Genomic DNA, 72,089 nt, shown 5'->3' on the forward strand with positions numbered 1-72,089 from the left:
ATTTTTGGGAGGAGGAGGAATCCTTGGACATGAAGCTTTCTCTCCACAGGGAACTGACCGAGGCCTTCATCCCAGGCTGCACTCAATGTGGCTCATGTGAGTTTTGCCTGGGTCACTGTGGGATCGGTGGGAGCACTGTGGGATCACGGGTTCCTGTGGGATCACTGGGATCCTGCAGGTTCACTGGGGCACTGGCGGCCATTTTGTTTAAGATGGCTGCCTTACTGGCCGCCATTTTGTTTCAGCTTCATGGGGTGACAGGAGAAACAACTTTACCCATTCTATGTAATATAGAAATATTATACATATATCTACGTTATTTTATATACACATGAAAGTCTCTCAAACTTTTAAACCAATGAAGTTTGGATACTGGGACCTCTGGGTGCACTATGGAATCACTGAGTACACTGTGGGAACACTGGGTGCTCTGTGGGATCACTGGGATCTCTTTGGGAGCACTGTGGCATTATCACTGGGTGTGCAGTAGGATCACTGGGTCACTCTGCGATCACTATGGGATCACTGGGTTCTCTGCGGATTACTCGGACAATGAGGATCACTGGGACGCTGTGCAAGACTGGGGCAGTAACACTGGGTGTACTGTGGGGTCACTGGGTCACTCTGCGATCACTGTGCAATCACTGGGTGCACTGTAGATCACTGGGACACTGTGGATCAATGGGGCACTATCACTGGGTGCACAGTGGGATCAATAATCACTGTGGGGACTCTATGGGATATTTATTTACCCAGTTGGGCCGAATGACCTCTGTTTCTCTGCTGTACATTCGATGTAATTCTGTGTAGTATACAAATATATATAATGTTGTTATGATGTTGTGGGAAAACAGGGAATCCCGGAGAGACTTCCTTACACAGATGGGCCGAATGGCCTCTTTCTGTGCCGTGCTGTATTCAATGCTGTATATGTATGCATATATATATTTTATATACACAAGCAAATGTTGTAAAATACAAATAGAAGTCGGGCTGAATTGCCTCTGTACTATACTGTGTTGTACTGTACATTCAATTTAAAATATATGCAACTGTATAATTATATTATATACTATATCATACCATATATTCAAGAATTGTTGTTGTTGTCAAATAAGAAATTCAGGGGAACTTCTTTACCCAGAGGGGCTGAATGGCCTGTTTCTGTGCCGTGCTGTATTATATATAAAATATATATAAAGATCTGTACGGGGTTAAATTCGATAACCCCCGAATACGGGCGCAGGGGGCGATTAAACCCCACATGATTAACCTGCACCCGGTCATTGAGATGCAGACAGTCCGTGAGATTGGTGCTGCCTGGTGATTTACCTGATTCCTGCGAGCAGTCAGGCCTCGCTGCGCTGTTGAGCGGCTTCTCACCAGCAGGGGGGGCGATATTGCGTGAGTGGTTCGCACCTCTGAAAGGCAGCTTGCTCCTCTGAAAGTCAAACATTTGATTGAGATGCAAGCCTCCGGGGTCATCTCTTTTCGTACAGTTTTGATTGGCAGCTTCTAAACTCGATCCAAACTCGCCCAAGTGACTCTTAATTCTGTCCCGGATTATCGACTCTAAAAATTTCCCCAACCACTGAGGTGGAACTGACTGGTCTAGAGTTGTTGGGTTCGTCCTTACACCCTTTTTTGAACAAGGATGTAACATTTGCTATCTCCAGTCCTTTGGCACCACCCCCGTATCTATGGGTGTTGGAAGATTATGGCCAGTCCCTCTGCAATTTCCACCCTTACTTCCCTCAGCAACGTAGGATGCATCCCATCCGGACCGGGTGACTTATCTACTTTAAGTACAGCTGGCCTTTCAAGTATTTCTTCTTTATTAATTTTTAGCCCATCCAATATCTCAACTATATCTTCCTTTACTGAGGTTGTGGCAGCATCTTCTTCCTTGGTAAAGACAGCTTCAAAGTACTCCTTTAATACCTCGGCCATCCCCTCTGCCTCCATGAGTACATCTCCTTTATGGTCACTAATCGGTGCCAACCCTCCTCTTACTACCCGTTTACTCTTTAGATGCCTGTCGAAGACTTTTGGATTCCCTTTTATTTTGCCTGTCAGTCTATTCTCCTAATCTATCTTTGCCCCTCTTATTTTATTTTTCACTCCCCCTCTGAACTTTCGATATTCGGCCTGGTTCTCACTTTTGGTTATCAACCTGACATCTGCCATATACCCCTTTTTACCATTTCATCTTACTCTCTATCTCCTTTGTCATCCAGGGAGCTCTGGATTTAGTTGCCCTACTTTTTGGCATCGTGGGAATGTACCTAGACTATACCCGAACCAACTCCTCCATAAAGCCTGCCCACTGTTCAATCACAGTTTTGCCTGTCAAACTTTGATTCCAATTTACCTGGGCCAGATCTGTTCTCATCCCTTTGAAATTGGCCGTCCTTCAATTGATTACTTTTACTTTAGAATGGTCCATGACCTTTTCCATAGCAATTCTAAACCTTATGATACAATGATCGCTGTTCCCTAAATCCTCCCCCACTGCAACATGCTGCAGTTGGCCCGCCTCATTCCCAAGAACCAAGCCCAGCAATGCCTCCTTCTTCTTAGGGGCGGAACGGGGGGGGGGGGGTGCAGCTGAACGTACTAGTTACGAAAGTTATCCTGAACACATTACAAAAATTCGTCCCCCTCTGTGCCCCTTATATTGTTATCATTATCCTAGTCTACATTAGGATAGTTGAAGTCCCCAGTTATCACTACTCTATAGCTTTTGCACCTTTCTGTAATTTCCGTGCAAATTTGCTCCTTTTTATCCTTCCCACCAGTTGGTGGCCGATAGAATACAGCCAGTAATGTAATGGCACCTCTTTTATTTCTTAACTCTAACCAAATAGATTTGGTCCTTGACCCCTCCAGGAGATTCTCTCTCTCCAGCTCTGCAATATTCTACTTAATCAATACTGCTACTCCCCTCCTTCATTTCCCTCCCTATCTTTCCTGAACACCTTGCATCCTGGATCACTTGCTCCTCCTCTCCCCCTTGTTCCTGTATGCACCTCGAGTGGCTGATGCTCTTGTGGTGGACGATGGCAAACAGTTGACAATTGGGACATGTGAGGATTGCAGAGCAATGGTATTGGCTGGGAACTGCCTCAAACAAGGAAGCTGAATGGATTATTTATCACCATCCAGTAATATGAAGGTAAACAGTTTGTTTCTTTTCGATGTGATGACCCAGTAACTTGAATCTGATCACGTTCTGGATCACATTCTTCTCCTCTCCTCCTTCGACCTGGATGACGTTTTCCTCACTTAGATATTTAGAAAACCATAATATGATGAGGCAAAGTCAAAACCGTTTTATGAAAACGAAACCGTGTTTGACAAATCTACCAGAGATTTTTGAGGAAGTAACTAACAGGGTAGAATGAAGGGGATCCAGTGGATGTGGTATATTTTGATTTTCAATAGGCATTCGATAAGGTGCCACATTAATGGTTGTTACACAAGATAAGGGCTTATGTGGTAGAGCCTAATATATTAGCATGGATAGAGGATTTGTTAACAGACAGAAAGCGGAGAGGAGAGATAAACGGTCATTTTCAGGCAGGTTGTTACTAGTGCGGTGCCGCAAGGATCAGTTCTTGGGCTTCAGCTAATTACAATCTATATCAATGACTTAGATGAAGGGACCGAGTGTAATGTATCCGAGTTTGCTGATGATACAAAGTAGATGGGAAAATAAACTGTGAGGACGCAAAGAGTCTGCAAAGGGATATAGACAGGTTAAGTGAGTGGGCAAGAAGGTGTCAGATGGAGTATAATATGGTGAAATGTGAGGTTATTCACTTTGGTAGGATGAATAGAAAAACAGATTATTATTCAAATGGTTAGAAACTATTAAATGTTGGTGTTCAAAAGGATTTGGGTGTCCTTGTGCACGAAACACAGAAAGTTAACAAGCAGGTACAGCAAGCAATTAGGAAGGGAAATGGTATGTTGGCCTTTTTTGCAAGGCTGTTGGAGTTAAAGAGTAATAAACTCTTGCTGTAATTGTACAGATCTTTGTGAGACCGCATTTGGAGTAATGTGTGCAGTTTTGGTCTCCTTACTTAAGGAAGGGTATACTTGCCTTAGAGGCGGTGCCACGATGGTTCACTGGAGTAATTCCAATGAAGAAAGGGTTGTCCTGTGAGGAGAGATTGAGTAGAATGGGCCTATGCTCTCTGGACTTTTGAAAATGAAAGGTGTTCACATTGAAACATATAAGATTCTGAGAAGGCTTGAAAGAGTAGATGCTGAGATGTTTCGCATGGCTGGAGAGTCTAGAACTAGAGGGAAATAGTCTCAGGATAAGGGGTCGGCCATTTAAGACTGAGAGTAGGAGGAGTTTCTTCACGCAGAGGGTCGTGAATATTTGGAATTCTCTAACCCATAGGGCTGTGGATACTGAGTCATTGAATATATTCAAAACAGAGATTGGTAGATATTTGGACTCGAGGGGAATCAAGGGATGTGGGGTTCGAGCAGGAAAGTGGAGTTGAGATTGAAGATCAGCCATGATCTTATTCAATGGCGGAGCAGGCTCGAGGGACCGTATGGCCTACTCCTGCTCCTATTTCTTACGTTCGTTTGTTCTTTAGTTTGATGGGAGTGATTAGTGACAGGTTTGGGCACTTCCGGTTTTCGTTCAACGCGTGACGTCCCATGCGCCGGGCCATTCGATGACATCACTCTCAGCGCAAGTTAAAAAGCTACGGCTCCCTGAGCGACACCGCCTCCAATGACGTCACTCTCACGCGTTCTCGTTGAATGAAATGCGCTCTCACTAAACCAACCTTACATCTCAAATTATGTAAAATAGTCAATGCTGAAGATTTATCAAATTCAGCCTCAGAAAAATGGTTATAGCTCCCCGCATGATCTTGCAGAGCCCGTTCATGGGGCAACATATTTGAAGGAGCCCACAAGTCAATTGCCGGGTTGGCCTGGCTTGGAGAGTTTTCAGAAAAAAAGCGAGGTGGGAGGCTGCTCAATGTGGAGGCCTCACTCCCCCAGCAGACAGGAGTTTGGTGGGAGTTTTTACAGATCATGCTGATAACATTCGACAAGGTTCCACGTGAGGGAATGTTAAATGAGAGCACATGGAATGGGAGGCAACCTATTGGATTGAATGGGGAATTGATCAGTAGGTAGGGACAGAGAATAGGAATAATGGGCATGTACTCAAATTGGCAGGATGTGACTAGTGGTGCCCCCCACTAAGCTGTACTGCGACCACGGCTTTTCACGATATTTATAAATGACTTGGATGAAGGAATATCTGTATATCTAAGTTTGCTGATGAAACTAAGTTAGGTGGCACAGTAAATAGTGTAGATGGGAGCAGAAAGGTGCAAAGGGCCGTAGATAGATTCAGTGAGTGGGCAAAACTATGACAGATAGAGTTCAATGTGGGAAAGTGTGAGGTCATCCCCTTTAGACCTAAGAAAGAAAGATCAGAGAATGTTCTAAATGGCGAGAAGCTCGGAACTGTGGATGAGCAGGGAGATTTAGGCTCCATGTCCAGAAATCATTAAAGCGAGTGGACAGTTACAAAAAATAATTTAAAAGGCTAATGGAATGTCGGCCTTTATCTCCGTGGCTGGAATATAAAGAGATAGAAGTTATGTTACAGCTTCACAGAGCTCTGGTTAAACACCATCTGGAGTACTGCGTTCAGTTCTGGGCATCGCACCTCAGGAAGGATATATTGGTCTTGGAGGGGGTGCAGCACAGATTCACCAGAATTATACCTGGACTAAAAGGTGTAAATTGTAAGGACAGGTTGCATAGACCAGTCTTGTATTCGCGTGAGTGTAGGAGATTAAGGGGTGATCTAATTGAGGCGTTTAAGATGATTAAAGGATTTGATTGGGGGAGAGAGAGTGCCCAGAACAAGGGGCCATGACCTTAAAATTCGAGCTAAAGCGGTCAGGGATGATGTCAGGAAGCACTTCTTCACACAAACAGTAGAGGGAATCGAGGACTCTCTCACCCCTAAAAAGCTGTTGAACACTGAGACTGGTAGATTTTTGTTAGGCAAGGTTATTAAAGGGTCCGGAACCAAGGCAGGTAGATCGAGTTAAGATACAGATCAACCATGATCAACAACAACACCTTGCATTTATATCGCGCCTTTAACGTAGTAAAACGTCCCAAGGTGCTTCATAGGAGCGATTGTCAAACAATATTTGACATCAAGCCACATAAGGAGATATTAGGGCAGGTGACCAAAAGCTTGTTCAAAGAGGTAGATTCTAAGGAGCGTCTTAAAGGAGGAGAGAGAGGGAGAGAGGCGGAGAAGTTTAGGGAGGGAATTGCAGTTTAGGGCCGAGGCAGCTAAGGCACGGCCTCCAATGGTGGAGTGATTAAAACCAGGAATGCACAAGAGGCCAGAATTGGAGGAGCGCCGAGATCTCGGAGGGTTGCAGGGCTGGAGGAGGTTACAGAGATGGAGAGGGACGAGGGCATCGAGGGATTTGCAAACAAGGAGCCAATGTAAGTCAGTGAGCACAGGGGTGACGGGTGAACGGGACTTGGTGCGAGTTCGGATACGGGCAGCAGGGTTTTGGATGAGGTCAAGTATATTGAGGGTGGAAGCTCGGAGACCGGCCGGAGGGCATTCGAATAGTCAAATCTAGAGGTAACAAGGGCATGGATGAGGGTTTAAGGAGCTGGTGAGCTGAGGTAGGAGCGGAGACGGGCGATGTTACGGAGGTGGAAACAGGCCGTCTTGGTGATGGAGCAGAAATGTGGTCAGAAACTCATCTCAGGTCGCCGAGGTTGTGAGCAGTCTGGTTCATCCTCAGACAGTGGCCAGGTAGAGGGATGGAGTCGGTGGCTAGGGAATGGAGTTTGCAGCGGGGACCAAAGACAATGGCTTCGATCTTCGGAGGAAACTTTTGCTCATCCAGTACTGGATGTCAGACAAGCAATGTGACAAATGAGAGACAGTGGAGGGGACGAGGGAGGTGGGTGTGAGGTCGAGCTGGGTGTCGTCAGTGTACATGTGGAATCTGACATTGTGTTTTCGGATGATGTCGCCGAGGGGCAGCGTGTAGATGAGAAATAGGAGGGGGTCAAGCATAGATCCTTCGGGGACTCCAGAGGTAACGGTGCCGGAGTGGGAAGAGAAGCCATTGCAGGTGATAGTCTGGCTATAACTGGATAGATAAGAATGGGACCAGGAGAGAGCAGTCCCACCCAGCTGGACGATGGAGGAGAGGAGTTGGAGGAGGATGGTGTGGTCAACCGTGTCAAAGGCTGCAGACAAGTCGAGAAGGATGAGGAGGGATATTTCACCATCGTCACCGTCACATAGGATGTCATTTGTGACTTTGATAAGGGCCGTTTCAGTTCTGTGGCAGGGACGGAAACCTGATGGGAGGGATTCACACATGGAGTTGCAGGAAAGATGGGCACGGATTTGACAGGCTACAACACGTTCAAGGACTTTGGAGAGGAAAGGGAGGTTGGAGATGGGACGGTAATTTGCAAGGACAGAGGGTCAATGTTGGGTGTTTTGAGGAGGGTTTGATGACGGCGGATTTGAAGGGGAGGGGGACAGTACCTGAGGAGAGGGAACCATAAACAATATCAGCTAGCATGGGGCCCAGGAAGGGACGTTGGGTGGTGAGCAGTTTATTGGGAATAGAGTCGAGGGAGCAGGAGGTGGGTCTCATGCTCAAGACGAGCTTGGAAAGGCTGTGAGGGGAGACAGGAGAGAAACAAGAGTAAGATGTGAATTCAGGGCTAGGGCATGGGGGAGCCGTAAGGGAAGTTTGGCTTGATGGGCTAGAGGAAGGGAGGCAGCTGAACGTATGGTCTCAATCCTAGTGACAAAGAATTCCATGAGCTCCTCGCACTTTTCGTTGGAGGTGAGGGTGGAGGGTGGAGAGGAGAGGGGTTTATGAAGATGGTTTGTAGTGGTGAAGAGAAGCCGGGGATTATGTTTGCATTCCAGGAATAGGAATGGTGAGCAGTTTTGGCAGAGGAGAGCAGGACCCGATAGTGCCCGAAAGAAGGTCCAAAATGAGGAGATATTAGGAGGGATGACAAAAGCTTGGAGCAAGAATGAATTTCATGAGAGGTCTGAAAGAAGGAAGTAACTTGCCTTTATATAGCGTCTTTCAAGACCTCAGGACATGCCAAAACAGACAATGAAGAACATTGTGAAGTGTAGTCACTGTGGTAATGTAGGAAACGCGACAGCCAATTTGCACACAGCAAGATCCCACACACTTCACTGAGATAAATGACCAGAAAATCAATTTCAGTAATGTTGGTTGAGGGATAATTATTGGCCAGGACAACAGGGAGAACTCCCCTGCACTTTTTTGAATATTACTGGGGGATTTTTACATCTACCTGAGAGGGCAGATGGGCCCTCGGTTTAACATATCCTACAAAATTCAGCACGTCTGACTCTACTGTGCTTCCTCAGGATTGACCCTCCAACAGTACAGCGCTCCCTCATTGCTGCCAGTCTGACATTGCAACACGCCCTCATAATTGGCCCTCCGACAGCACTGCACTCTCATAAAACTGACCCTCCGACAATGCAGTACTCCCTCAGTACTGCCCCTCCGTCAGTACTGCACTACCTCAGTACTGCACTGCAGTGTCAGCCTGTATGATGTTTTCAAGTCTCTGGAGTAGGACTTGAAATCACAACCTTCATATTCTCAGAGGCGAGACTACTACCACTGAGCAACGGCTGACACTTGAAAGAGGGAGAAGGAGATGGGTGGGCTTAGGGAGGGCATTCAGGTGTGTGGATATGGCTGAAAGAACGACTGCCTAAATTTGGGCGAATGGACGACAGATGCACAAGCGACCAGAGGTGGAAGAGCAGAGTGTTTGGGAGCGTCTATGGGACTGGAGGGGGTTACAGAGATAGGGAGGGGTGAGGCCCTGATGGATTTAATTTTAAGGAAGAATAAAAATAAACTACACGAATATGAGACTGGAATCCAGAGCAGGTCAGCAGGGGCTTCAGCAATTGGTGAGTGACTCAGCAATCAAAAAGCCAGGGGTGGAGATGGAATCCGTTGCAAGGATGTGGAGATTGTGGGACCAAAGGTCATGAGTTCACAATTTTTAACTTGAGGAAATTGTGGCTCATCTCCAACAGAAAGTGGGTCTGACAACACAAAGGCATTGGAAGGGTCAAGAGAGGCGGTGGTTTTGTCAGCGTCCATCTGAAAGCTGGTCCATTTCAGTGGACTGTGTCACCAAAGGGCAGCATGTAGATGAGGAAGATGAGGGAGTCAAGGATTTAACCTTTAGAAACATCAGAGATAACGGTGAAAGGGTGGGAAGAGATGCTTTTCCTGGCTCTGAACAGATAGGTGTGTGGAACCAAGTGAGGGTTGTCCTTGAAAAAGAGGCCAGTATCTGACGAATGAGGCGGTGACTGGCGTGTTGTCTGCAGTTATGGAGATGGGGAGGGGTGGGTCATGGAGGGATGTAAACCCAAGGATGTGAATTTTAAATTTAAGTGATATGGAACTGGGAGCCAGTGAGGGTCAGTGAGGCCGAGCAGGACCTGGTGCTGGTTGGACACGGACTACACAGTTTTGGACGAGCTCACGTTTATGGAAGGTGGAGGTTGGGTGGCCGGTCAGGAGTGCATTGGAGGAATGGAGTCTGGAGGGGGCTGAGGCATTGATGAGGGTTTTAATGCAATGGGCTGAGGAAGGAATGGAGGCGGGTGAGGGAAACACGGGGCCTTTGTGATCGAGGTCAGGTCAGGTCATGAACTCAGCTCGGTTTGACACGGGACCAAATATACTGGAGCCGTTCACCAATGTAGAATAAACGGGTAAACATCTGCAGTAAAATAGCGGAGAGAGGAATGCCAATGGGACACGTTCAGTGTCCGTCCCCTAATATCACCCACAGTCATTTCTGGGCTGCAATCCTCAACCTGCCATTTAACTGTCATCGTGTCAGAGACTCGCAATTCATATTTTAACTGGGAAACTGCAGGAACAGAGTGAAACGGGTCTGCTTGTGTCACTGGGTTCAGTCTACACTGTGGGAGAATCGGTAACATTTATAAATGAATCATGGAGTGAACTTGTTCAATATAATTATATAAAAACTGTAAATGGAGCAGCTCATTATTATTGGATCAGTCCTGTATGAGAACAGATTTAAACTTTATTCCCGAGAGAGGTCTCATTAAGATAATAACCTGGACTTTGAGGTGTTTGTGTTATATCCAGCACATTATTTACATCAGAGTCAAAGCTGCTGATATAACGTGTTTGTTAAACTGACTGTTACTAACAGCAATGATCAGGAGTAAAACCGTGTCAGTGGAGACTTATCCCCTGTATAAATCAGGGCTTGTTGGAATGGATAAGCTCAGAGTGCCTGCTGGAGCTGTGGTTTCCAGGCCAACAGAAGCCACGACTTCTCACAGAAATGGGATATCCAGTAATCCATCGGATAGAAGACATCTATTATCCTGTTCTTGCAGCGATTGGAGTTCCAGGTAAGCCGTTATCTCAGCTGATAATGGTGTAAATCAGTGTTGAATCTGCTGCTGTACTTTGGATATGATTTTTTCTCCAACCATGTTTAACACAGTCACCTGTTCTGTTCTATCGGTTGAATGATGGAATATGTTAAGTCTCTGCTCTTTCGGTCTTGTAGGATCTGCACTATTTCCATAATTACCCTTTTATATCCAACCCTGGCATTGATACTGGTTTATTGTCTGCATTGAATCTATTGTTGAATAATGATATTACTTCAACTTCCAAACTTTCGATATTGTAGGAGCTGCATTATATCCATAATGACTCTTTCATATCCAACCCTGGCATTGATACTGGATTATTCTCTGTATTGAATCTATTGTTGAATAATGATATCACTTCAACTTCCAAACTTTCGATATTGTCGGAGTTACATTATATCTGTAATGACTTTGTATATACAAAGCTGGCACTGTGACTGGATTATTCTCTGTGTGGAATGTATTGGAATCAGGTGTCTGGGCTAAGAGCTGGGCTAGGAGCTGTTAACAGTTTCATTTTGTGGAACTAACCTGTCCTGGAATATGTTTTTATCAACATGTTTTCAGTGATTGATAATAAGACAGCTCACGGTCTCAGTGTTAATAGGAGGCAGTGCAGTGTTCTCCCTCCCCAATAACATGCTTCAGTTTAACTGGGATTTCAATGTATTTATTGGTTATCACTTTTGTGAAACATTATTTCATTATGTGTGTATCTGACGCCGCTTCAGATGGCTGGTTACTGAACTGAGTTTTCTGCTGACTCTTTCACATCTCCTTCTCTGCTTCACTGTGGATGAATTCACTGACTGTCACTGGACTTCACTGTAAAATGAAAAGTTTGGTTGTTATGTTATCTCAATTTGCACCGGATCTGTTGGAATCAGGAGCCCATCTGTGTATCTGTAGAATATAAGTGTGATTTTGGGGTTTTGTTAATTGAACAATCCCGCCATCTATCCCTTTACTTCATAATTATAGGAAAAGGAATCTCAATTATTGTGAGGTCTGCCTGGGAGAGGCATTTGATTCTGTTTATTCCATGATTTGTAGATGAAGTGAACAGTGCAGGTGAACAGGTGGAGAATCGGATGATCTGTAGACATATTAAACTATTCCACAGAGGCTTCACTATTTAACAAACTAACACTGAGAATAGGATCGGTGGAACACGGGGCTGGTGAACAGAATGGAGGCACAGGGTGATAGGATTTAATCGGCTATGAAAATGGACTTGAGATCGGGAGTAGAGTGAGTGATAGAGAGGGTGACTGACAGGGAAAGCGAGAGGCTGTGGTGTGAATAATTCATCAGAATGAACTGCTGAAACTTCCAGTACAATTAAACATAGAAAATGTGATTTGAAGGTGTTATTATGATGTGGTCAGATTGGGTGAGTTTTTATTGTGGGACTCGCTCCTCATGTTTATATCCCTGTCAGGTCCTCAGTCTGTTTTTGTGAATGTTCCTTGTTTTCCATCTTAGCACTAAATATAATTGAAATTTACTTCAAGAGTAGAATCAGCAATTTATTGATCGTGATGAATTATGAGGATGCTGTGTTTTCAAAGCTCGGCTGAATTCAATAAACAACAAGTTTGATATAATTAATACCCAACAAAGGTTGCCTGACACCAATAACCACAGAAATGAACAGCTGATTGTAATAGTTGGATTGTGTTAGTAGGACCTATAGATTAGATTTCCTCAAACAATCTGCTGCAGTCTCTCCCTGTGAATCCCAGCCTCTCTCACTGCATTGAATCCTCTGTCTCCTCATCCCTTACTTCAGTTCGTGCAAGTTCCCAAATTATCTGCTCCTGACTCCGCACCAGCTCCGACATGTCCTTTTCCTTGTCGACCTCCCACTCTGACTCACTGGGACGGTCCTCAGCCGCCTTTCCCGTTTAGTGCCAGCTCCTGTCAGCTCTCTTAAACCGGAGCAACAAACTAGATGTACCTCTATATGTCCCGTCACCTTCCTGACCCTTCCCTCTCTTTCCCGTCAGTCTGGAGCCCAAATCCGGCTTTAATCCACTGGATTTCCGGTGTGTAAAACCCCTTCTCCCTTCCCCACCGGCACTGCGCCCTCACTCAGCCCTTCCACTAGATCCGGTGCTCACTTTATTCACGTTCTGTATCCATCTCCCAATTCATTATTGATCATTGTGTTTAAAAACATCTTTCTGCCCGAAAGCGCTGCCCAGGTCAATCAATCACTTTCCACCCTTCGATGCAGCAACAAAGCTGGAAATTTCACCCCAGATCCTCTCAAACTGCTGCTTTGGCTCCAGGTCTGATCAGTAATTTCTCTGCTTCCTTTTCTCTCTCTTACAGTTAACTTGGTGGCGATTGTGATCCTGTCCCGAGGAAAGTGCGGTCTCTCCAAATGTATCAGTGTCTACCTGGTGGGAATGGCAGTGGGCGATCTCATGGTCGTTATCATTGGTGTGATATTGAATTGGATTGGTATGATTTATTTCACAGGTTCATTCCTGGACATTACTCCCGTGTGTAGTTTTCTTGCCTCCTTGGGAGGTGCAGCCACGAATGTTTCTGTCTGGTTCACAGTCACGTTCACCTTTGATCGATTTGTGGCCATTTGTTGTGAGAAGCTGAAAACTAAATATTGCACTGAGAAATCAGCGGCTGTGGTTCTGGGAACAGTGAGTGTGCTGGGCTGTTTGGTGAATATCCCCTGGTATTTTACATTTGAACCTTATCATATAATTGATAATGTTCCCTGGGGTTGTGAGGTTAAACCGAGCTTCCGTACTTCCCCCGCATGGTCCGCATTTGACATGTTTCACCTCATTTTAGCTCCTTGTGTCCCAGTCTGTCTGATTTTACTGCTCAATGTTCTGACGGTCAGGTGTATTTTAGTGTCCAGTCGAGTCCGCAGGGGACTCCGGGGCCGCAGCAATGGAGAGAATCAGAGTGATCCAGAGATGGAGAACCGAAAGAAATCCATCATTTTACTCTTCAGTATATCGGGCAGTTTTATACTGTTGTGGCTGACATGGGTTGTATTTTACATTTATGTGCGAATTGCAGACATTCGGTCTTATTACTCCTTCACTGACCCTGTTTATCTCACAGATCACAAAGCAAAGATGCTGCAGCTTCTCAGTTCCTGCACAAACACATGTATTTATGTCCTGACACAGACTAAATTCAGAGAGGAGCTGAGGAACGCGGTGAAATACCCATTCAATCTAATTGTTAAATTAATGAAATCATAGAAAGAGCTGAAGGGTTTCAAGCACTAGAACTAAATCCCATTTCATACTCCATCCCTACACTTCCCGGGGGATGGAAAGTACATTTTATATTAACAGCACAGAAATATGAAATGATCTTAAATCTGATTCTGAGATTATATTTTATTGATAATCTGACCTATTGAGGCAGCATTTGCTTTGCAGATGATACGTGAATTGTTGCTCAAAATGGCATCACTAAAGAGCTCAGCTTGTCTTTAATTAACTGACCACAAGGCAAAATGGGCAAAGCTGGAAACCAAATTCACTTCTGTGGACCTGATCAGGATGTGTGTACTTCACATAAATGGTGAGAGAGGCGGAGAGAGGAAGGGAGAGAGGGGAGACGGAGAGAGGGACAGAGAGAGAGAGAGGAGGGGGAGAACGGGAAACAGAGAGAGAGTGAGAAAGAGGGAGTGAGGGAGCGAGAAAGAGGGAGAGAAAGGGAGAGGCAATTAGAGAGAGACAGAGACAGAGAGGGCGAGACAGAGAGAATGAGAGAGGGAGAGGCAGAGACAGAGAGTTGGAGAGAGACAGAGAGAGAGACAGAGAAAGAGAGACAAGGGGGAAGAGAGAGGGAGAGGGCGAGAGAGGGAGAGAAAGTGGGAGAGAGAGAGGGAGAGAAAGAAGGAGAGGCAGAGATACAGAGAGGGAGATATAGAGAGAGGATAGCGAGGGAAAGAGAGAGACAGAGAGAGAGAGAGAGAGAGTGGCACAGAGAGAGGCCGAGAGAGAGACAGAGGGAGAGACCAGGAGAACGCAAAGAGAGAGGCAGGGAGAGAGGGACATAGAGAGAATGAGAGACGGAGAGGGCAGAGAAAGGGAGATAAACAGATAGATAGAGAGGCAGAGGGAGAGAGACGAGAGACAGAGAGAGGGACAGACAGAGAGAGAACACAAGGACAACATAAATGTGCCAATTCGAAAAGTGCAGAAATAAAGAGAGGCAGAGACAGAGTTATTCAGAGACGGAGAGAAATAAAGAGTAAGTTATTAAGACAAGAGAGAAAAATAAATACTTTCTTTCTCTATATATAATGAGAGAGAGAGACACTGACAAATAATTACAAAGGAGAGGAGAGGTTAATAGACAGAAGAAATCAATTCAAAATAACTAGAGACTGAGGGAGATTCAGAGCAGGAGAGTGTCAGACATAAAACGACAAAGAGAAAGAGGAAAAGAGGAACAGAACGCAGGGAGAAAATAGAAAACAGGAGAGAGGAGGAGAAATACAAATATTAAAACAGAGACTGAGAGAGATGGAATGAAATACAGAAACAGATGCAAAGAGTTCGAGAATTCAAATAGAAACAGAGAGAAAGAAGTAAACAGAAGCAGTGCTGGAGAGAGTGAGAAGCTAACAGAATGAAATAAAGACAGATGGAAAGGGATTGAGGAAGAGACAGATAGAGAGAAGGAAAAGGGAAAAGGAGATCCACAGAGAGAAACAAAGAGAGAGGTGATGCCAGGAGGCTGCACAATAAAGTCACTCAGTCTTGTGTACCTGACCCTGACCATTACTTACTGCAGGAGTTTCCCAGCTGCTCTGTGTCGTAAACATTCATCTGATAAACGAAAGCCTGAGGCTAAATCGGCTTCAGCATGTCTGAAGGAAAGGGACGATTAAAAGGAGGAAGGGCTGTTAGAAGGATTGTTAATGACACGTTGTGAAAGACCACACAGCAGAGGATAGATCACCATAGCAATAATAACGATTCCAGGAGGGCTGGAGATGGTTTGAACTCCTGCCGGCTTGTCTTGGATACGTTGTGGACACTGAGAGAAAACAAGTGAAGTGTCAATCAATCGTGGGTTGTATTTGTAGGAACCTATTTTTGATAAGGTACTGTCCCCAGAGGTGTGGTTCTCTGTTACAAAGAAGCTGGGCAGAAGTTGAGTGGGGAGAGACGCAGATCCACCACTGCTGCTCCAAACTCACCTTTCGCTTCCTGGCAGCACCACCTCACCTGGAATCTTCATGACTGCTCGCAACCTCCCAGCTTGATGCCTCGATGCTGGTTTACAGATTGCCTGTGAAGCAGATGACCTGGATACAAGAGTAAGACAGGCTACACTACAACGGTATCCATCAAAACGCCTGGAATCTTCCAGGCAAGTTTGAGTCAACCATGAGGATATAACTTTCGTTATCAGCTTAGTCGAAGATTTCCAAACGGTTATTCATTTTGGGAATTCAGAATATGTTGTTTTACTGGTGTTTAAGCAATTCTAAGTCGGGTATATTCCCAAAATGTTGATAAAATTCTAATGTAAATTTTTCGAGTGTATTAAGAATAATAAATGATTCTTTTGTTCATAAAGCCATGGTTTGTGCCTGAAGTTTCTTTAGGATAAAGAGCCCATTATTTAAACATACATTTTAACCTTTTGGAGATAAAAAGACACTGTCCCAAATTAAAGTGTGAAATCACTTTGCACCTTTTTGCTCCTCCATCTGTCCCATGTGTATCCTTCCCAGTGAGCTGCTGGATTCTGTAATAAATCACAATGTACTCTTCCCCCTTCTGCTGTGTTACTAAACTGGACAGGGTCCTGCAGCACTCTCCTGCTCTGTTACTGTTACAAATACTGTTATTGTTTCAGATTAAAGAAAAATATGAATAATGGAGAAATGAACCAAATCCGAGTTCAGAATTGCATTCAGATTGAATCCAATTTTAATCTGATTTATTTAATAGAAGCTGGAATTGCAAACTCCACACAAAATGGCTCATTTGACCTTTCATCTGAATGTCTGGTCTTTCCTTCTCCAGAAGCATTACGTCCAAATAATCAAATATTAATCCATTTTTTTGCAGAAGTTCACATTTTGGTCCATGATTTCCTCACTGCTCCGCTGTCTTTGTGTTCAACACCAGCTAGTGCCATTCTCACTCCGTTTGTATCTTTAACTATAGTTCAACAGTGATTTAACAGGAACAGCAAATGAACCCTCTCCGTATCTCACACCACAATAAGCTTCATCTTGCCCCTCAGTAAGATGACTGCCTCATTGGTGGCCATTGTGTTTCAGGATCAAGGCGGCCATTTTGTTTAAGCTTCATGGCGGCCAATTTGTCCAACATGACCATCTTGTCCCCCATTAAGTTGGCCGCCTTGCCCCTCAGTTAAATGGCAGCCTTGCCCCTCAGTTAAATTGCAGCCTTGCCCCTCAGTATGATGTCCAGCTTGCCCCTCAGTTAAATGGCTGCCTTGCCCCTCAATAAGATGACTGCCTTACTGGTGTCCATTTTGTTTCAGGTTTATGACATTGAAGTTGCTTTTCATAGATTTAAGGTTTCATGGTAAATATGGCACAAGAGGAGACCTTTCGCCCCACTGTGCCTGTGCCAGCTCTTTGAAAGCGCTGTCGAATTAGTCCCATTTCCCCCTTTGCTTTTTCCTCACATCTTTATGGAGGCTTTGTAACAGTAGTTGTATTATGCAAATACATATACATGTAATAATGCAAATTGATGTTGTAGTAGTTGCTGTAAGATATAGATACAAGTTGTTGTCGATAAAGATTGTCTCTCAATCTTTTACTACTTAGATTCTTCTCCTTTATAAACTGGGCTTTGTTTCTGTGCAATTGAATGTTGCTGAGAGATTGTCCCTGTAACTGAGTGAGGGATCATGCTGTGTGTTAGGTTTTTTAAAAAACGTTTTGCTTTGGCACTTTTAAATGTCATGAATTTGTTTGAAATCTTTCGCTGATTGGATAAAACCACAAACTGTAAGTTGACCACAAACTACAGGCTTTCTCTCCACAGGGCACTGACCGAGGCCTTTAACACAGGCTGCACCCAATGAGACTCACGTGAGATTTGTCTGGGTCACTGTGGGATCAATGGGAGCACTGTGGGGTCACTGGTTGCTGTGGGATCACTGGGACACTGCAGGTTCACTGGGGTATTTTGGGATCACTGGGACACTGTGGGATCACTGGGACACTGTGGATCAATGGGGCACTATCACTGGGTGCACTGTGGGATCACTTGGTCACTGTGGGAACACTGTGGGATATTTAATTACCGAGATAGGCCGAATGGCCTGTTTCTGTGACGTGCTGAATTCTATGTAATATTTATATAAAGATATCTTGTATTGTATTTTATATAAAGAAGTGGCTGTTGTAAAACAGAAATAGTAGTCGGGCCGAATGGACACTGTACTGTGCTGTACTGTACATTCGATGTTAAATATATATACATATAATATTTGATTATATATTGTATTATATTTTCTGCTCCACAAATTGTTGTCAAATAGGAAATTCAGGGGAACTTCTTTACCCAGATGGGCCGAATGGCCTGTTTCTGTGCCGTGCTGTATTCTATGTAAAATATATATAAAGAAATGTACGGGGTTAAATTCGATATCCCCCGAATCCGGGCGCGGGGGTCGATTAACCCCCGAGTGATTAACCTGAACCCGGTCGTTGAGATGCAGACAGTCCGTGAGATTGGTGCTGCCTGGTGATTTACCTGATTCCTGCGAGCAGTCAGGCCTGGCTGCGCTGTTGAGCGGCTTCTCACCAGCAGGGGGCCCCGATATTTCGTGAGTGGTTCGCACCTCTTGAAGGCAGCCTGCAAATCTTAAAGGCAGGCTGCACCTCTTAAAGGCAGCCTGCACCTCTTAAAGGCAGGCTGCACCTCGCAAAGTCAAACATTTGATTCAGATACAAACCTTCGGGGTCATTTCTTCTCGTACAGTTTTGATTGACAGCTGCTTTTGAATTAAACAGACAGCTGCTTAAAATGACCGGCTCCCAGTCACTCTTTTGAAGCCATTTATCAGCCTGTCTTTTTCAAACTGGTGAGTCTGTTTGGAATCTCTGAGAATGTTCATCAAGTCGACAGCTTCCATAGTTTGTGAGAAAAAGACAACACAGAACCAGGATGTTCGAAAGTTCGGTCACAGTTTCGTATAGTATTTGTGAATTATTTATTATTTTCTTTTCCAGTAAGGATCTGGTTGAGCTTTACAGTAAAACTGTTGCCTTGCTGCTACTATTTGTTTGTCCTCTTAGTGTTTCATCAATTTGTTTGTCAGTTAAAGTCGAAAACAAGGTCCAGTGTAGTGTGAATCTGTCACCCTCTGAAGAGCAGGCACTATCAGGCACTGGATAGAATGAGTGGGCTGAGATAATCTGAAGGGGTTTCACTGTTCATTATCTGGAGCCCTTCAAATGTTATATTGATATCAGGACAAGCAGAAACACTGAGACTTTGGGAGTGAATCCTCACCTAACAGAGGAGCTGCTTTTTCAAGCTTAGAAATACAGCTGATTTTAAATCAGCAAAATGAAATTTCATTAACGGAGGCAAAAAGCAACTATCTCTGAACTGTCACCACTATCTGAAAAACACGGACATTATACTGATTGGGGAATAATGATTTTGTTCAAAACATACAAATTACAAATCAATACTATTTTTAAAAAAAATAACGATCTGATATAAAGCATTCTCCAACCAAACAAAAGCACCGAGCATTCCCGGGACATTGAGAGATTATGTGAGTGGGCAAAACTGTGGCAATGGAGTTCAATGTGGGAAAATGCGAGGTCATCCACTTCGGATCTAAGAAAGATAGATCAGAGAGTTTTCTAAATGGTGAGGAGCTCGGAACTGTGGAGGAGCAGAGAGATTTAGGTGTCCAAGTACAAAAATCATTAAAAGCTAGTGGACAGTTATAAAAATAATTAAAAAGGCTAATGGAATGTCGGCCTTTATTTCAAGAGGGCTGGAATATAAAGGGGTGGAAGTTATGTTCCAGCTGTACAGAGCTCTGGTTAGAGCCCATTTGGAGGACTGCATTCAGTTCTGGGCACTGCACCTCAGGAAGGATATATTGCCCTTGGAAGGGCTGCAGCGCAGATTCACCAGAATGATATCGGGGCTAAAAGGGTTAAATTATGAGGCCAGGTTGAATGGACTAGGCTTGTATTCCCCCGAATATAGAAGATTAAGGCGTGATTTAATTGAGGTGTTTAAGATGATGAAAGGAGTTGATAGGGTAGATAGAGAGAAATTACTTCCTCTGTTGGGGGAGTCTAGAACAAAGGGGCACAACCTTAAAATTAGAGCTCGGCCGTCCAGGGGTGATGTCAGGAAGCACTTCTTCACAAAAAGGTAGTGGAAATCTGGAACTCTCTCCCACAAAAGTCTGTTGAGGCTGGGGGTCAATCCGAATTTTCAAAACGGAGATTGATAGACTTTTGTTAGGCAAGGATATTAAGGATTCTGGAACCAAGGCGGGTAGTTGGAGTTAAGATACAGATCAGCCATGATCTACTTGAATGGCGTAACAGGTTGAGGAGCTGAATTGTCAACTCCTGTTCCTATGGAACAGGCTCGTATGGCTGAATGGACTTCTCTTGTTCCCATGTAACATGCTCGAGGGGCTGAATGGACTCCTCTTGTTCCTATGTAACATGCGCGAGGGGCTGAATGCCGTCCAGATCCTGTATAACAGTCTCGAAGGGCTGAATGGCCTCCTCCTGTTCCAGTTCAACAAGCTCGAGGGGCTTAATGGCCGAGTCCTATTCCAGTGTAATAGGATCGAGGTGTTGAATGGCCTTCAGTTCCAGTATAACGCGCTCAAGGGGCTGAGTGGCCTCCCCCTGTTCCTATGTAACAGGCTTGAGGGGCTGATTGGCCACCAGATCTGGTGTAGAGGGCTCGAGGGGTTGAATGGCCTCCTCCTGTTGCTATCTGACAGGCTTGAAAGGTTGATTGGCGTCTAGTTCCTGTATAACAGGCTCGAAGGGCTCAATGGCCTTCAGTTCCCAGATAACAGGCTCGAGGGGTTGAATGGCCTCCTCATTTTGATATTTGACAGGCTTGAGGGGTTGATTGGCCTCAAGTTCCTGTATAATAGGCTCGAAGGGCTGAATGGCCTCCTCCTGATTCTATGTAACAGGCTTGAGGGGATGATCGGCCTCCAGTAACGATGTCACGGGCTTGAGGGGCTGAATGGCCACCTCCTTTTCCTGTGTAACAGCATTCAGAGGCTGAATGGCCTTCAATTCCCATACCAGAGGCTTGAGGATCTCAATGGCCTCCTTCTGTTCCCGTCGAACATCCGTGAAGGACTTGCCGCCATTTTGTCCAAGATGGCCGGGGAACTTGCCACCGTGTTGTCTAAAAATTAGAGCCGGACCATTCAGGAGCGAGATTAGAAAACATTTCTGCACACAAAGGGTGGTAGAAATTTGGAACTCTCTTCCACAAACGGCAATTGATACTAGCTCAATTGCTAAATTTAGATCTGAGATAGATAGCTTTTTGGCAATCAAAGGTATTAAGGGATATGGGCCAAAGGCGGGTATATGGAGTTAGATCACAGATCAGCCATGATCTTATCAAATGGCGGAGCAGGAAGGAGGGGCTGAATGGCTTACTCCTGTTCCTATGTTCCTATGATATTATGTATATGGAATTCCGACAGGCATTTGATAAGGTTCCACACAAGAGACTGTTGGCAAAAATGAAAGCGCATGGAACTTGAGGCAATGTATTGACATGGGTAGAGAATTGGTTCGGAGGTAGGAGGCCGAGAGTCGGGATCATGGGTACATACTCCAATTGGCAGGATGCGACAAGTGGTGTCCCCCAGGGATCTGTAACTGGGGTCTCAGCTTGTCATCATATTTATCAATGACTTAGATGAAGGAACAGAGAGTCGTATATCCAAGTTTGCTGATGAGACTCAGTTAGGTGGTACAGTAAGTAGTGTGGAATGCGATTGGAAAGTTGCAAAGGGACATTGATAGATTAAGTGAGTGGGCAAAACTATGGCAGATGGAGTTCAATGTGAGGTAATCCACTTTGGGCCTATGGTCAGGGTATTTTCCAAATGGTAAGAAACTAGGAACTGTGGAGAAGCAGAGAGAATTAACGGTTCATTTACATAAATCAGTAAAAGCTAACGGACGGGTCCAAAAATAATTTAAAAGGCTAACGGAATGTTAGCCTTTATCTCAGGGGGCTGGAATATAAAGTAGTGGAAGTTATGTTCCAGTTATATAAAGCTCTGGTGAGACTGCGTCTGGAGTAACTGCGTTCAGTTTTGGACACTGCACCTCAGGAAGGATAGATTGGCCTTGGAGGGGGTGCAGAGCAGATTCACCAGAATGTTACCGCGGTTAAAAAGGTTAAACTATGAGGACAGGCTGCATGGACTGGGCTCGTATTCCCTCGAGTACCGAAGATTGAGGGGCAGTCTGAGCGAGGTGTTTAACATGTTTAAATGAGTCGATAGAATAAAGAGAGAGAGAATCAATTTCCTCTGGGGAATCAAGAACGAGGGGGACAGAACCTTAAAATTAGAACCATGCCATTCAGGTTCGAAATCAGGAAGCACTTTTTTACACAATGGGCAGTAGAAGTCTGGAACTCTGTCCCCCAAAAGACTGTGGATGTTCAATTGAAGCTTTCAAGACTGAGATCGATAGATTTTTGTTGGGTGAGGGTATCGAGAGATTGGGAGCAAAGACGGGTAAATGGATTTGCGGTTCAGATGATCTCTGATCTAATTGAAGGGTGGAACAGGTTCAAGGGGCGAAATGGCCTCCTCCTGTTCCCAATGGAAATGTTGAGAATATGCTTTATTGATGCTGTGATGCCAGGTCCCACACCTGTCAAAACAAGGCCACATTTGAGAGTTTAATAACTTTGAAATGAACATTTTTCTTTTGTGACTTGTGCAACTTCGATCAATTGAATAGTTATGAAAGAGAATCAATGCCGTCATTCTAATTTCTGGCTGACCACCAAAGCAAAGGTTTCTGTAGTGTAGTGGTTATCACGTTCGGCTCACACGCGAAAGGTCCCCGGTTCGATCCCGGGTGGAAACATTATGTTGGGGCAGATGTTTTTTTCATCTGTGAAAGAGCCGGTCCTGTTAAATTTAACACAAATTCGTGGTCTCACGAGCACTGAACATTTTCAACCGAGCCCTTCAAAATACAGTGTGTAAAATGAGAAGGGATAAAAAGTTCATCGCACAAAAGAAATGATTTCAAACTTCCCTCAGTCGCCTTTCTGCAAAATAACGTTATCGGTTAATTAATGGTGATGAAAACAATGATCGTTTTTTTTTCTTGCCACAGCCTTTCAATTAGTTCATGCGACTAATATAACAAGTGTTCAAAAGTTGCTTTTCTGACCGGGAATCGAACCGGAGCCGCGGCACCCTCTGAAGAGCAAGCACTATTCGGCACTGGATCGAACGAGTGGGCTGGAACCCTTCAAATGTTGCACTGATATCAGGATAAGCGGAAACACTGATACATTGGGAATGAAGCCTCACCAACAGAGGAGCTGCTTTTTCAAGCTAAGAAATACAGCTGATTTTAAATCAGCAAAATTTCACTTCATTAAAGTAGACAAAAAGGCAACTATCTCTGAACTGTCGCCGCTATCTGAAAAACACAGACATTTTATTGATCGGGGAATAATGATCTTGTTCAAACTGTACAAGTTAAAAATCATTTCGAATCTTTTAAAAATAACAATCTGATTTCAAGCATTCTCCAACCAAACAAAATCACCAAGCATTCCCAGGATATTGGGAGATTATGTGAGTGGGTAAAACTGTGGTAAATGGAGTTCAATGTGGGGAAATGTGAGGTCATCCACTTCGGATCTAAGAAAGATAGATCAGAGAATTTTCTAAATGGTGAGGAGCTCGGAACTGTGGAGGAGCAGAGAGATTTAGGGTCCAAGTACAGAAATCATTAAAAGCTAGTGGACAGTTACAAAAATAATTAAAAAGGCTAATAGAATGTTGGCCTTTATTTCTCGAGGGCTGGAAAATAAAGGGGTGGAAGTTATGTTCCAGCTGTACAGAGCTCTGGTTAGAGCCCATCTGGAGAACTGCATTCAGTTCTGGGCACTGCACCTCAGGAAGGATATATTGGCCTTGGAAGGAATGCAGCACAGATTCACCAGAATTATAGGCGGGCTAGAAGGGTTATATTATGAGGACAGGTTGAATAGACTAGGCTTTATTCCCCTGAATATAGAAGATTAAGGGGTGATCTAATTGAGGTGTTTAAGATGATTAAAGGAGTTGATAGGGTAGATGGAGAGAAACTACTTCCTCTGGTGTGGAATCCAGAACAAGGGGGAATAACCTTAAAATTAGAGCTCGGCCGTTCAGGGTTGATGTCAGGAAGCACTTCATTCTGTTGAGGCCTGGGGTGAATACGAAATTTCAAAACGAAGATTGCAGATTTTTGTTAGGCATGGGTATTAATAATTCAGGAAACAAGGCGGGTAGATGGAGTTAAGATACAGATCAGCCATGATCGAATTGAATGGCGGAACAGGTTGAGGAGCTGAATTGTCTAATCCTGTTCCTGTGTAACAGGCTCGTGTGGCTGAATGGACTCATCTTGTTCCTGCATTAACATGCTCGAGGGGCTGAATGGACTCCTCTTGTTCCTATGTAACATGCGCGAGGGGCTGAATGGCATCCAGATCCTTTATAACAGTCTCGAAGGGCTGAATGGCCTCCTCCTGTTCCAGTGCAACAAGCTCGAGGGGCTTAATGGCCGAATCCTATTCCAGTGTAATAGGCTCGCGGTGCTGAATGGCCTTCAGTTCCCGTATAACACGCTCGAGGGGCTGAATGGCCTGCTGCTGTTCCTATGTAACAGGCTTGAGGGGCTGATTGGCCTCCAGGTGTGGTGTAACGGGCTCGAGGGGCTGAATTGCCTTCAGTTCCCATATAATAGGCTCGAGGGGCTGAGTGGCCTCCTCTTGTTCCTATTTTACAGGCTTGAGGGGCTGATTGGCCACCAGATCTGGTGTAAGTTGCTCGAGGGGCTGAATGGCCGCCTCCTGTTGCTACCTTAGAGGCTTGAAGGGTTGATTGGCGTCTAGTTCCTGTATAACCGGCTCGATGGGCAGAATGGCCTTCAGTTCTCAGATAACAGGCTCGAGGGGCTGAATGACCTCCTCCTTTTGCTATTTGACAGGCTTGAGGGGTTGATTGGCCTCAGGTTCCTGTATAACATGCTCGAAGGGCTGAATGGCCTCCTCCTGATTCCATGTAACAGGCTTGAGGGGATGATCGGCCTCCAGTAACGATGTACCGGGCTTGAGGGGCTGAATGGCCTCCTCCTTTTCCTGTGTAACAGCCTTCAGAGGCTGAATGGCCTTCAGTTCCCATATAAGAGGCTTGAGGAGCTCAATGGCCTCCTTCTGTTCCTGTCGAACAGCCGTGAAGGACTTGCCGCCATTTTGTCCAAGATGGCCGCCGTGATTACAGCCATTTTGTCCAAGATGTCCCGCGAACTTGCCACCATTTTGTCTAAAAATTAGATCCGGACCTTTCAGGAGCGAGATTAGAAAACATTTCTACACACAAAGGGTCGTAGAAGTTTGGAACTCTCTTCCACAAACGGCAATTGATGCGAGCTCAATTGCTAAATTTTGATCTGAGATAGATAGCTTTTTGGCAATCAAAGGTATTAAGGGATATGGGCCAAAGGCGGGTATGTGGAGTTAGATCACAGATCAGCCATGATCATATCAAATGGCGGAGCAGGAACGAGGGGCTGAATGGCCTACTCCTGTTCCTATGTTCCTATGATATTATTTACATAGAATTCCGACAGGAATTTGTTAAGGTTCCACACAAGAGACTGTTGGCAAAAATGAAAGTCCATGAAACTTGAGGCAATGCATTGACATGGGTAGAGAATTGGTTCGGGGATAATGGATACATCCTCCAATGGGCAGCATGGGATGAGTGGTGTCCCCCAGGGATCTGTAACGGGGTTCTCAGCTTGTCACCATATTTATCAATGACTTAGATGAAGGAAGAGAGAGTCGTCTATCCAAGTTTGCTGATGAAACTAAATCAGGTGGTACAGTGAGTAGTGTGGAATGCGATTGGAAAGTTGCAAAGGGACATTGATAGATTAAGTGAGTGGGCAAAACAATGGCAGATGGAGATCAATGTGGGGTAATCCACTTTGGACCTATGGTCAGGGTATTTTCCAAATGGTAAGAAGCTAGGAACTGTGGAGAAGCAGAGAGAATTAACGGTTCATTTCCATAAATCAGTAAAAGCTAACGGATGGGTCCAAAAATAATTGAAAAGGCTAACGGAGTGTGAGCCTTTATCTCAGGGGCTGGAATATAAAGAAGTGGAAGTTATGTTCCAGTTATATAAAGCTCTGGTTAGACTGCGTCTGGAGTAACTGCGTTCAGTTTTGGACACTGCACCTCAGGAAGGATAGATTGGCCTTGGAGGGGGTGCAGAGCAGATTCACCAGAATGTTACCGGGGCTGAAAAGGTTAAATTATGAGGACAGGCTGCATGGACTCGGCTCGTATTCCCCCGAGTATAGAAGATTGAGGGGCAGTCTGAGCGAGGTGTTTCACATCTTTAAATGATTCGATAGAATAGAGAGAGAGAATCAATTTCCTCTGGGGAATCAAGAACGAGGGGGACATAACCTTAAAATTAGAACCATGCCATTCAGGTTCGAAATCAGGAAGCACTTTTTTACACAATGGGCAGTAGAAGTCGGGAACTCTGTCCCCCAAAAGCCTGTGGATGCTGGGGCCAATTGAAGCTTTCAAGACTGAGATCGATCGATTTTTGTTGGGTCAGGGTATCGAGGGATAGGGAGCAAAGGCACGAAAATGGATTTGAGGTTCAGATCATCTCTGATCTCATTGAAGGGCGGAACAGGTTCAAGGGGCTGAATGGCCTCCTCCTGTTCCCAATGGAAATGTTGAGAATATGCTTTGTTGAGGCTGTGACGTCAGGGTCATCCCCTGTCCAAACAAGGCAGGCCACATTTGGGAGTTTAATAACTTTGAAATGAACATTTTTCTTTTGTGACTTGTGCAACTTCGATCAATTGAATTGTTATGAATGAGAATCAATGCAGTCATTCGAACTTCTGGCTGATGATTGAACAGAGGTTTCTGTAGTGTAGTGGTTATCACGTTTGCTTTACATGCGAAAGGTCCCTGGTTCAATCCCGGGCAGAAACATTATGTTGGGGCAAATTTATTTTCTCATTGTGAAATAGCCGGTCCTGTTAAATTTAACACAAATTCGTGGTCTCACGAGCATTGAACATTTTAAACCGAGCCCTTAAAAATACAGTGTGTAAAATGAGAAGGGATAAAAAGTTCATCGCATAAAATAAATTATTAAAGTTTTCCAAATTCCCTCAGTGGCCTTTCATTCTGCAAAATAACCTTATCGGTTAATTAATGGTGATTAAAACAATGATTGTCTTTTTTTTTCTCTTCCATGCGATTGATATAACAAGTGATCAAAAGTTGCTTCCCTGACCAGGAATCGCACCGAGGCTACGAAGGGAACAGCGCCAAATCCGAACCACGAGACCACCAGGGAACTCTGATGGTTGTATTATCAGATTCAACATGGAATTCCCTTTCTCTGTGATTCAACTTTTAATTCTTTTTAGCTCCTGATTGCGGATATTCCCGTGTTTCAATAGGAATAAAGTGCAATAGGCTCAGGAAAACCCGGGGAGGTGGCATCCCGCTCACCGAGCCTTTCCAGCAGCATTTATCTCACCAAGCACTGGAGTGAGTGAAACCGTCTCCTGGCGGGGGGGTCTCAATTTGGAAAGGGTGGCGAATGAGGGAATCATTTGTCAGTGAGGATGGCCGAGCGGACTAAGGCGCTGCGTTCAGATCGCAATCTCATTTGGAGGCGTGGGTTCCAATCCCACTTCTGACATCTGCTATTTTATTTGCCGCTTGAGCTGCAGTTGATTTTTCGGCCCAATTGATTTGCTCTTCCCGCAATCACCAACCCGGTCTCGATCCACGGCACGTTTTGACGCCCACCGGCTCGTCCCTGAACCGAGCTTTAAACGAAAGTATGCTGGAAGCACAAGGCGGTCATTCAACAACTGTGGAGAGAACAGACACTTGGGGAAATGTACCATAGGAGCAGGAGTCGGCCATTCAGCCCCTCGAGCCCGCTCCTCCATTTGATGAGATCATGGCTGATCTGTGATCTAACTCCATATCCCTGCCTTTGGCCCATATCCCTTAATACCTTTGGTTGCCAAAAAGCTGTCTATCTCAGATTTAAAATTAACAATTAAGCTAGCATCAATTGCCCTTTGCGGAAGAGAGCTCTCAACTTCTACCATCCTTTGTGTGTAGAAGTGTTTTCTAATCTCACTCCTGAAAGGTCTGGCTCTAATTTTTGGACTGTGCCCCCGAGTCCTAGAATCCCCAACCAGCGGAAATAGTTTCTCTCTATCCAGAAAACGTCAATGACACAGTCAATGAAAAGTGCAGTTCACGAAGGCGGCTCACCAGCACCTTCTCAAGAGCAATTCGAGATGGGCAATAAATGCTGACCTTGCCATTAACACCCACATCCCATGAATGAAGACAAAAAAAGTCGCCTGCATGGCCGACTAATTTCCTGCTGCTAAACGACGGGAAGAATGAAACCATCGGCTTCAGTCCTTTGAACGAACTGTATACACTTGCCGTCGAGCTCAATCCCCACTTGGTCCTCTGCCCCGAATATCCACTACATCAGAAAATGCTCCGTAACATAGAATCACAGCATGGAAACATCATAGAAGGAGGCCATTCGGCCCATCGTGCCCGTGCCAACTCTTTGAAAGAGCTATCCAATTAGACCCGCTCCCCTTCCCTTTCCCCATCGCCCTGCAACATTTTCCCCTTCAAGTATTTATCCAGTTCCCCTTTGAATGTTATTATTGAATCTTTTTCCACCACCCTTTCAGGCAGTGCATTCCAGATCATGTCAACTCGCTGCGTAAAAACATTCTCCTCATCTCACCTCTGTTGCCAATTACCTTAAATCTGTGTCCTCTGGTTACCATCCTTTCTGGCACTGGAAATAGTTTCTCCTGATTTATTCTATCAAAACCGTTCATGATTTTGAACACCTCTGTTAAATCTCCCCTTAACCGTCTCTGCTCTAAGGAGAACAACCCCAGCTTCTCCAGTCTCTCCACCTCACTGCAATCCCTCATCCCTGGCACCATTCTAGTAAATCACCTCTGCACCCTCTCCAAGGCCTTGACATCCTTCCTAAAGTGTGGTGGGCAGAATTGTGTGATGGCCAGCTGGGGTCTAACCAGTGATTTATAAAGGTTCAGCATAAGTTCCTTGCTTTTGTACTCTATGCCTCTATTAATAAAGTCAACGATTCCGAATACGTTTTCGTTTACAATCTCTTCAACTTGTCCTGCCACCTTCAAAGATTTGTGTACGTATACCCTCAGGTCTCTCTGTTCCTGCACCCCCTTTAAAATTGCACCATTTATTTTAAAGAGCTGGCCAACGCACGATGGGCCGAATGGACTCCTGCGATTCCATGATTCCATGTTTTTGATTACACCTCTATGAAGCGCTTTGGGATATCCCCCAGAAGTGGGAGTCAGCAGTTCACTTTCTCCCTTAACTCTTCCATCTGACCTGGGCTGGACTAAATAGATGTTTTCGTGGTGTAATGGTTATCATGTTGGCGTCACACGCGAAAAACTCCCGGTTTAATCCCAGGACAGAAACAATTTGCTGGAACTTGCTCCTCACAAACCTCCAGGCACGAGCTTTCTCTCGTGTAAATTGGGCTGCAATCCTTTCACATTCAACAACGGCTGCACCAGATTCCTCGTCTCATCACCACTGAACACTTTGAAGCAGACTCCAAAAATAAAGTGCGTAAAATGAGAAGGGATGAAAGTCAGAGAAGTTCGCGTCGTTTCGACATTGACTCGGCAAACTTGTTAGCATTTCGTTCAGTGTGAACCAGAAAGTTGTGGGTTTATTAATGGTAATTGAAAGAATCATCTAAGAGACTTGTATAATTTTGCGTAATTAAGTGAACTGTTTTGTAAAAACAAATGCGCTGACCGGGAATCAAACCCGGGCCATAGTGCTGAAAGCGCCGAATTCTAACCACTCGATAACCATAAACCCGACTTATACATTGTCAACAGATGGTTATAAATATATTGGGCTGCAGCCGTGTTAGATTGAAAATATATTTCTGATTTGTAAGATGTAAATGCATTTCATGACTGCTGCTTACAAATCTATTTAGATATATCTTTTAGTTATTCCTTTTTTGTGGGGTATATATTGTAAATGTATTTTCTGGATATTTATTTCTCTCTGTCTTACTTTTCATTACACACAAATACATAACACAGATACACAGAGATATAATGATAACCACCAAGCAGTTACACCCAAATGTATTTATAAGTGTCACAGGTGCAATCATATATATTTATAACAAGATATATCATATTGTAAAAATAATCAAAATAAATTTATAAATGGCACACATAACTTAAACACTCAATTTATAAAGAAGCATGACATCCATTTATACACATCCATAGTTTAAATTTTCACACCGTCCTGTTAGCAGTCCTGAACAAAGTCCAAACACCGAAAGTCTCAGCGTTTTTTCAGATTCTGCCCGTCCTGTTATGTATTTTGAGCATTTCCTTTCCTGTGATGTGATGATTCTGGGTGCCGGGTGTGTGTCATTGGATTTGCTGCAGTCATGCTGCCGCGGACAGGTGAAGGCTGCTTCTGTGGCTGCCTGATACCCGGTGGGAGTGGGCGGGATTTGGAAATCTGAAATAAATGAAATGGTGCATGAGAAACTTTCATAAAGGTAAATAACCCGATCGCTACCATCAGACCTCGTAGCGCAACGTTAGCGCGTCTGAATCTAAATCAGAAAGCTGCGTATTTAAATCACGGCGGGGGTCGCATTTGGTTTTAGCGCTGGTAGAATTCTGAATAATTCCGGAATTCATATTGCATTCCCTTTTTCACAATAAACAGAACCCTGCTCTGAATTCTGCCTCACTAGTTCCCCAGTGTCAGGGAGAGAAGCGTCTGATTCACTCATTTATTTATTGCACGAAACATACACAAACACACTTATGAATTCAAAATCAGCCTGCAGCTCCACACGCACAGAGATAAACGCAGTCAGATAGACAGGGAAAAACCGGGAAAAAGACAAACCGGTTTGTCACAGAATTGCCTGTACCTCCACGGTCGAATGTCAGGGCTTTTGTTGTTCGCTTTCGTTCCACACCCTGGAATTCAGGAGAATCTGGTACATGGTTTGTTGGATAAGGCACGGGCGCGATGGCCCGAATGGCCTGCTTCTGAGCTGTATCCTTCGAAGATTCTGAACTCAGCCCCTGGGAGGGGAGGCCGGTTCATGTGGAAAAAGATCCGGATGAGAATGATCTGATTCATAAAGGGGAGGGAAATTAGGGAGCTCCTTCGGAACATTAATTACTTGAAAATGAAGACATTTTCCAGATTATCTTGTGTGGTTTTGATGAATGAAATGTTTGTAAAAAGGCATCCGTGGAGAAGGATTGTGAGCTTTTAGGACTAGAGGGGAAATGAGGAGATTTTTTTTTTCACACAGAGGGTTGTTCCGATCTGGTCGCCACTCCCTGAAAGGGTGGTGGAAGCAGCTTTCATAGGAACTTTCAAAAGGCAATTGGACAGGTACTTGAATAGGACTGATTTGCAAGGTTACGGGGAAAAGGCTGGGTTTTTTGGACTAAATTGGACAGCTCTTTCAAAGAGTAGGCACGGCAACACGGCCGAATGGCCTCCTTCTGTGCTGTAATAGTCTATGATTCTGGTCCATGATTTTAGTGTGGGACAGGAGAGATGTTGTTTAAAGAGAAGTAAAACTGTCCCAATCAGAGCAGAGAGAGGTGACTGGTCAGTTCCCCTCTGCCCAGTATAAGTCAGCAGCGGTTACCAGTTCGCTTTACACGCGAACGGCCCTGCTTTCGATCCTGGGCGGACAATTTAAGTTGCAATTGCTGTTTACAATCTATATTAATGACTGAGATGAGGGGACCGAGTGCAATGTATCTAAGTTTGCTGATGATACAAAGGTCGGTTGGAAAGTAAGCCGTGAGGAGGACGCAAAGGGAGGTGGACAGGTTAAGTGATTGGGTAAGAAGGTGGCAGTTGGAGGATAAAGTGGGAAAATGTGAAATTGTCCACTTTGGTAGGAAGAATAGAAAAGCAGAATATTTTTTAAAAGGTGAGAGTCCAATAAATGTCGGTATTCAGAGGGAGTTTGGTGAACTTGTAAACAAATCACAGAAAGTTAACATGCAGGAACAGCAATCAATTAGGAAGAAAAATGGTATGTTGCCCTTTTTGAAAGGAGGTTGGAGCATAAGAGTAAGGAAGTCTTGCTGCAATTAAATAGGGCTTTGGTGAGAACACACCTGGAGTACTTTGATGTCGTCTACATGGATTTTAGCAAGGCTTTTACAAGGTCCCAAATGACAGACTGGTCAAAAAAGCTGCGATTGCACTAGAGAGGGTACAGAGGAGATTTACGAGGAGGTTGCCATGGCTGGAGAATTTTGGCTGTGAGGAAAGATTGGATGGGCTGGGGTTGTTTTCTTTGGAACAGAGGAGGCTGAGTGGTGATTTAATTGAGGTGTACAAAATTATGAAGGGCCCAGACAGAGTGGAGGCGAAGGACCTATTTACCTTAGCAGGGAGGTTAATAACTTGGAGGCATAGATTTTAAATGATTGGTGGAAGGATTTAAGGGGAGCTGAGGAGAATTTTTTTCACCCAGAGGGTGGTAGGGGTCTGGAACTCACTGCCTGACTGGGTGGTCAAGGCAGAATCCCTCGTGACATTTAAAAAAGTACTTGGATATGCACTTGAAGTGGCGTAACCTACAAGGTTAAAGACCGAGTGCTGGAAAGTGGCATTCGGCTGGGTAGCTCATTTCCGGCCGGTGCGGACAGGATGGGCCGAATGGCTTGCTTTTGTGCCGTAAGTTTGCTGTGATTCGACAAAATTGGCAATTCTTTTTTGTAACAGCATATTCCCAACCCAGGCCGCCGTGATGAAAACACCGAAGCCGAACGACGAGGCCAGCAGGGAAGGCATGTAAGAGTGTTAAATATATCAGGGAGTGTTTGCATTCGGTACAATTAATATTTCAGCTCCCAGTTACTGCAGATCAGGGATCAAAACCTGACATCAGCATCAGGACGCTCAGAATATATTCTTTTTATTCGTTCATGGGATGTGGGCGTCGCTGCCGAGGCCGGCATTTATTGCCCATCCCAAAAAGCCCTTGAGAAGGTGGTGGTGAGCCGGCTTTTTAAACCGCTGCAGTCAGTGTGGCGAAGGATCTCCCACAGTGCAACTAACTAACAGACAAAGCACCGGTGGGCGCGCCGGTTGCAGGAGAGCTGGTTGTCGGTGATATCGATGCTTTGAGCGAGACCAGACCGTTTCCATGTTTCCACAAACAATGTCCCATCCTTTATTTCTGGAAAAGTAACACTGATAGTGGTCAATTGCATTTCTGTGGCTGCAAAATGAAACTTTGGGTAGGTGACACGCTGCTTTAGTGTATCTTGCAAAAAAAATGTCCAGACGGTCTCTGTGGCGCAATCGTTTAGCGCGTTCGGCTGTTAACCGAAAGGTTGGTGGTTCGAGCCCACCCAGGGACGAAAATTGCACCTTTTTCGTCCCACTTTCGGATTCATTGCCTCATTCTGATAGCACTGAAGCCGGTGCCATGTTTCAATTCCTGATCAGCAGTCACTGGGAGCACTTTAAATGGCTCCGATCTCTTCATCTCATTTCAAGTTTTCTAATGTGTGATTTGGCTGCAAGAAAACACTCTGTGAACAATGTGATCTGAGCATGCCTGATTCGCCATAATTTACACTGCGGTCGGATATCAGGCACATGAAAAAAAAACAGTGAAATGTTTGTGTCGGCGCGATGCTCTGAGATTCCCTGCCTGACCATCACCACCTGTCCTTCTCTGCAGCCTTCCGAAATACAGCGCAGTAAATGTATCCCTGTGAAATGAGCTCCTGGACAGTAATACGGAAATTAGTTTGGCTGAGGGGTTATATCCCTAACACGAGGTTGGAGGTGTCAGGTTTCCGTAGTGTAGTGGTTATCACGTTCGCCTCACACGCGAAAAGTCCCCGGTTCGAAACCGGGTGGAAATATTTTGAAACGTTGTCCCCATTAAAAATGATTAAATATTGAACGATTCACATTGCTGATTAAATGTGAACAAAGTCCATATCTCCAAGCCCTGTTATTGGAGTCCGCTGAGAGCAGGCGATGAATGCCAGCGTGATATTGGGGGTGAAGGCTGCTTCCAATGCTGTCTCATTACCGGTGGGATCTGGCGGAGATTTGATAAGCCTCATCCATTCAACCAATACATGAAACGGTGTTTGAGAAACATTCAAAAATATAATAACATCCAGGAGCCTGTCTTCAGAGTGCGTGGCGCAAAGGTCTGACTCCGGATTAAAAGGCTGGTGAACTTGATTCAGCTTTCTGAAATGTACTTGTCCATCCTTCAGAGGTCATGGGAAATATGTTTTTTGCCTTTCGAAAAAAGACGCGAAAGTTAGAGACATGTTTTGTTTTCAACACGGCTGGTGAAATGGCCAGACGATCATAAATTCGCAGTCGCCTTTGAAACATTTAAAGACGACTACCTAAAAATCACTTCGTGCAAATTTAAAATCACGGTTCCTATTTATTTCGGTCTGAAAGAAATAACGATAAACGTGTCAGTCAGTGCCCGCGGTGAGACGGTGATGAACTTGTTTGTTGCGAAGTTCACCGCTGGGCTAAAGTTGACGCCGTTTCAAGGACGCGAACCCACTCAATGCAAAGGATGAGCTCATAACCAACAGGTCCCGTCAACGTCAAACACCTCCTTTCTTGTTCAATGGAGGGAGCAGAGGCGTGTACATCATCAGACGCCAGCAACTTTAAGAAATGGAACAGATAAAGGCATAGATGCAAGTTCCAAATCTTTTTAATGCAAAGTTATTTCACTTTATTTAAAGTGCCGTGAGGCTAAAAACGGGTCCGAGATCATTTGCGTTCACTCGTGACTTGTTTTCCAGTGTTTGTCCGTCAGGTTTGCAATTCAATTTGTATTGGATATTGAAGATATTTCAGGATGATTGCACAACATACCATGTGTAAAGAAACATCTTGATAACTTCAATCATCACACACTCTACATCGACGCTGCAGAGGCCCCAGCACCCCTTTCAATATTGTTTTTCTTAACTCACAGTTTTCAAAAGGGAATTGGATAAACGCTTGCATCAAACTTTTTCAGGGTTATGGGGAAACAGCAGGCGAGTGGGACGAACTGGACAGCTCTTTCAGAGAGCTGGCACTGGCACGATGGGCTGAATGGCGCTATCTTATTCTATGATTCTATTAATAGATCAATTTCCGCCTTTCACTGAGCCTCCCTAAATGGAGCGCAGTAATCGTGTCCCTGTGAAATAAGCTCCTGAACAGTAATACGGAAATTAGCGTGGCTGAGCGGTTTGAAACTCTGGTTAGGCACCTAACAGGAAATTTCCTCTCTAAGATTGATTAGTTTATCAATTATCTCCCCCCTTTCGATCTTAAATGTCTTTACATATCTTTTTGATCTCTTCTTCTACTGTCATGCCCACAATACCAGTCTCCCTGGTAAATACTGAAGCAAAGTGATTATTTAATATTTCTGCCATTTCGCTCTCATTGCCTGTGAGTTTGTCGTGTGTCTCCCTTAGTGGCCCTATTATCATAGAATCATAGAATCATAGAAGTTACAACATGGAAACAGGCCCTTCGGCCCAACATGTCCATGTCGCCCAGTTTATACCACTAAGCTAGTCCCAATTGCCTGCACTTGGCCCATATCCCTCTATACCCATCTTACCCATGTAACTGTCCAAATGCTTTTTAAAAGACAAAATTGTACCCGCCTCTACTACTGCCTCTGGCAGCTCGTTCCAGACACTCACCACCCTTTGAGTGAAAAAATTGCCCCTCTGGACCCTTTTGTATCTCTCCCCTCTCACCTTAAATCTATGCCCCCTCGTTATAGACTCCCCTTAAGAGACATGTTTTGTTTTCAACACGGCTGGTGAAATGGCCAGACGATCATAAATTCGCAGTCGCCTTTGAAACATTTAAAGGCGACTACCTAAAAATCACTTCGTGCAAATATTCCTATCGTAAATTTTCTTTGGCTGTTGATGTGTCTCGAATACTTTGCTTTTTTTGATATTCCTTTTTTGCCTTTCCAATAGATCTTCAGACTTCTTTCCCAGTCTTATCACATTCCCCTCTCTCCTTTATTGGCTAGTGTGTGCCCTTTTCTTCAGTTTAAATTTTGCCCTTGTTTCTTTATTCATCCTTGGTGTGTCATTTCTGGCTAGTTTGTTCTTGCTTTTTAGTGGGATATATTTCTCCTGGACTCTATTTATCACCGTTTTAAATGTTTCCCACTGCTGTTCTATTTCTTTGTCCAGGTCATTAATATGTCAAACATATCACCGTTTGAAACTTCTCAAGTCACATTTCCATGACAAAGCCAGTTGCTTTTGTGGGAGGAGCAAATCAACTTGGTCGAAAAATCAGCTGCAGCCCAATCCACAAATAAAATATTTTCACGTCTTCGTAAAAATAAGCAATGTCAGAAGAGGGATTCGAACCCACGCCTACCAGAAGAGATTGCGACCTGAACGCAGCGCCTTAGACCGCTCGGCCATCCTGACTACAAATTTAACGTTTCATTATGCATCAATTCTGCACCGTTGGCCAGTGAACGCAACATAAAAGTTTTAAATGATACTCGCCCAACGTGGGGCTCGAACCCACGACCCTGAGATTAAGAGTCTCATACTCCACCGACTGAGCTAGCCGGGCCTGATGGTACATCACCGCCTTATCTATTATTGCAGCAAGCAGGAGAAAGACTCCATTTCAAATTATTGGAATCAATTCTGAGTGACAGGATCAACTGTCACTCCGAAAGGCACGGACGAATCAAGGACAGTCAGCATTGATTTTTTAAGTGGAGGTCGTGTGTGACTAACCTGATTGAATTTTTCGAGGAGGTGACAAGGAGGATCGATGAGGGTAGCGCAATTGATGCAGTCGACATGGATTTTCGCAAGGCTTTTGAAAAATTCCCACATGGCAGATTGGTCAAAAAAGTAAAGGCCCATAGGATCCAAGGGAATGTGGCTTATTGGAGCCAAAATTGGCTCAGTGGCAGGAAGCAAAGGGTAATGGTCGACGGGTGTTTTTTGTGGCTGGAAGACTGTTTCCAGTTGGGTGCTGCAGGGCTCCGTACTTGGTCCTATGCTTTTTGTGGTATACATTAACAATTTGGACTTAAACGTCGGGGGCATGATTAAGAAATTTGCCGGTGACACAAAAATTGACCGTGTCGTTGATAGCGAGGAGGAAAACTGTAGACTGTGGGGGGTTCAGGCAATTTTCTGATAACAAAGCACTCAATCTATCTCTGAATGAATTTTGAACTAATACGTGTGTTTGACCCAGCACAGGCACGATGGGCCGAATGATCTCCTCTTGTGGACGAACATAATACGATGATACCAAGTGTTGTCAGACAGAAAAGCAACATATTCCAAATAAGAGCAGAGAGAGGAAACTAGTCTAACAGCATAACAGCAGGGTGAGATATTGTATTTGAGAAGGATGAGGAGGGTTAGTTTTTCAAGGTGGTAGTCACTTAGGGTATCATTTGTGACTTTGATAAGGACCATTTCATGCTGCGACAGTCTCTGGCACTGTGTGTGAGTGTGGGATTCATTCTGTATCTGTCAGTCTCTGGTACTGTGTGTGAGTGGGGGATTCATTCTGTATCTGTCAGTCTCTGGTACTGTGTGAGTGTGGGATTTATTCTGTATCTGTCAGTCTCTGGTACTGTGTGTGAATGTGGGATTCATTCTGTATCTGTCAGACTCTGGTGCTGTGTGTGAGTGTGGGATTCATTCTGTATTTGTCAGTCTCTGGTACTGTGTGTGAGTGTGGGATTCATTCTGTATCTGTCAGTCTCTGGTACTGTGTGTGAGTGTGGGATTCATTCTGTATCTGTCAGTCTCTGGTACTGTGTGTGAGTGTGGGATTCATTCTGTATCTGTCAGTCTCTGGTACTGTGTGTGAGTTTGGAATTGATTCTGTATCTTGTCAGCAGTGTGTGTGAGAGTTTGTGATTAATTCTTTATATAAAACTGTGTGTTAGTGTGGGATTCTTTCGGTATCTGTCAGTCTCTGGTACTCCATGTGACTGTGGGACTCATTCTGTATATACAGTCTCAAGTACTGTATGTGGGAGTTGAATTCATCCTATATATGCAGTTACTCATACTGCATGTGATTGTGGGATTCATTCTGTATATACAGTCTCCAGTACTGTATGTGGGAGTTGAATTCATCCTATATATGCAGTTACTCATACTGCATGTTAGTGTGGGATTCATACTGTACCTGTCAGTCTCTGGCACTGTGTGTGAGTGTGGGATTAACTGTGTGTCTGTCAGTCTCTTGGACTGTATGTGAGTTTGGGATTCGTTCTGCATCTGTGAGAGTTGGAGTCATTCTGTGTCTGTGTGTCTCTGGTACTGTCTCTGAATGTGAGATTCATTCTGTATCTGTACGTAATTATTCTCTCAGATTAAATTATGGTGTTCAATATTGCAGCTTTTATATCTCAATGTTTAAATAGTTTTACACCTTGTTTAATTGGTAAATATGGACATACTTTCGGATTTGATGCTGGAGGTTTTAACCAGATTATTTGTGCGCTTTTTGGAGTACTATTAAATCTGTATCTCTGTGAGTACTGTTGTGGATGATAATGTATCTTTAAAACTGATAAGGTGACATTTTTGAATTGGTATGTAATGTGTAGATCAGTCTGTAGAAATGGAATTGATACCGTATCTTTCAGTCTAATATTGTATGAGATTTTTGGACTGGTATGTAATGTGTATCTCAGTCTGCACTAATAGAATTGATACTCTATCTTTAAATCTCATTCTCCGAGTTCATTCTGAACAGGTATCTAATTTGTCTCTCAGGTTTACTCTCTTTCAATATTTCTCAATCTGATACTCTGCCTGAGTTTTGGACTTGTGTGCAATTTGTATCATATGATACACATTTCGAATGGATATTCCATGGATTAAAGTCATGTGTGTGAGAGTTCTGGGCTAGTATTCAATTTGAATCTCGGGGTACATTATTGGGATTCATTCTGTACCTTTGAATCGGGTACCATGTGTGATTTCTATCTGGTATTTAATTCGTAGCTAATGTTGCTCTATTGTGAGATTGACACAGTGCCTTTCACTCTGAGAGTGTGATTTTGGACTGGGATTTTTGTATCTACCTGTCAGCGGGACTGAGTTAGGGGGAAATGGAACAGTGTCTGCCTCACCTACTCTGCTTGACTGTTGGATTGAAAATGTGTCTCTGGAAATTGTGATCATTGTGGGACTGACTACTCCTGCTGTCTGAGACTGTGGAACTGATGACCTGTCTGTGTCTCTGTGCTCTGTGAGTGATAATATACTTACTGTGTGTGAGAAGGAGCTGGCTGTACTGTTCCTTCTGCCTCGGGTGGAGGAAGCATCACATTTATTCTGGATCGTTCAAGAGTTTGCCTGGAGAAAGAAAATGATCTCTTGTTACTCAGGAACAGGTGAGGTAGAAAATACAGAAGTGATCAGTTTAATATCTCTGTTAATGATCATTTTGAATATCCACAAATGAAATCCAGTGATACAAACAGTGTCAGTGTCTGACTCCACTGCAGTACTGCAGCACTCAGCTTCTGCATACCAGGTGTGTTGGGCTGTTTTACAACAATTTAATGACATCCAGACACGGCCCAACCCCTGCACCGATCCATGAATGGGACGACCCGATGTAGCAGGGACCTTTGTACAGGTCAGGTTTCTAATCCCCTCTCCCATGGGACTAACCGTTCAACCGAAACCAAACAGCCGCTGTTTAAAATGTGTCCTTCACACTTCTCACCTGATGCCTGCAAGAGATGCTCTTTGTATAACTCCCCACATCCTTACTGTCCGGCTCTGTTTCCACTCTTCACTATCCAATCACAATAAATAGGGTGAGGCTGGAACTAAACCAGGGCCATTCATTACTGGTTTGGGGAGAGAAAGCAGCAATGATTTTAATAGCAGGTTCTTCCCATTCTCTCTCCCTTCCCCTGGACACACCCTGTACACACACAGCCCGAGAATGACCTCTCCCTTCCCCCCTCTCAATCCATGTTCAGGGACCAGTTCCTGATCCACTCCGCCTCTTACAAACAGCCCCCAGGACTGCCCCTGAACTTCCCCCGAACTCAATGCCGATCTCTGAGCCCACCCGCGGACACGGTCCCGAAGCGATGAGCTGCTGTAACGAGGCTGCTCTTTGCTCCCTTCCCCCGGGGGGCCGTGATCTCTCCATTCCCGCCTGTTTTAAACCATCTTCTTCCGCTCACTGAGGGAATGGCGCCCACAATTCCCCAATTGGAATTTTTCCGAGTCTGAGCAAAGGAAGTGGGGCTGGGGGAAATGTCAGAGGGAATGGGGTCCACAGGCAGTGCAGGAACAGGAACCCGAATGGGAAACAGATGGGATTCCACCAGTGCCTAACGCTGGAATCCAGACTGACTTTACAATCTCCAACTATTAAACTAGATGTTTCCATCCCTGATGTTTCGCTCGGGGTCTTTTGATGGTAAAGAACCTTTCAGAGATAAAGTGAGCGGCTGTGTAATCGGCCAATGGATTCTCTTCATTCATGGCCCCTATAATGTGCGACTGAGAGAGGATTTCTCAAACCAATCCTGGAGAAACATGGGAGGAAAGTGGGAGTCGGTGTATTTGCTGGGACCGTGTAGGGTTAATATCAGGCAGCAACAGTCGCAGATTAATTTAACCGGAGTGAAACTGTAGGTCACTGAGAGTAATATCGAACAGCCCTGAGCTGTAAAACTGCAGATAGTACAACAGGCATTAGAGGGTTAAATGTGACCCATTGTTTCTGTCCCTCTCTGTACTGTCCCTGAGTGTGGGATTAATAGTGTTTCTGACCCTTGTACAATATCAGTGAGAGATGAGATTGCATCTTCTGTCTCTCCAACGCGATCTTTCTGGATAAAATCGCACTTTCCCGGTCAGTCTGGAACTAATACTGTTAACGTCTGTCTGTCACTGTGTCTCACCGCTCTCTGTCTCTCTCACCGTGTCTGCCTCCCTCTCTCTCTCTGGTGCTGTATATGAAGGTGGATACTGTTATTGAGCGTGATTTGGACACAGATCGGAAGTGTAAGACTGATACTGTCTCTCTCTCTCTCTATTGCTGGACATGAAAGTGGGATACCGTCTGATATAAAATAGAGAGAATGAGATGTCCGGGCCGGGCCTCACTGTAACTGGGGATGTTTCGGCTCCAGTCCCAGTTCATGGTCATAATCCTTTCACAGATTCAGGTCGAGAGTCTCTGTGAGACGGTAACACTGGCGGAGAAACTCCGCGTCATAACTCAAACCCCAACAGATGAGATTCTCCAAATAAGCTGCAATAAGGTGTTTGTAAAACGCTGAACCCGTCTGGGAGGGGATGTGTGGGGAGATAGAACAGGGAAACAGACTGAAATGGAGGAGCCGAGTTGACTTGTTATTGAATGGACTGTATTTAGGCAGGAATATTAACGATTTCTCATTGTAACGGGGCTTATTGGAAAGCTTCTGGTTTTTGGGAATCCTTGAATATGAAGCCCGGGTCTGTCAGGGTTTGTGCGGAGCGCTGAGGTTCGGTTCTATTATCGATAAACGGTTTGAAACTGTCGAATGGAGAGAACTGGAGGTGGAGCTGGAAGATCAGAGGCCGCTCTCCGCTCTGTCACTCTGACTGTCTCCTCCCCTCCCGATTTCTCTGTTTAATCCCCCATATGGAACCAAAGCGGGTCGGTGGACTCTAAACACGGTTTACTCGTTAACAGGTCGAAAGGCGAGTAATGTTCCTGATCTCCTGGGCACCAGGCAATTCACTGTTATTTGTTTCTGTACAGAGTTACATTTCAGTGATTCCCCAGTGAGTTTGATGCGTTATGTAAATAATCCAACAAAATAGAACAGAAACGGAGCGAAGCGCTGAATTCCACAGATGTAGAAAGGTTATTCGAGCAGTTCTGGTGATTCTTTACGAGCCCAGCATGGCAAGTAGTTTAAATAAATACAAGAAACCTGGTGATGTGTGGGCTGGGGTCTATAAGTCACCGTTTAAAGTACCGGACTGTGGTCACTGCCCCGACTCCAGTCCCATTAATTCCTCATCTCGTCCACAACGAAACAAAAGCAGCTCAAAGCCACACTGGTAGCATGATATCAGGGTATCCCTTCAGACAGTAACCAGTCCTTTCACAGATACAGAGGGTGGCTCTGAAAAGAGCCTTTACATCGAGTTACATTGAAACTACAGCACAGAAACAGGCCATTCGGCCCAACTAGTCTATGCCGGCGTTTATGCTGCTCATGAGCCTCCTCCTTCCTTACTTCATCTAACCCTATCGGCATATCCTTCTATTCCTTTCTCCCTCATGTGCTGATCTATCTTCCCCTTAAATGCCCCCTATGTTATTTGCCTCAGCTGCTCCTCGTAGTTGCAAGTTCCACATTCTAACCACTCTCTGGGTAAAGCAATTTCTACTGAATTCCCTATTTGATTTATTAGCGACTATTTTATATTTATTACCTGAAGGTTTGGACTCCCCACAAGTGGAAACATTTTCTCTACGTCTATCCCAGCATACCCTATCATTATCTTAAAAACGTCGATCAGATCAACCCTCAGCCTTCTCTTTTCTACTGAAACGAGACCCAGTCTGTTCAGTCTTTCCTGATAAGAATATCCTCTCATTTCTGGTATCATCCTTGTGAATCTTGTTTGCACCTTCTCCAATGCCCCTCTGTCTATAATATGGAGACGAGACCTGTTCACAGTATTCCAAGTCTGGTCTAAACAAGGTTCTGTACAAGTTTAATATAACTTCTTTGCTTTTGAACTCTATCCCTCGAGAAATGAATCCTAGTGTTTGATTTGTCTTTTTATGACCTGATGAACCTGGGTCGCTACTTTCAGTAATTTGTGTATCTGTCCCAAGAGATCCCTTTGCTCCTCTATCCCGTTTAGACTCTTATTATCCAAGCAGTGTGTGACCTCCTGATTGTTCATTCTGCAAGTTTATTAATGTCCTCTTGCATTTTGATGCATTCTTCCTTTGTATTAACTAAATCCCCCAATTTGGTGTCGTCCACAAATTTTGGAATTGTACTTCCGATTCCCGAATCCAAATCGTTCATGTAAATTGTGAAGAACAGTGGTCCCAGCAACTGGAACTCCACTTCCCACCTTTTGCCAGTCTGAGTAGAGACCCTTAACCTCTATTCTCGGCTTTCAGTTTTGAAGCCAACTTACTATCCATTCTGCCACCTGACCTGACTCCACGTGCTCTGAACTTAGCCATGAGTCTACAATGTGGTACATTATAGAAGGCCTTCGGAAAATCCAAATATATCACATCTACTGCATTAAACTTGTCTACACTTTCTGTTCCTTCTTCAAAGATTTCAATAAGGTTGGTCCTGTCCTTTGGGTTATCAGATTAAGCCTTGGCCGGTTTATTTGCTCTTGGAGCTCACAATGCTGGTTTTCTTCGGCAGCAGCACGGCCTGGATATCAGACAACACCCTGAGTGATGGTCACCCGTCCCAGCAGCTTGTTGAGCTCCTCGTCGTTGCGGATGGCCAGCTGCAGGTGTCTGGGGATGATGCGGGTCTTCTTGTTTGTCCAGGGCCGCGTTGCCGGTCACCTCGAGGATTTCAGCCGTCAGATACTCGATGCACAGCAGCCAGATAGACCGGGGCTCCGGCACCCACACGTTCAGCATAGTTCCCCTTTCGCAGGAGCCTGTGAACACGGCTCATGGGCAACTGCAGTCCGCCCCGGGATGAGCGAGACTTGGCCTTGGACCGAGCTTTACCGCCGGTTTTTCCTCTTCCAGACATTTCCACAATCTCACAAACACTTTCACAAAGAATGAAGAAATCCTCCCGCACTCGCCCTTCTTATACCTTCTGGAGGAGTACAGTGGGGGCACTTGTGATGAGTCTCTCTCAGAGTGTTTACACTGCCCGCTCACCCTCACTGATATTCTATCTTTGAACTGCTGTAATATTGTCCTTTAGTAATATTGCTGCTCCTCCTCCTTTCCCTATTTCCCTGTCCTTTTTAAAGTTCTTATGTACTTGAATATTAAGCTGCCATTCCTGTCCAGTTGGTAGTCAGGTCTCTGTAATGATTTAATGGAATTATTTAACTTTACTCAAAGGCTGATGTGAGCTGTGGTAAAATGTATTTCCAGCTGGTCAAGTATTGCAGGTATCGACTGTCTCTTCAGTCCGATATAAGGTGAAGAATTACTGGCTGGTGTGGAATTTCCATTGATTGGGGGTTGGTGAAATCTACTGGGCGGAAACAGGAACTGCAACAGAGCGAGAAAGGATCCGTCAGAAACCAGTGAAAATGAAGAACAAAATCCAACAGCCTGCAGTGTCTGGTCAGGATCTGATGTTTGGGAACTATTTTATTGTTGATTATTTTCAGCGGTGGTGGTATAGTGGTGAGCATAGCTGCCTTCCAAGCAGTTGACCCGGGTTCGATTCCCGGCCATCGCAATTAAGTGTTCTTATTAGTTTATTTCCATTAGAAACTCTTAAGTTTACAATCGAATTTGATGCAGTTCAGTTGGATCTTGTTTCCAAGACAGAATCGAGTGTAATTGCAGTAAAATGTTATCAACCTTCATTTATTTTCCCTATCGAAGGAAAAGAGGAAAAACATGCTGGAAATACTGATTTGCCAAGGGTCGAATGAGAGTGAGGAAGGGAAATGATCTGTTAGCCTTTTTTGGAAGGGTGTTGGAATATAAGAGTGAGGAGGTCTTGCTGCAATTGTAGTATGAGGAAATATTGTGCAAAATTGGACAATATTGGTTGGAGTTTAGAAGAATGAGAGTTGATCGCATTGAAATGTATAAAATTCTTAGACGGCTTGGCAGTGTGGATGCTGAGAGTCTGATTCCCCTGGCGGGAGAGTCAAGAACGAGAGCTCATACTCTCAAGATGAGGGGTCGGCCATTTAGGACCAACATGAGGAAACATTTCTTCACTCGAAGGATTGTGAATCTTTGGAATTCTCTACAACCCAGAGGGCTGTGGATGCTCAGTCGTTGAGTTATATTCAAAGCTGAGATCGATAGATTTTAAGAGAGCAACATGCATTATAAAGAGTTGGACGACCATGCATTATAAACAGTGAGAGCACCATGCATTATAAAAGTGAGAGCACCATGTATTGTTATCAGTGAGAGCACCATGCATTTAAAAAAGTGAGAGCACCATGCATGACAAACAGTGAGAGCAGCATTGATTATGAACAGTGAGACCAATATGCATTTTAAACAGTTAGAGCACCGTGCATTATAAACAGTGAGAGCACCGTACATTATAAACAGTGAGAGCAACATGCATTATAAACAGTGAGAGCACCATGCATTATAACCAGTGAGAGCACCATGCATTATAATCAGTGAGAGCAGCATTGATTATGAACAGTGAGACCAATATGCATTATAAACAGTGAGAGCACCATGCATTATAAACAGTAAGAGCACCGTGCATTATAAACAGTGAGAGCACCATGCACTATAAACAGTAAGAGAACCATGCATTGCAAACAGTGAGAGCAGCATTGATTATGAACAGTGAGACCACGATGCATTTAAAACAGTGAGAGCACCGTGCATTATAAACAGAGAGAGCACCATGCATTATAAGCAGAGAGAGCACCATGCATTGTAAACAGTGAGAGCACCATGCATTATAAACAGTGAGAGCACCATGCATTTTAAACAGTGAGAGCACCATGCATTTTAAACAGTGAGAGCACCACGCATGATAAACAGTGAGAGCACCGTGCACGATAAACAGTGAGAGCACCGTGCACGATAAACAGTGAGAGCACCATGCATTATATACAGTGAGTGCACCATGCATTACAAGCAGTGAGAGCACTATGCACATTAAACAGTGAGAGCACCATGCATTATAAACTGTCAGAACACCATGCATTATAAACAGTAGGAGCACAATGCATTATAAACAGTGAGAGCACCATGCATTATAAACAGTGAGAGCACCGTGCATTATAAGCAGTGAGAGCACAAAGCATTATAAACAGTGAGAGCACAATGCATTGAATGCAGTGAGAGCAACATGCATGATAAACAGTGAGAGCAACGTGCATTATAAACAGTGAGAGCACCATGCATTATAAACAATGAGAGCAACGTGCATTATAAACAGTGAGAGCACCATGCACATTAAACAGTGAGAGCACCATGCATTATAAACTGTCAGAACACCATGCACTATAAACAGTAGGAGCACAATGCATTATAAACAGTGAGAGCACCATGCATTATAAACAGTGAGAGCACTGTGCATTATAAGCAGTGAGAGCACAAAGCATTATAAACAGTGAGAGCACAATGCATTGAATGCAGTGAGAGCAACATGCATGATAAACAGTGAGAGCAACGTGTATTATAAACAGTGAGAGCACCATGCATTATAAACAATGAGAGCAACGTGCATTATAAACAGTGAGAGCACCATGCATTATAAACAGTGAGAGCACCATGCATTATAAACAGTGAGAGCAACATACATTATAAACAGTGAGAGCACCATGCATTATAACCAGTGAGAGCACCATGCATTATAATCAGTGAGAGCAGCATTGATTATGAACAGTGAGACAAATATGCATTATAAACAGTGAGAGCACCATGCATTATAAACAGTAAGAGCACCATGCATTATAAACAGTGAGAGAACCATGCATTATACACAGAGAGATACCAAGCATTATATACAGTGAGAGCACGATGCATTATAAACAGTGAAAGCACCATGCATGATAAACAGTGAGCGCACCATGCATTATAAACAGTGAGAGCACGATGCATTATATACAGTGAGTGCACCGTGCATTACAAGCAGTGAGAGCACTATGCACATTAAACAGTGAGAGCACCATGCATTATAAACTGTCAGAACACCATGCATTATAAACAGTAGGAGCACAATGCATTATAAACAGTGAGAACACCATGCATTATAAACAGTGAGAGCACTGTGCATTATAAGCAGTGAGAGCAACATGCATGATAAACAGTGAGAGCACAATGCATTGAATGCAGTGAGAGCAACATGCATGATAAACAGTGAGAGCAACGTGTATTATAAACAGTGAGAGCACCATGCATTATAAACAGTGAGAGCAACGTGCATTATAAACAGTGAGAGCACCATGCATTATAAACAGTGAGAGCACCATGCATTATATACAGTGAGTGCACCATGCCTTCTTAGCAGTGAGAGCACTATGCACATTAAACAGTGAGAGCACCATGCATTATAAACAGTGAGATACCAAGCATTATAGACAGTGAGAGCACGATGCATTTTAAACAGTGAGAGGACCATGCATTTCAACCAGTGAGAGCACCATGCATTATAAACAGTGAGAGCGCCATGCATTATAAACAGTGAGAGCGCCATGCATTATAAACAGTGAGAGCGCCATGCATTATAAACAGTGAGAGCGCCATGCATTATAAGCAGTGAGAGCACCATGCATTTTAAACAGTGAGAGGACCATGCATTATCAACAGTGAGAGACCAATGCATTTTAAACAGTGAGAGCACCATGCATTACAAACAGTGAGAGGAGCATTGATTATGAACAGTGAGACCAATATGCATTATAAACAGTGAGAGCACCTTGCATTAGAAACAGTGGGAGCACCATGCTTTATAAAGAGTGAGAGCAACATGCATTATAAACATTGAGAGCACCATGCATTGTAAGCAGTGAGAACACCATGCATTTAAAACAGTGTGAGCACCATGCATTATAAAGAGTGAGAGCCCCATGCATTTTAAACAGTGAGAGCACCGTGCATTTTAAACAGTGAGAGCACCGTGCATTATAAACAGTGAGAGCACCGTGCATTTTAAACAGTGAGAGCACCTTGTATTTTAAACTGTGAGTGCACCTTGTATTTTAAACTGTGAGTGCACCTTGTATTTTGAACTGTGAGAGCACCGTGCATTTTAAACAGTGCACCTTGTATTGTAAACTGTGAGAGCACCATGCATTATAAATTGTGAGAGCACCATGCATTAAAAACAGTGAGAGCACCATGCATTGTAAACAGTGAGATACCAAGCATTATATACAGTGAGAGCACCATGCATTTTAAACAATGAGAGCACACTGCATGACAAACTGTGGGAGCACCATGCTTTATAAGCAGTGAGAGCACCATGCATTATAAACCGTGAGAGCACCATGCATTTAAAACAGTGAGAGCACCATGCATTTTAAACAGTGAGAGCACCATGCATTATGGGCAGAGAGAGCACCATGCATTTTAAACAGTGAGAGCACCGTGCATTATAAACAGTGAGAGCACCGTGCATTTAAAACAGTGAGAGCACCGTGCATTTTAAACAGTGAGAGCACCTTGTATTTTAAACAGTGAGAGCAACGTGCATGTTTATCAGTAAGTGCACCGTGCATTTTAAACAGTGAGAGCACCGTGCATTTTAAACAGTGAGAGCACCATGCATTATGAACAGTGAGAGCACCGTGCATTTAAAACACTGAGAGCACCGAGCATTTTAAACAGCAATTGCACCTTGTATTTTGAACAGTGAGAGCACCGTGCATTTTAAACAATGAGAGCACCGTGCATTTTAAACAATGAGAGCACCGTTCATTATAAACATTGAGTGCACCGTGCATTTTAAACAGTGAGAGCACCTTGTATTTTAAACTGTGAGAGCACCTTCTATTTTAAACTGTGAGAGCACCGTGCATTTTAAACAAGGAGAGCACCGTGCATTTTAAACAATGAGAGCACCGTGCATTTTAAACAGTGAGAGCACCGTGCATTTTAAACAGTGAGAGCACCGTTCATTATAAACATTGAGTGCACCGTGCATTTTAAACAGTGAGAGCACCGTTCATTATAAACATTGAGTGCACCGTGCATTTTAAACAGTGAGAGCACCTTGTATTTTAAACTGTGAGTGCACCTTGTATTTTAAACAGTGAGAGCACCGTGCATTTTAAACAGTGAGAGCAACGTGCATTTTTATCAGTAAGTGCACCGTGTATTTTAAACAGTGAGAGCACCTTGTATTTTAAACAGTGAGAGCACCTTGTATTTCAAACTGTGAGTGCACCGTGCATTTTAAACTGTGAGAGCGCCGTGCATTTTAAACAATGAGAGCACCGTGCATTGTAAACAATGAGAGCACCTTGTATTTTAAACAGCAATTGCACCTTGTATTTTGATCAGTGAGAGCGCCGTGCATTTTAAACAGTGAGAGCACCATGCATTGTAAACAATGAGAGCACCTTGTATTTTAAACTGAGAGCACCGTGCATTATAAACAGTGAGAGCAACGTGCATTTTTTTCAGAAAGTGCACCGTGCATTTTAAACAGTGAGAGCACCGTTCATTATAAACACTGAGTGCACCGTGCATTTTAAACAGTGAGAGCACCTTGTATTTTAAACAGTGAGAGCACCTTGTATTTTAAACAGTGAGTGCACCGTGCATTATAAAGTTGCAACAATGTCCAGAGCAGGTGTGTGTGAAGCCCAGGGAGAGAAGAGAAAACACACCCAGGGGGAGGGTTGGACCCTGCAGCAAACACTGAGCAGCTCAGACAAGCAGAGCGGAACCGGTTGGAGGCATTCAGAGGAAAGGCAGGGGAGAAACAAGCTGCAGACTTGGATTCGGGCGAGATTCTGTGCAACTGGGGGAGTGTGAGAGAGGGAGAGGGAGAGGGGTAGAGAGAGGGAGAGGGAGGGAGAGAGAGAGAGAGGGAGAGTGGGAGTGGGAGAGGGAGATGGGTAGAGAGAGGGAGAGAGGGAGTGGGAGGGAGGGAGTTCTGGCTTCTTGCTGTGCCTTTTTAATCCCTTGCTTTTGTATTTTAATCAATTCCCTCTCTCTCCCCTCAGGAATCTTTTTGATGAAATGCTGCAAGGAGATGATCCAGAAAGAGACATTTTGTGAGGAGGAGGAGGAGTGGGAGAAATCCTGGGCCAAGCATCGTTCTCTCCGCTGGGGACTGACTGACTGAGACCTCCACCACAGCCTGGATCCGATGGGGAGCACGTGAGTAATGTCTGGGTTACTCTGGGGTCACTGGGTGCACACTGGAATCACTGGGATATTCAGGGGACACTGGGGTGGTCACTGGGACATTCAGGGGACACTGGGGGGGGGGTCACTGGGACATCGTTGTGGTCGTTCTTATTGTTGTGGTGGTGGTCTGAACATCAAGACCGCCACTCTGGCATCACTCTGGCATGACTGGGTGCAAGCTGGGAACCCTGGCTGCACCCTGGCATCATTCTGGGTTGACTGCGGGATCACTGGGGACACTCGGTTGGCTACTCATTAAATATCTGGTGTTCTCATTACATATCTTATATTACATTCTGGACAATACACAGTGGGGTGGACTCAGTACATATCTTAAATTACATTCTGCACATTACAAGGTGGGTTGGACTCAGTCCATATATTATATTACATTCTGTACAATACAAGGTGGGTTGGACTCAGTGCACATCTTATATTACATTCTGTACAATACACAGTGGGGTGGACTCAGTCCATATCTTATATTACATTCTGTACAATACACAGTGGGTTGCACTCAGTCCATATCTTATATTGCATTCTGCACATTGCACAGTGGGTTGGACTCAGCCCATATCTTATATTACATTGTGTACAATACACAGTGGGTTGGACTCAGCCCATATCTGATATTACATTGTGCACATCACACAGTGGGGTGGACTCAGTCCATATCTTATATTACATTCTGTACAATACACAGTGGGGTGGACTCAGTCCATATCTTATATTACATTCTGTACAATGCACAGTGGGTTGGACTCAGTCCATATCTTATATTGCATTCTGTACAATACACAGTGGGGTGGACTCAGTCCATATCTTATGTCATATTCTGTACAATGCACAGTGGGGTGGACTCAGTCCATATCTTATATTACATTCTGCACATTACAAGGTTGGGTGGACCCAGTACATATCTTATATTACATTCTGTACAATACACAGTGGGTTGGACTCAGTCCATATCTTATATTACATTCTGTACAATACACAGTGGGGTGGACCCAGTCCATATCTTACATTGCATTCTGTGCATTACACAGTGGGTTGGACTCAGCCCATATCTTATATTACATTCTGCACATCACACAGTGGGTTGGACTCAGTCCATATCTTATATTACATTCTGTACAATACACAGTGGGTTGGACTCAGTCCATATCTTATTTTACATTCTGGACAATACACAGTGGGGTGGACTCAGTCCATATCTTATATTTCATTCCGCACATTAAGCAGTGGGTTGGACTCAGTCCATATCTTATATTACATTCTGCACATTACAAGGTGGGTTGGACTCAGTAAATATCTTATAATACATTCTGCACATTGCACAGTGGGTTGGACTCAGTCCATATCTTATATTACATTCAGTACATTACACAGTGGGTTGGACTCAGTCCATATCTTATATTACATTCAGTACATTACACAGTGGGTTGGACTCAGTACATATCTTATATTACATTCTGTACAATGCACAGTGGGTTGGACTGAGCCCATATCTAAAATTACATTCTGTACAATACACAGTGGGTTGGACTCAGTCCATATCTTATATTGCATTCTGTACAATGCACAGTGGGGTGGACTCAGTCCATATCTTATGTTACATTCCGTACAATACACATTGGATTGGACTCAGACCATATCTTATATTACATTCTGCACATTACAAGGTGGGTTGGACTCAGTCCATATCTTATATTACATTCTGTACAATACAAGGTGGGTTGGACTCAGTAAATATCTTATATTGCATTCTGCACATCACACGGTTGGTTGGACTCAGTCCATATATTATATTACATTCCGCACATTACGCAGTGGGTTGTACTCAGTCCATATCTTATATTACATTCTGCACATTACAAGGTTGGGTGGACCCAGTAAATATCTTATATTACATTCTGTATATTACAAGGTGAGGTGGACTCAGTCCATATCTTATATTACATTCTGGACAATACAAGGCGAGGTAGAGGTCGAGATTGAACAGGGAGGGGCGAGCTTCTAATTCAAACAGGAGAAAACAGTTGAGGGAAAAGCTGTTGACCTTTCGCTGACAGCAACTGCCAGAATTAAAGTTGCAACAATGTCCAGAGCAGGTGTGGGCGAGGCCCAGGGACAGAAGAGAAAACACACCCAGGGGGAGGGTTGGACCCTGCAGCAAACACTGAGCAGCTCAGACAGGCAGTGCGGCACCGGTTAGAGGCATTCAGAGGAAAGGCAGGGGAGAAACAAGCTGCAGACTTGGATTAGGGAGAGATTCTGTGCAACTGGGGGAGTGTGAGAGAGGGAGAGGGAGATGGGTAGAGAGAGGGAGGGAGAGGGAGAGGGAGGGAGGGAGAGTGGGAGGGAGAGGGAGGGAGAGAGAGACGGAGAGTGGGAGGGAGGGAGAGTGAGAGAGAGTGAGAGAGGGAGTGGGAGAGAGAGAGAGGGGGGAGAAAAAGAGAGAGTGAGAGAGGGAGTGGGAGGGAGGGAGTTCTGGGCTCTTGCTGTGCCTTTTTAATCCCTTGCTTTTGTATTTTAATCAATTCCCTCTCTCTCCCCTCAGGAATCTTTTTGATGAAATGCTGCAAGGAGATGATCCAGAAAGAGACATTTTGTGAGGAGGAGGAGGAGTGGGAGAAATCCTGGGCCAAGCATCGTTCTCTCCGCTGGGGACGGACTGACTGAGACCTTCACCACAGCCTGGACCCGATGGGGAGCACGTGAGTAATGTCTGGGTTACTCTGGGGTCACTGGGTGCACACTGGAATCACTGGGATATTCAGGGGACACTGGGGGGAGGGTCACTGGGATATTCAGGGGACACTGGGGGGGTCACTGGGACATTCAGGGGACACTTGGGGTGGTCACTGGGACATTCAGGGGACACTGGGGGGGGGGTCACTGGGACATTGTTGTGGTAGTTCTTATTGTTGTGGTGATGGTCTGAACATCAAGACCGCCACTCTGGCATCACTCTGGCATGACTGGGTGCAAGCTGGGAACCCTGGCTGCACCCTGGCATCATTCTGGGTTGACTGCGGGATCACTGGGGACACTCTGTTGGCTACTCATTAAATATCTGGTGTTCTCATAACATATCTTATATTACATTTTGGACAATACACAGTGGGGTGGACTCAGCACATATCTTAAATAACATTCTGCACATTACAAGGTGGGTTGGACTGAGTCCATATCTCATATTACATTCTGCACATTGCAAGGTGGGTTGGACTCAGTCCATATCTCATATTACATTCTGTACAATACACAGTGGGTTGGACTCAGTCGATATCTTATATTACATTCTGTACAATACACAGTGGGTTGGACTCAGTCCATATCTGAAATTACAGTCTGTACAATACAAGCTGGGTTGGACTCACTCCATATCTTATATTACATTCTGCACATTACAAGGTTGGGTGGACCCAGTACATATCTTATATTACATTCTGTACAATACACAGTGGGGTGGACTCAGTCCATATCTTATATTACATTCTGTACAATACACAGTGGGGTGGACCCAGTCCATCTCTTATATTACAGTTGGTACAATACACAATGGGTTGGACTCAGCCCATATCTTAAATTACATTCTGCACATTACAAGGTGGGTTGGACTGAGTCCATATCTCATATTACATTCTGCACATTGCAAGGTGGGTTTGGACTCAGTCCATATCTTATATTACATTCTGTACAATACACAGTGGGTTGGACTCAGTCCATATCTTATATTACATTCTGTACATTACACAGTGGGTTGGACTCAGTCCAGATCTTATATTGCATTCTGCACATTACACGGTGGGTTGGACTCAGACCATATCTTATATTACATTCTGTGCAATACACAAAGGGTTGTACTCAGTCCATATCTTATATTACATTCTGTACAATACACAGTGGGTTGGACTCAGTCCATATCTTATATTACATTCTGCACATCACACAGTGGGGTGGACTCAGCCCATATCTTTCATTACATTCTGTACAACACACAGTGGGTTGGACTCAGTCCATATCTTATGTCATATTCTGTACAATGCACAGTGGGTTGGACTCAGTCCATATCTTATATTACATTCTGTACAATACACAGTGGGGTGGACTCAGCCCATATCTTATATTACATTCTGTACAATACACAGTGGGGTGGACTCAGTCCATATCTTATATTACAGTCTGTACAATACAAGATGGGTTGGACTCACTCCATATCTTATATTACATTCTGCACATTACAAGGTTGGGTGGACCCAGTACATATCTTATATTCCATTCTGTACAATACACAGTGGGGTGGACCCAGTCCATATCTTATATTACAGTTGGTACAATACACAATGGGTTGGACTCAGCCCATATCTTATATTACATTCTGTACATTACACAGTGGGTTGGACTCAGCCCATATGTTGTATTACATTCTGCACATCACACAGTGGGGCGGACTCAGTCCATATCTTATATTACATTCTGCACAATACACAGTGGGTTGGACTCAGTCCATATCTTATATTACATTCTGTACAATACACAGTGGGTTGGACTCAGCCCATATCTTATATTACATTCTGTACAATACACAGTGGGTTGGACTCAGTCCATATCTTATATTACATTCTGCACATCACACAGTGGGGTGGACTCAGCCCATATCTTTCATTACATTCTGTACAACACACAGTGGGTTGGACTCAGTCCATATCTTATATTACATTCTGTACAATACACAGTGGGGTGGACCCAGTCCATCTCTTATATTACAGTTGGTACAATACACAATGGGTTGGACTCAGCCCATATCTTAAATTACATTCTGCACATTACAAGGTGGGTTGGACTGAGTCCATATCTCATATTACATTCTGCACATTGCAAGGTGGGTTGGACTCAGTCCATATCTTATATTACATTCTGTACAATACACAGTGGGTTGGACTCAGTCCATATCTTATATTACATTCTGTACATTACACAGTGGGTTGGACTCAGTCCATATCTTATATTGCATTCTGCACATGACACGGTGGGTTGGACTCAGACCATATCTTATATTACATTCTGTACATTACACAGTGGGTTGGACTCAGCCCATATGTTATATTACATTCTGTGCAATACACAAAGGGTTGTACTCAGTCCATATCTTATATTACATTCTGTACAATACACAGTGGGTTGGACTCAGTCCATATCTTATATTACATTCTGCACATCACACAGTGGGGTGGACTCAGCCCATATCTTTCATTACATTCTGTACAACACACAGTGGGTTGGACTCAGTCCATATCTTATGTCATATTCTGTACAATGCACAGTGGGTTGGACTCAGTCCATATCTTATATTACATTCTGTACAATACACAGTGGGGTGGACTCAGCCCATATCTTATATTACATTCTGTACAATACACAGTGGGGTGCACTCAGTCCATATCTTATATTACAGTCTGTACAATACAAGATGGGTTGGACTCACTCCATATCTTATATTACATTCTGCACATTACAAGGTTGGGTGGACCCAGTGCATATCTTATATTCCATTCTGTACAATACACAGTGGGGTGGACCCAGCCCATATCTTATATTACAGTTGGTACAATACACAATGGGTTGGACTCAGCCCATATCTTATATTACATTCTGTACATTACACAGTGGGTTGGACTCAGCCCATATGTTGTATTACATTCTGCACATCACACAGTGGGGCGGACTCAGTCCATATCTTATATTACATTCTGCACAATACACAGTGGGTTGGACTCAGTCCATATCTTATATTACATTCTGTACAATACACAGTGGGTTGGACTCAGCCCATATCTTATATTACATTCTGTACAATACACAGTGGGTTGGACTCAGTCCATATCTTATATTACATTCTGCACATCACACAGTGGGGTGGACTCAGCCCATATCTTTCATTACATTCTGTACAACACACAGTGGGTTGGACTCAGTCCATATCTTATATTACATTCTGTACAATACACAGTGGGGTGGACCCAGTCCATCTCTTATATTACAGTTGGTACAATACACAATGGGTTGGACTCAGCCCATATCTTAAATTACATTCTGCACATTACAAGGTGGGTTGGACTGAGTCCATATCTCATATTACATTCTGCACATTGCAAGGTGGGTTGGACTCAGTCCATATCTTATATTACATTCTGTACAATACACAGTGGGTTGGACTCAGTCCATATCTTATATTACATTCTGTACATTACACAGTGGGTTGGACTCAGTCCATATCTTATATTGCATTCTGCACATGACACGGTGGGTTGGACTCAGACCATATCTTATATTACATTCTGTACATTACACAGTGGGTTGGACTCAGCCCATATGTTATATTACATTCTGTGCAATACACAAAGGGTTGTACTCAGTCCATATCTTATATTACATTCTGTACAATACACAGTGGGTTGGACTCAGTCCATATCTTATATTACATTCTGCACATCACACAGTGGGGTGGACTCAGCCCATATCTTTCATTACATTCTGTACAACACACAGTGGGTTGGACTCAGTCCATATCTTATGTCATATTCTGTACAATGCACAGTGGGTTGGACTCAGTCCATATCTTATATTACATTCTGTACAATACACAGTGGGGTGGACTCAGCCCATATCTTATATTACATTCTGTACAATACACAGTGGGGTGCACTCAGTCCATATCTTATATTACAGTCTGTACAATACAAGATGGGTTGGACTCACTCCATATCTTATATTACATTCTGCACATTACAAGGTTGGGTGGACCCAGTGCATATCTTATATTCCATTCTGTACAATACACAGTGGGGTGGACCCAGCCCATATCTTATATTACAGTTGGTACAATACACAATGGGTTGGACTCAGCCCATATCTTATATTACATTCTGTACATTACACAGTGGGTTGGACTCAGCCCATATGTTATATTACATTCTGCACATCACACAGTGGTGCGGACTCAGTCCATATCTTATATTACGTTCTGCACAATACACAGTGGGTTGGACTCAGCCCATATCTTATATTACATTCTGTACAATACACAGTGGGTTGGACTCAGTCCATATCTTATGTCATATTCTGTACAATGCACAGTGGGTTGGACTCAGTCCATATCTTATATTACATTCTGTACAATACACAATGGGTTGGACTCACTCCATATCTTATATTACATTCTGCACATTACAAGGTTGGGTGGACCCAGTACATATCTTATATTACATTCTGTACAATACACAATGGGGTGGACTCAGCCCATATCTTATATTACATTCTGTACAATGCACAGTGGGTTGGACTCAGTCCATATCTTATATTACATTCTGCACAATACACAGTGGGTTGGACTCAGTCCATATCTTATATTACATTCTGTACAATACACAGTGGGGTGGACTCAGCCCATACCTTACATTGCATTCTGTACAATACACAGTGGGTTGGACTCAGTCCATATCTTATATTACATTCTGCACAATACAGAGTGGGTTGGACTCAGTCCATATCTTATATTACATTCTGTACAATACACAGTGGGGTGGATTCAGCCCATATCTTACATTGCATTCTGTCCAATACACAGTGGGTTGGACACAGTCCATATCTTATATTACATTCTGTACAACACACAGTGGGGTGTACTCAGCCCATATCTTACATTGCATTCTGTACAATACTCAGTGGGTTGGACTCAGTCCATATCTTACATTGCATTCTGTACAATACACAGTGGGTTGGACTCAGTCCATATCTTACATTGCATTCTGCACAATACACAGTGGATTGGACTCAGTCCATATCTTATATTACATTCTGTACAATACACAGTGGGTTGGACTCAGTCCATATCTTACATTGCGTTCTGTACAATACACAGTGGGTTGGACTCAGTCCATATCTTATATTACAGTCTGTACAATACACAGTGGGTTGGACTCAGTCCATATCTTACATTGCATTCTGTACGATACACAGTGGGGTGGACTCAGCCCATATCTTACATTGCATTCTGTACAATACACAGTGGGTTGGACACAGTCCATATCTTATATTACATTCTGTACAATACACAGTGGGGTGGACTCAGCCCATATCTTACATTGCATTCTGTACAATACACAGTGGGTTGGACTCAGTCCATATCTTATGTCATATTCTGTACAATGCACAGTGGGTTGGACTCAGTCCATATCTTATATTACATTCTGTACAATACACAGTGGGGTGGACTCAGCCCATATCTTATATTACATTCTGTACAATACACAGTGGGGTGGACTCAGTCCATATCTTATATTACAGTCTGTACAATACAAGATGGGTTGGACTCACTCCATATCTTATATTACATTCTGCACATTACAAGGTTGGGTGGACCCAGTACATATCTTATATTCCATTCTGTACAATACACAGTGGGGTGGACCCAGTCCATATCTTATATTACAGTTGGTACAATACACAATGGGTTGGACTCAGCCCATATCTTATATTACATTCTGTACATTACACAGTGGGTTGGACTCAGCCCATATGTTGTATTACATTCTGCACATCACACAGTGGGGCGGACTCAGTCCATATCTTATATTACATTCTGCACAATACACAGTGGGTTGGACTCAGTCCATATCTTATATTACATTCTGTACAATACACAGTGGGTTGGACTCAGCCCATATCTTATATTACATTCTGTACAATACACAGTGGGTTGGACTCAGTCCATATCTTATATTACATTCTGCACATCACACAGTGGGGTGGACTCAGCCCATATCTTTCATTACATTCTGTACAACACACAGTGGGTTGGACTCAGTCCATATCTTATATTACATTCTGTACAATACACAGTGGGGTGGACCCAGTCCATCTCTTATATTACAGTTGGTACAATACACAATGGGTTGGACTCAGCCCATATCTTAAATTACATTCTGCACATTACAAGGTGGGTTGGACTGAGTCCATATCTCATATTACATTCTGCACATTGCAAGGTGGGTTGGACTCAGTCCATATCTTATATTACATTCTGTACAATACACAGTGGGTTGGACTCAGTCCATATCTTATATTACATTCTGTACATTACACAGTGGGTTGGACTCAGTCCATATCTTATATTGCATTCTGCACATGACACGGTGGGTTGGACTCAGACCATATCTTATATTACATTCTGTACATTACACAGTGGGTTGGACTCAGCCCATATGTTATATTACATTCTGTGCAATACACAAAGGGTTGTACTCAGTCCATATCTTATATTACATTCTGTACAATACACAGTGGGTTGGACTCAGTCCATATCTTATATTACATTCTGCACATCACACAGTGGGGTGGACTCAGCCCATATCTTTCATTACATTCTGTACAACACACAGTGGGTTGGACTCAGTCCATATCTTATGTCATATTCTGTACAATGCACAGTGGGTTGGACTCAGTCCATATCTTATATTACATTCTGTACAATACACAGTGGGGTGGACTCAGCCCATATCTTATATTACATTCTGTACAATACACAGTGGGGTGCACTCAGTCCATATCTTATATTACAGTCTGTACAATACAAGATGGGTTGGACTCACTCCATATCTTATATTACATTCTGCACATTACAAGGTTGGGTGGACCCAGTGCATATCTTATATTCCATTCTGTACAATACACAGTGGGGTGGACCCAGCCCATATCTTATATTACAGTTGGTACAATACACAATGGGTTGGACTCAGCCCATATCTTATATTACATTCTGTACATTACACAGTGGGTTGGACTCAGCCCATATGTTGTATTACATTCTGCACATCACACAGTGGGGCGGACTCAGTCCATATCTTATATTACATTCTGCACAATACACAGTGGGTTGGACTCAGTCCATATCTTATATTACATTCTGTACAATACACAGTGGGTTGGACTCAGCCCATATCTTATATTACATTCTGTACAATACACAGTGGGTTGGACTCAGTCCATATCTTATATTACATTCTGCACATCACACAGTGGGGTGGACTCAGCCCATATCTTTCATTACATTCTGTACAACACACAGTGGGTTGGACTCAGTCCATATCTTATATTACATTCTGTACAATACACAGTGGGGTGGACCCAGTCCATCTCTTATATTACAGTTGGTACAATACACAATGGGTTGGACTCAGCCCATATCTTAAATTACATTCTGCACATTACAAGGTGGGTTGGACTGAGTCCATATCTCATATTACATTCTGCACATTGCAAGGTGGGTTGGACTCAGTCCATATCTTATATTACATTCTGTACAATACACAGTGGGTTGGACTCAGTCCATATCTTATATTACATTCTGTACATTACACAGTGGGTTGGACTCAGTCCATATCTTATATTGCATTCTGCACATGACACGGTGGGTTGGACTCAGACCATATCTTATATTACATTCTGTACATTACACAGTGGGTTGGACTCAGCCCATATGTTATATTACATTCTGTGCAATACACAAAGGGTTGTACTCAGTCCATATCTTATATTACATTCTGTACAATACACAGTGGGTTGGACTCAGTCCATATCTTATATTACATTCTGCACATCACACAGTGGGGTGGACTCAGCCCATATCTTTCATTACATTCTGTACAACACACAGTGGGTTGGACTCAGTCCATATCTTATGTCATATTCTGTACAATGCACAGTGGGTTGGACTCAGTCCATATCTTATATTACATTCTGTACAATACACAGTGGGGTGGACTCAGCCCATATCTTATATTACATTCTGTACAATACACAGTGGGGTGCACTCAGTCCATATCTTATATTACAGTCTGTACAATACAAGATGGGTTGGACTCACTCCATATCTTATATTACATTCTGCACATTACAAGGTTGGGTGGACCCAGTGCATATCTTATATTCCATTCTGTACAATACACAGTGGGGTGGACCCAGCCCATATCTTATATTACAGTTGGTACAATACACAATGGGTTGGACTCAGCCCATATCTTATATTACATTCTGTACATTACACAGTGGGTTGGACTCAGCCCATATGTTATATTACATTCTGCACATCACACAGTGGTGCGGACTCAGTCCATATCTTATATTACGTTCTGCACAATACACAGTGGGTTGGACTCAGCCCATATCTTATATTACATTCTGTACAATACACAGTGGGTTGGACTCAGTCCATATCTTATGTCATATTCTGTACAATGCACAGTGGGTTGGACTCAGTCCATATCTTATATTACATTCTGTACAATACACAATGGGTTGGACTCACTCCATATCTTATATTACATTCTGCACATTACAAGGTTGGGTGGACCCAGTACATATCTTATATTACATTCTGTACAATACACAATGGGGTGGACTCAGCCCATATCTTATATTACATTCTGTACAATGCACAGTGGGTTGGACTCAGTCCATATCTTATATTACATTCTGCACAATACACAGTGGGTTGGACTCAGTCCATATCTTATATTACATTCTGTACAATACACAGTGGGGTGGACTCAGCCCATACCTTACATTGCATTCTGTACAATACACAGTGGGTTGGACTCAGTCCATATCTTATATTACATTCTGCACAATACAGAGTGGGTTGGACTCAGTCCATATCTTATATTACATTCTGTACAATACACAGTGGGGTGGATTCAGCCCATATCTTACATTGCATTCTGTCCAATACACAGTGGGTTGGACACAGTCCATATCTTATATTACATTCTGTACAACACACAGTGGGGTGTACTCAGCCCATATCTTACATTGCATTCTGTACAATACTCAGTGGGTTGGACTCAGTCCATATCTTACATTGCATTCTGTACAATACACAGTGGGTTGGACTCAGTCCATATCTTACATTGCATTCTGCACAATACACAGTGGATTGGACTCAGTCCATATCTTATATTACATTCTGTACAATACACAGTGGGTTGGACTCAGTCCATATCTTACATTGCGTTCTGTACAATACACAGTGGGTTGGACTCAGTCCATATCTTATATTACAGTCTGTACAATACACAGTGGGTTGGACTCAGTCCATATCTTACATTGCATTCTGTACGATACACAGTGGGGTGGACTCAGCCCATATCTTACATTGCATTCTGTACAATACACAGTGGGTTGGACACAGTCCATATCTTATATTACATTCTGTACAATACACAGTGGGGTGGACTCAGCCCATATCTTACATTGCATTCTGTACAATACACAGTGGGTTGGACTCAGTCCATATCTTATATTACAGTCTGTACAATACACAGTGGGTTGGACTCAGTCCATATCTTATATTACATTCTGTACAATACACAGTGGGGTGGACTCAGCCCATATCTTACATTGCATTATGTACAATACACAGTGTGTTGGACACAGTCCATATCTTACATTGCATTCTGCACAATACACAGTGGGTTGGACTCAGTCCATATCTTATATTACATTCTGTACAATACACAGTGGGTTGGACTCAGTCCATATCTTACATTGCATTCTGTACAATACACAGTGGGTTGGACTCAGTCCATATCTTACATTGCATTCTGTACAATACACAGTGGGTTGGACTCAGTCCATATCTTACATTGCATTCTGCACAATACACAGTGGGTTGGACTCAGTCCATATCTTATATTACATTCTGTACAATACACAGTGGGTTGGACTCAGTCCATATCTTACATTGCATTCTGTACAATACACAGTGGGTTGGACTCAGTCCATATCTTATATTACATTCTGTACAATACACAGTGGGTTGGACTCAGTCCATATCTTATATTACATTCTGCACATCACACAGTGGGGTGGACTCAGTCCATATCTTATATTACATTCTGGACAATACACAGTGGGTTGGACTCAGGCCACATCTTTTATTACATTCTGTACAATGCACAGTGGGTTGGACTCAGCCCATATCTTATATTACATTCTGGACAATACACAGTGGGTTGGACTCAGTCCATATCTTATATTACAGTCTGTACAATACAAGATGGGTTGTACTCACTCCATATCTTATATTACATTCTGCACATTACAAGGTTGGGTGGACCCAGTAAATATCTTATATTACATTCTGTATATTACAAGGTGAGATGGACTCAGTCCATATCTTATATTACATTCTGGACAATACAAGGTGAGGTAGAGGTCGAGATTGAACAGGGAGGGGCGAGCTTCTAATTCAAACAGGAGAAAACAGTTGAGGGAAAAGCTGTTGACCTTTCGCTGACAGCAACTGCCAGAATTAAAGTTGCAACAATGTCCAGAGCAGGTGTGGGCGAGGCCCAGGGACAGAAGAGAAAACACACCCAGGGGGAGGGTTGGACCCTGCAGCAAACACTGAGCAGCTCAGACAGGCAGTGCGGCACCGGTTAGAGGCATTCAGAGGAAAGGCAGGGGAGAAACAAGCTGCAGACTTGGATTAGGGAGAGATTCTGTGCAACTGGGGGAGTGTGAGAGAGGGAGAGGGAGAGGGGTAGAGAGAGGGAGAGAGAGAGAGAATGAGAGGGAGAGGGAGGGAGAGAGAGAGAGAGAGTGGGAGGGAGGGAGAGTGAGAGAGAGTGGGAGAGAGAGAGAGGGGGGAGAAAAAGAGAGAGTGAGAGAGGGAGTGGGAGGGAGGGAGTTCTGGCCTCTTGCTGTGCCTTTTTAATCCCTTGCTTTTGTATTTAAATCAATTCCCTCTCTCTCCCCTCAGGAATCTTTTTGATGAAATGCTGCAAGGAGATGATCCAGAAAGAGACATTTTGTGAGGAGGAGGAGGAGTGGGAGAAATCCTGGGCCAAGCATCGTTCTCTCCGCTGGGGACGGACTGACTGAGACCTTCACCACAGCCTGGACCCGATGGGGAGCACGTGAGTAATGTCTGGGTTACTCTGGGGTCACTGGGTGCACACTGGAATCACTGGGATATTCAGGGGACACTGGGGGGGGGTCACTGGGACATTCAGGGGACACTTGGGGTGGTCACTGGGACATTCAGGGGACACTGGGGGGGGGGTCACTGGGACATTGAGGGGACACTGGGGGGGTCACTGGGACATTGTTGTGGTAGTTCTTATTGTTGTGGTGGTGGTCTGAACATCAAGACCGCCACTCTGGCATCACTCTGGCATGACTGGGTGCAAGCTGGGAACCCTGGCTGCACCCTGGCATCATTCTGGGTTGACTGCGGGATCACTGGGGACACTCGGTTGGCTACTCATTAAATATCTGGTGTTCTCATAACATATCTTATATTACAGTTGGTACAATACACAGTGGGTTGGACTCAGTCCATATCTTATATTACATTCTGTACAATACACAGTGGGTTGGACCCAGTCCATATCTTATATTACAGTTGGTACAATACACAATGGGTTGGACTCAGCCCATATCTTATATTACATTCTGTACAATACACAGTGGGTTGGACTCAGTCCATATCTTATGTTACATTCTGTACAATATATAGTGGGTTGGACTCAGTCCATATCTTATATTACAGTCTGCACAATACAAGATGTGTTGAACTCACTCCATATCTTATATTACATTCTGCACATTACAAGGTTGGGTGGACCCAGTACATATCTTATATTACATTCTGTACAATACACAGTGGGGTGGACTCAGTCCATATCTTATATTACATTCTGTACAATACACAGTGGGTTGAACTCAGTCCATATCTTATGTCATATTCTGTACAATACACAGTGGGTTGGACTCAGTCCATATCTTATATTACATTCTGTACATTACACAGTGGGTTCGACTCAGCCCATATCTTATATTACATTCTGTACAATACACAGTGGGTTGGACTCAGTCCATATCTTATATTACATTTTGCACATCACACAGTGGGGTGGACTCAGACCATATCTTATATTACATTCTGTACAATACACAGTGGGTTGGACTCAGTCCATATCTTATATTACATTCTGCACATTACAAGGGGGGTTGGACTCAGTCCATATCTTATATTACATTCTGCACATTACACAGTGGGTTGGACTCAGTCCATATCTTATATTACATTCTGTACAATACACAGTGGGGTGGACCCAGTCCATATCTTATATTACAGTTGGTACAATACACAATGGGTTGGATTCAGCCCATATCTTATATTACATTCTGTACATTACACAGTGGGTTGGACTCAGTCCATATCTTATATTGCATTCTGCACATTGTACAGTGGATTGGACTCTGTCCATATCTTATATTACATTCTGTACATTACACAGTGGGTTGGACTCAGCCCATATGTTATATTACATTCTGTACAATACACAATGGGTTGCACTCAGTCCATATCTTATATTACATTCTGCACATCACACAGTGGATTGGACTCTGTCCATATCTTATATTACATTCTGTACATTACACAGTGGGTTGGACTCAGTCCATATCTTATATTACATTCTGCACATCACACAGTGGGGTGGACTCAGTCCATATCTTATGTCATATTCTGTACAACACACAGTGGGGTGGACTCAGTCCATATCTTATATTACATTCTGGACAATACACAGTGGGTTGGACTCAGTCCATATCTTATATTACATTCTGGACAATACACAGTGGGTTCGACTCAGTCCATATATTATATTACAGTCTGTACAATACAAGATGGGTTCGACTCACTCCATATCTTATATTACATTCTGCACATTACAAGGTTGGGTGGACCCAGTAAATATCTTATATTACATTCTGTATATTACAAGGTGGGGTGGACTCAGCCCATATCTTATATTACATTCTGTACAATACACAGTGGGGTGGACTCAGTCCATATCTTATGTCATATTCTGTGCAATACACAGTGGGTTGGACTCAGTCCGTATCTTATATTACATTCTGCACATCACACAGTGGGGTGGACTCAGCCGATATCTTATATTACATTCTGGACAATACACAGTGGGTTGGACTCAGTCCATATCTTATATTACATTCTGGACAATACACAGTGGGTTGGACTCAGTCCATATCTTATATTACAGTCTGTACAATACAAGATGTGTTGTACTCACTCCATATCTTATATTACATTCTGCACATTACAAGGTTGGGTGGACCCAGTAAATATCTTTTATTACATTCTGTATATTACAAGGTGAGGTGGACTCAGTCCATATCTTATATTACATTCTGGACAATACAAGGTGAGGTAGAGGTCGAGATTGAACAGGGAGGGGCGAGCTTCTAATTCAAACAGGAGAAAACAGTTGAGGGAAAAGCTGTTGACCTTTCGCTGACAGCAACTGCCAGAATTAAAGTTGCAACAATGTCCAGAGCAGGTGTGGGCGAGGCCCAGGGACAGAAGAGAAAACACACCCAGGGGGAGGGTTGGACCCTGCAGCAAACACTGAGCAGCTCAGACAGGCAGTGCGGCACCGGTTAGAGGCATTCAGAGGAAAGGCAGGGGAGAAACAAGCTGCAGACTTGGATTAGGGAGAGATTCTGTGCAACTGGGGGAGTGTGAGAGAGGGAGAGGGAGAGGGGTAGAGAGAGGGAGAGAGAGAGAGAATGAGAGGGAGAGGGAGGGAGAGAGAGAGAGAGAGTGGGAGGGAGGGAGAGTGAGAGAGAGTGAGAGAGAGAGAGAGGGGGGAGAAAAAGAGAGAGTGAGAGAGGGAGTGGGAGGAGGGAGTTCTGGCCTCTTGCTGTGCCTTTTTAATCCCTTGCTTTTGTATTTTAATCAATTCCCTCTCTCTCCCCTCAGGAATCTTTTTGATGAAATGCTGCAAGGAGATGATCCAGAAAGAGACATTTTGTGAGGAGGAGGAGGAGTGGGAGAAATCCTGGGCCAAGCATCGTTCTCTCCGCTGGGGACGGACTGACTGAGACCTTCACCACAGCCTGGACCCGATGGGGAGCACGTGAGTAATGTCTGGGTTACTCTGGGGTCACTGGGTGCACACTGGAATCACTGGGATATTCAGGGGACACTGGGGGGGGGTCACTGGGATATTCAGGGGACACTGGGAGGGTCACTGGGACATTCAGGGGACACTTGGGGTGATCACTGGGACATTCAGGGGACACTGGGGGGGGGTCACTGGGACATTGTTGTGGTAGTTCTTATTGTTGTGGTGGTGGTCTGAACATCAAGACCGCCACTCTGGCATCACTCTGGCATGACTGGGTGCAAGCTGGGAACCCTGGCTGCACCCCGGCATCATTGTGGGTTGACTGCGGGATCACTGGGGACACTCGGTTGGCTACTTGCCGCCATCTGACCAAGATGGCGGCTGGCGCAGCCGCCATTTTTCCAAAATGTTGGCCTGTCTGTCCTCCGTTTGGTCCAATGAGGAAGCCAAGCTGGCCTCCATTTTGTCCAAGGTGGTGGCGACGCGGGCCTCATTTTGTCCGGCATGGGAGCCGCGTGAGCGGCGACTTTTTAAAAAATGTTGGTCGCGCTCGCCCCCATTTTGTCCGGGACGCACTCCCCGCTGGCCTCCATTCGGTCCAAGCCCGGCTGCCGTACCTGCTGCCGTGCTGCCCCTGTGCAAATACACTTCAAAATATACAAATACATCATAAATATACAGGTAATATGTATATATTATAAACACAAGTCAGTAAGAGCTTGAGTGATTGGTGAGTGACTCACCAATCAAAAAACCAGGGGTGAGGATGGAATCCCTGGCCAGGATGTGGAGATTTTGGGGCCAAAGATCATGACTTCTCAATTTTTAACTGGAGGAACTGGTGGCTCATCTAAAACAGAATGTGGACCTGACAACACAAAGATATTGGAAGGGTCAAGAGAGGCGGTGGTTTTGTCAGCGTCCATCTGAAAGCTGGTCCGTGTCTGTGGACTGTGTCACCAAAGGGCAGCATGTGGATGAGGAAGAGGAGGGAGCCAAGGATTGAATCTTTAGAGACATCAGAGATAACGGTGATAGGGTGGGAAGAGAAGCTTCTTCTGGCTCTGATCAGATAGGTGAGTGGAACCAAGTGAGGGGACTCCCAGAAAAAGAGGCCAGTGTCCGATGAATGAGATGGTGACGGGTGGGTTGTCTGTCGGTATGGAAATGGGGAGTGTTTTAAACCCAAGGATGAGAATTTTAAATTTAATGAATATGTAACTGGGAGCCAGTGAGGGTCAGTGAGTCCGAGCAGGACCTGGTGCTGGTTGGACACGGACAAGAGTTTTGGACGAGCTCACGTTTATAGAAGGTGGGGATTGGGTGGCCGGTCAGGAGTGTATTGGAGGAATGGAGTCTGGAGGGGACAGAGACATTGATGAGGGTTTCAATGGCAATGGGCTGAGGAAGGAATGGAGGCGGGTGAGGGAATCACCGGGCCTTGTGATGGAGGTGAAAAAGGGTCATGAGCTCAGCTCGGTGTTACACGGGACCAATTTTACTGGAGCCGTTCATCAATGTAGAATAAACGGGTAAACATCTGAAGTAAAATAGCGGAGAGAGGAATGTCAATGGGTCACGTTCAGTGTCCGTCCCCTAATATCACCCACAGTCATTTCTAGGCTGCAATCCTCAACCTGCCCTTTAACTGTCCTCGTGTCAGAGACTCACAATTCATATTTTAACTGGGAAACTGCAGGAACAGAGTGAAACGGGTCTGCTTGTGTCCCTGGATTCAGTGCACACTGCGGAGACATCTGTCTAAATTATAAATGAAACACCAGGAGTGAACATGGTCAATATAGTTATATAAAAGCTGTAAATGAAGCCGTTTATTATTATTGGATCAGTCCTGTATGAGATCAGATTTAAACTTTATTCCTGAGAGAGGTCTGATTAAGTAATATCGTGGACTTTGAGATGTTTGTGTTTTATTCACCACATTATTTACAGCGGAGTCAAAGCTGCTGATATAATGTGTTTGTTAAACTGACTGTAACTAATAGCAATGATCAGGAGTATAACCGTGTCAGTGGAGACTTATCCCCTGTATAAATCAGGGCTTGTTGGAATGGATCAGCTCAGAGTGTCTGCCGGAGCTGTGGTTTCCAGGGTAACAGAAGTCAGTGCTTCTCACAGAAATGGGATATCCAGTAATAATTCGGATAGAACGTATTTATCATCCAGTTCTTGCAGCCATTGGAGTTCCGGGTAAGCCGTTATCTCAGCTGTTAAAGGTGTAAATCTGTGTTAACTCTGCTGCTGTACTTGGAAAATTGTTTTTTGTCCCTACATATTTCACACAGTCACTTGTTCTGTTCTATTGGTTGAATGATGGAATGTGTTAAGTCTCTGCTCTTTCGGTATTGAGGCGCTGCATTATATCTGTCATGAATTTGTCTATCCAACCCTGGCATTGTTACTGGATTATTCTCTGTACTGAATGTATTGGGCTAAGAGTTGGTGTCAGACCATCAGGAGATGATAACAGTTTCTTGTTGTGGAACTAACCTGTCCTGGAATATGTTTTCATCAATGTGTTTTCAGTGATTGATAATGAGACAGCTCACGGTCTCAGTGTTACAAGGAGGCAGCGCAATGTCCTCCCTCCTCAATAACATGCTTCAGTTTAACTGAGATTTCAATGTATTTATTGGTGATCACTGTTATGAAATATTATTTCATTATGTGTGTATCTGACGCCGCTTCAGATGTCTGGTTACTGAACTGAGTTTGCTGCTGACTCTTTCACATCTCCTTCTCTGCTTCACTGTGGATGAATTCACTGACTGTCACTGGACTTCACTGTAAAATGAAATGTTTTAATGTTTTGTGGTCTCAATTTGCACTGTCCCTGTTGGAATCAGCAGCCCTTCTCTGTACCTGTAGGTTATAAGTGTGATGTTGGTGTTTTGATAATTGAACAATCCCGCCATCTATCCCTGTACCCTATAATTACTGGAGAAGGAATCTCAATTATTGTGAGATCTGCCTGGGAGAGGGATTCGATTCTGTTCATTCCATGATTTGTAGATGAAGTGAACAGTGTTGGTGAACAGGTGGAGGATTGGGTGATCTGTGGAAATGTTAAACTATTCCACAGAGGCTTCATTATTTAACAAACTGACACTGAGAATAGGATCGGTGGAACACGGGGCTGGGGAACAGAATGCAGGCTCAGGATGATAGGATTTAATCGGATATGAAAATGAACTTGAGAAAGAGAGTAGAGTGAGTGATAGAGAGGGCGACTGAGAGGGAAAGCGAGAGGCTGTGGTGTGAATAATTCATCAGAATGAACTGCTGAAACTTCCAGTACAATTAAACATAGAAAATGTGATTTGAAGGTGTTATTATGATGTGGTCAGATTGGGTGAGTTTTTATTGTGGGACTCGCTCCTCATGTTTATATCCCTGTCAGGTCCTCAGTCTGTTTTTGTGAATGTTCCTTGTTTTCCAACTTAACACTAAACATAATTAAAATTTACTTCAAGAATAGAATCAGAAATTTCTTGATTGTAATCAATTATTCGGAAACTGTTTTTTTCAAGCTCGGATCAGTTCAATAACAACGTGATTAATTTTATTAATACTTTTCATTTTAAGTTTCATTGAATTTGCAAATTAAATTTATTAAACACATTTTGTACCAAACACAGGTTCCCTGACACCAATAACTACAGAAATGAACTGTTAAATGTAATAATTGGATTGTGTACAGTCTCTCCCTGTGAATCCCAGCCTCTGCTCACACTGCAATGAATCCTCTGTCTCGTCGGTTCCTTCAGTTTGTCAATTCTCCCAAACCATCTACTCCTGACTCCTCTCCAGCTCCGACACGTTCATGTGCACTACTCTTTTCCTTGACTCCCTCCAATTCTCAATCACTGTCGACTCTCTTAACCAAGAGCAACACACAATTTGCACCTCCCTCTGTCCCCTCACCTTCCGACACTTCCCTCTCTTTCCCATCCGTCTGGAGTCCAAACCCGGCTTTAATCCGCTGGATTCCCGGTGTGTAAAACCCCTTCTCCCTTCCCCACCGGCACTGCGCCCTCACTCAGCCCTTCCAGTGGATCCGGTGCTCACTTTATTCACTTTCTGTATCCATCTCCCAATTCATTATTGATCATTGTGTTTAAAAACATCTCTCTGCCCGAAAGTGCTGCCCAGGTCAATCAATCACTTTCCACACTTCGATGCAGCAACAAAGCTGGAAATTTCACCCCAGATCCTCTCAATCTGCTGCTTTGTCTCCAGGTCTGATCAGTAATTTCTCTGATTCCTTTTCTCTCTCTTACAGTTAACTTGGTGGCGATTGTGATCCTGTCCCGAGGAAAGTGCGGTCTCTCCAAATGTATCAGTGTCTACCTGGTGGGAATGGCAGTGGCCGATCTCCTGGTCATTATCACTGATCCGATATTGAGACAGATTAATCTGATGTATTTCCCATGGTCATTCCTGCACATTACTCCCGTGTGTAGTTTTATTATATTCTTGGGTGGTGCAGTCACTGTGGTTTCTGTCTGGTTCACAGTCGCTTTCACCTTTGATCGATTTGTGGCCATTTGTTGTGAGAAGCTGAAAACTAAATATTGCACCGAGAGAACGGCGGCTGTGGTTCTGGGAACAGTGAGTGTGCTGGGCTGTTTGGTGACTGTCCCCGCGTACTTTGCATTTGAACCTTTAGATATAATTGATAATGTTCCCTGGTTTTGTGGGACTAAATTGATCTTCCATACTTCACCCGCATGGGCAGCATTTGACATGTTTCAGCTCATTTTAACCCCTTTTATCCCGTTCTGTCTGATTTTACTGCTCAATGTTCTGACGGTCAGGCGTATTTTAATGTCCAGTCGAGTCCGCAGGGGACTCCGGAGCGGCAGCAATGGAGAGAATCAGAGTGATCCAGAGATGGAGAACCGAAAGAAATCCATCATTTTACTCTTCAGTATAACGGGCAGTTTTATACTGTTGTGGATGACATATGTTGTATTTACCATTTATATGCGAATTGCAGAC

At 43.9% G+C, this 72,089-nt stretch overlaps 7 non-coding genes across 7 annotated transcripts; 5 read left to right on the forward strand and 2 right to left on the reverse strand.

Moving 5' to 3' along the window:
* Positions 1 to 22,594: 22,594 nt before the first annotated feature.
* On the forward strand, positions 22,595 to 22,667 carry trnav-cac (transfer RNA valine (anticodon CAC)). Its single transcript has one exon. It is a non-coding gene; the product is annotated as a tRNA-Val (tRNA).
* Positions 22,668 to 26,756: 4,089 nt separating this feature from the next.
* trnav-uac (transfer RNA valine (anticodon UAC)) lies at positions 26,757 to 26,829 on the forward strand. The gene has a single exon. It is a non-coding gene; the product is annotated as a tRNA-Val (tRNA).
* Positions 26,830 to 33,276: 6,447 nt separating this feature from the next.
* On the forward strand, positions 33,277 to 33,350 carry trnan-guu (transfer RNA asparagine (anticodon GUU)). Its single transcript has one exon. It is a non-coding gene; the product is annotated as a tRNA-Asn (tRNA).
* A 440-nt stretch (positions 33,351 to 33,790) lies between these two features.
* Positions 33,791 to 33,863, forward strand: trnav-cac (transfer RNA valine (anticodon CAC)). Its single transcript has one exon. It is a non-coding gene; the product is annotated as a tRNA-Val (tRNA).
* A 2,496-nt stretch (positions 33,864 to 36,359) lies between these two features.
* trnal-cag (transfer RNA leucine (anticodon CAG)) lies at positions 36,360 to 36,443 on the reverse strand. Its single transcript has one exon. It is a non-coding gene; the product is annotated as a tRNA-Leu (tRNA).
* Positions 36,444 to 36,521: 78 nt separating this feature from the next.
* trnak-cuu (transfer RNA lysine (anticodon CUU)) lies at positions 36,522 to 36,594 on the reverse strand. Its single transcript has one exon. It is a non-coding gene; the product is annotated as a tRNA-Lys (tRNA).
* A 7,786-nt stretch (positions 36,595 to 44,380) lies between these two features.
* Positions 44,381 to 44,452, forward strand: trnag-ucc (transfer RNA glycine (anticodon UCC)). Its single transcript has one exon. It is a non-coding gene; the product is annotated as a tRNA-Gly (tRNA).
* The last annotated feature ends 27,637 nt before the right edge of the window (positions 44,453 to 72,089 follow it).

The sequence above is a fragment of the Heptranchias perlo genome, unplaced genomic scaffold (assembly GCF_035084215.1).
Source record: "Heptranchias perlo isolate sHepPer1 unplaced genomic scaffold, sHepPer1.hap1 HAP1_SCAFFOLD_129, whole genome shotgun sequence".
In the NCBI taxonomy this organism is placed as follows: Eukaryota; Metazoa; Chordata; class Chondrichthyes; order Hexanchiformes; family Hexanchidae; genus Heptranchias; species Heptranchias perlo.